General features: G+C 41.3%; 2 protein-coding genes across 2 annotated transcripts; both read left to right on the top strand.

The window, feature by feature from the left end:
• The first annotated feature begins 7,391 nt into the window (after positions 1 to 7,391).
• Positions 7,392 to 12,834, top strand: LOC118241718. The gene is made up of 12 exons (XM_035528198.1): positions 7,392 to 7,426; positions 7,837 to 8,021; positions 8,219 to 8,278; positions 8,572 to 8,670; positions 10,173 to 10,235; positions 10,702 to 10,767; positions 10,871 to 10,948; positions 11,278 to 11,340; positions 11,444 to 11,506; positions 11,626 to 11,679; positions 11,835 to 11,897; positions 12,536 to 12,834. The coding sequence occupies exons 1-12, from the start codon at positions 7,392 to 7,394 to the stop codon at positions 12,649 to 12,651; spliced, it is 945 nt and encodes a 314-aa protein (XP_035384091.1). The 3' UTR covers positions 12,652 to 12,834.
• Positions 12,835 to 21,496: 8,662 nt separating this feature from the next.
• On the top strand, positions 21,497 to 69,719 carry LOC113569049 (stabilin-2-like). Its single transcript, XM_035528189.1, is given in 48 exon segments — positions 21,497 to 21,544; positions 21,761 to 21,856; positions 22,309 to 22,401; positions 22,473 to 22,584; positions 22,705 to 22,882; positions 23,183 to 23,276; positions 23,407 to 23,565; positions 23,801 to 23,896; positions 24,045 to 24,140; positions 24,309 to 24,356; positions 24,730 to 24,846; positions 25,109 to 25,186; positions 25,277 to 25,371; positions 25,462 to 25,552; positions 25,656 to 25,787; positions 26,116 to 26,244; positions 26,383 to 26,451; positions 26,853 to 26,939; positions 27,119 to 27,314; positions 27,467 to 27,562; positions 27,706 to 27,751; positions 28,038 to 28,112; positions 28,211 to 28,341; positions 28,577 to 28,650; positions 29,371 to 29,442; positions 30,796 to 30,915; positions 31,050 to 31,094; positions 31,409 to 31,555; positions 31,632 to 31,674; positions 31,677 to 31,777; positions 32,270 to 32,327; positions 32,950 to 33,128; positions 33,336 to 33,510; positions 33,554 to 33,588; positions 33,829 to 33,952; positions 34,125 to 34,274; positions 34,540 to 34,644; positions 34,750 to 34,857; positions 35,110 to 35,303; positions 35,408 to 35,513; positions 35,919 to 36,091; positions 36,186 to 36,351; positions 36,657 to 36,763; positions 37,059 to 37,178; positions 37,270 to 37,419; positions 37,581 to 37,829; positions 37,990 to 38,097; positions 69,310 to 69,719. Coding segments are annotated over 48 exon segments (5,328 nt in total). The 3' UTR covers positions 69,367 to 69,719.
• The last annotated feature ends 2,370 nt before the right edge of the window (positions 69,720 to 72,089 follow it).

Genomic DNA, 72,089 nt, shown 5'->3' with positions numbered 1-72,089 from the left:
AGGCAGCATTTAGCTATTATACTGTTCTTAAATGGAACAGTGTGTTAGACAAGCCCTGACACCAGATACTTTTAAGTCTGTACACAAAAAAACTTTAATTTTAACAAGTTTTCAACTTCAACAGCATTTTTAAATTTAATTTAAAATGTTTTCATAATTTTCATAATTAAAATGCACTTTTATATTTTTCATTCTTATTTGATTCTTTATTTTATTTTGTCTCAGCTCTTTACATGTTTAATTTGAAATCTGTTAGCATTTTAATTTAACATTGAATGTTAATTTAACATTGAGTTGTAGTTAGATCTCTCTCTCTCTCTCTCTCTCTCTCTCTCTCACACACACACACACACACACACACACACACACACACACACACACACACACACACACACACACACACACACACACACACACACTTCTGTTTCCTTTAACAGACAGTGTGAGGCTGGTGGATGGTAGTAGTCGCTGTTCTGGGAGAGTGGAGGTTCTTCATAGAGGACAGTGGGGAACAGTGTGTAGTGCTGGCTGGGATATGCCAGATGCTGCAGTGGTGTGTAGAGAGCTGGGCTGTGGGGAGGCTGTAGATGTACTGGGTAATGCTCACTTTGGACCAGGATCAGGACCAATCTGGATGGATGAGGTGACCTGTAGTGGATCAGAGTCTACACTGAAGAACTGTAGATCAGAAGGGTGGGGGGAACATAACTGTGAGCATGGTGAAGATGCTGGAGTAAAGTGCTCAGGTAAGATTTAAAAAATACATACAAAAATATCATATCAAATATCACTAATTATCACATCAAATATAAAACATATCTTTATCATACTAATTTTATTTTAAATTAGCTTTTCAGAATTTTTCACTTGAGTCTTACATTTAATCAACAATAAAGCAGTTTTGGCTCACATTTTTAGTTTCTCATACAATAATTAGCCAGGAATGAGTCAAATATTTCTAACAGAGAATATTTCTCACCACTGCAGCTCCAAGGCAAGAGCGAAAGATTAAAGTGAAAATAGAAGACTGGCTGCGAGAGAGAGAGAGAGAGAGAGAGAGAGAGAGGATGAGAGAGAGAGAATGAGAGAGAGAGAGAGAGAGAGAGAGAGAGAGAGAGAGAGAGAGAGAGAGAGAGAGAGAGAGAGAGAGATGCTATTCTTAGACATTCAGTAACCAGAAGGGAAACTATACTCTGAGAGAAGGATCTACAGACTTGGTAAGACAGTTACCGGAGGCAGATTGTCCAAGCATTATTGAGACCATTCCACTGAGAACTTATCACACTTTATTCTTATTCAGGAATTAGTGAAATATGTCACTTCTTGCACTGATCAGTGCAGTTATTCAAATTATTTAAATGCACAGCTCACAGGAATAACAAAAAAGAATAACAAGAATAACAAAAATAAATGCCACATGCAGAACCACCGCTGAATGACACAGGCTACAGCAGGGAGGCTACATCACAATAGATATTTATAAAGAACCTTTTAACAGGGTTTTAATTATACCTTTTGTTGTTCATGTGGTTTAGATCATTATAATACATAGATTTCAATCCCAGTTTTAACTAATGACCTGCACCAGGTCTCTGGAAGAGTAGATTCACCCTATAGGAATATCTGATCATTGTACAGTATTTTAGTCCGTGTGCGTTCATTTGTACAAATGGTCCTCACCAGTGCTGTGAAATAGTAAAGGTATTTCAGGACTTAAAAGGTGTTTAAAGACTTTTGACCAGCAAGTTACAGATGTTTGTTGAGAGCTGGACTGTACATTCATTATAAACTTGTCCAGAATGCAGCAGCACGAATGGTCTTCAATCTTCTGAAGTCCACACATATCACTCCACTCCTGCATTTCCTTCAATGGCTTCCAGTAGTTGCCCACATCAGATTTAAAACTTTGATGCTCGCTTACATTGCCAAAAATGGACCAGCCCCTCCATAAATGATGTCAATGGTCAAAGCCCGATCTGAACCTTCAGTACTTCAAACCTCATGTATTGCTCGGCTTGAAATACAATGCTCCAATTCTCATGGAAGACAAGCATCAAGATTATTCTTTTTCCTGGCTCCCAGAAGGTGGATTGAAAACTTCCCCTGGCTGTCCAACAGCAGAGTCCCTTGCAGTCTTCAAATGCAGACTGAAGACCCAACTATTTGTGCAATATTTAAATGACCATTGATCCTGCAGCCATGTTGAGTAACTGAAACGCTATTACTTGTTGTAGGGTATTGTTTGTTATTGCACATATTATTGTCTGAGCTTATGCATGTTTTGCACTTCTAGGCATCAACCTAGAAGTTGTTGTACTCTTGTTGTACTTCAGCAGTATTCTAGCTCAATAGTATCTTGGACTTCATAAAGGGACCTGGACCACAGTGTGTGATGCTGACTTTGACCAGCAGGATGCAGAAGTTGTGTGTAGACAGCTGGACTGTGGGCTTCCTGTGGAGGTGCTGGGAGCAGCTGCTTTTGGCAGAGGGGAGGGCCAGGTGTGGACAGAGGAGCTTCAGTGTAGAGGCAACGAATCTGAGATTTACTCCTGTCCAACAACATCTTCACCCAAAAGCTGTTCCCATGACAAAGATGTGGGACTAATATGTTCAGATTATTTGTCAATATTTATCTTTATTCTTGCTATTTACATACCCATTATATAGCTTGCTGTCAATTTGCATACACATATAATGACATTAAATATGAATGCAAGTGCTGTTGCCATAAGATGTCACATGTTTGTTCAGGTTACACAGCGGCGCGTCTGGTGAACGGCTGGGACTCCTGTTCTGGTCGAGTGGAGCTCCAGTACCTCAGTGACTGGGGCTCAGTTTGTGGTGATAGCTGGGATATGAGAGCTGCCAGTGTCCTCTGTGGGCAGCTGAAGTGTGGGAGTGCTGTGGCTGTGTTGGGGGCGGACTGGTTTGGGGAGGGGAGTGGCCACATTAGGGCTGATGTGTTTGATTGTCATGGGAACGAGACACACCTGTCAGAATGTCCCATCTCATCATGGAGTCGAACAGCATGTTCTCATAAACAGGATGCTGGAGTCATCTGCAGTGGTATGCTCTTCCACTCATGTACACCACATTATTGAAGTTTTAAAACATTAAATATATTTTGCATGCTAAAATAAAAACCTTTTTAATTTTCAGATTTAATTATATTCCCATTCAGGTTCCTCTCAGGCCTTTCATGAGAGGCGAGTGCGGTTGTATGGAGGGAGGGAGTGTGAGGGGCAGGTTGAGGTTTACTTCATCCAGGACTGGTGGAGAGTTCTCCTGGACTCCCGGAGTGTGTCTGAGGCCTCAGTGGTCTGCAGACAGCTGGGTTGTGGCTCCGTGCTGAACATCTCCAGGTCCTCTCCATCCATTCCTGATCAACACAGCCACATGTGTATGACGGGTTTCAATTGTTCTGGGAGTGAAGCTCATCTAGGGAACTGCAACAGTACAAACCTCCTCAACCTCTCCTGCAGCTCCAGGGAACAGCTGTCAATCACCTGCTCTGGTATGTGTTACATGAACCTAAAACATGGGTACCTAATACGCTCTAAAATGTATCCCTGTTGTGTGAGGATTTATGATATTTATCACTTAGTATCAATAATAAGAACCTGGAGTCATTATTTTGGTAAAACAATTCCATGTGTCTCTTTCTGTGCATGCATGCGTGCGTGTGTGTGTGTGTGTGTGTGTGTGTGTGTGTGTGTGTGTGTGTGTGTGTGTGTGTGTGTGTGTGTGTGTTTAGGTGTGTTTAACTCAGGCCACAGCTCCATCAGACTGGTTGGTTCTGGGGGAGATTGTGCAGGAAGGCTGGAGGTTTTCCTCAACGGCTCTTGGGGGACAGTGTGTGATGACTCATGGGACATTGAGGATGCCCAGGTGGTGTGCAGGCAGCTGCAGTGTGGAGTGGCCCTCAGTGCCCACGTACCAGCCTGGTTTGGTCCAGGAACTGGGCCCATATGGCTGAATGAGGTGCAGTGTGATGGGAACGAGACGTCCATGTGGAATTGCAGGTATCAACTCTGTGGACAAGATGAGTGTGGACATCAAGAGGATGTAGGAGTGGTGTGTTCTGGTAAAGTGTCTTAACTGCTGCTGTTCTCAATCAGCCTGATGTGGCTGATTGTCTTTCAAAGCTCTGTATATAGTGATCACTAAAAAATAGGCTTGTCACAATCATTAATTTTTTTTATCTTCATTAATTTTTGTATAAAATATGACAATTATTTAATTGTTTTGTTCCAGTAAAATAAGCCCAATAACACTGTAACAAGAAAAAGAAGAAAAACATGGCATATTGGTACATACAAATACCCTTAAATTTGTAAATGGCTTTACAGAATTATGCTATATTGTTATTGTATAAATATCACATTGTGTTATTACCTTGTGTAACTACATTGCTGTGGTTATAAGTGGCTAGCCTTAAAATGTATGCATTACCATTATCTTTTACTTGGCTGACTTGCTTTTAAATACTCGACACTGTCTCTGAGTGAAGCTTCTAGCTGCTCAAGTGTTGGGAAATATGCTGGGTCATTATGGGAAATGTAGTACCTGTAGTTAATTTATGTGGTGTTAATGCTTTGGTGCATGGAAACATTTTACTGAGTCACTTGCTCTATCATTTCTAGTGATGCCCCTGTTAAATAACAATTTTGAGGGAACAGTATTATTATCATTATTAAATGAATAATTGCTAAAGGAAAATGCAGTGACTGGGTACTCTCAGTTTTTTGTCCTACTGTGTGTTTTGTCTGCTTGTTTGGACACTCGAGGCATTATTCCTCTTTGGGAGAACTGAACTTTTGGAAATTGGTAGATGATGCCAACTTTATACACCTGATAAACTAAATTTTATCCCAGTGAAGCTATCCCACTGTTATGAACTCCTGGAACCACACTCATCCTTGCACTGCCACGCCTACCTCTTCTCACCGACATCTCTGATCTGGTTTGCCAGAGTACTAATTACACACCTGATAACTATTCTACTCATTACTCCCCTTATTTAAGCTCCCCTCCCTGTCACTCTCTTTGTGAAGTGTTGCCATTCCCATGTTGCATACAGAGCCTTCCATATACGTGTTTGTCTTCCTGGTTTCCGTATCCTGCCTGTGTTTCAGGCCTCGTCTCCTCCATGACCCCTGGTTGTCTGTTGACTCTGCCCCGCGTTTTTGACCTCAGATCCACCTGACTACGAGTACCCACCTGACTCCTCTAACCTGCCCCGTTTCTTCAATAAAACCTGGATCCTCTGGATCCTCTCCCTCGTGTATGTGCATTCATAACACCCACAGTGGTGGAGGAGGAGGCCGAGGAGGGATCGGAAGTAAAGGAGAGACAAAAGAGGAGACCTACATGCTAAGCTACATGCTAAACCACACAGACCAGCTTTAAGAATGTCAATTTCCCAACCAGAGGCAATAATATACTGGACCAAATCTACACTAACATCCTGGGGGCTTACAAAGCTGCAGCATCCGCGCAGCTCAGCATGTCTGAACACATTGTGCTAGAATGAACCGCTACTTACAAACCTCTTATCTGTAGAGGCCTTAAAATTACTACAAATGCAGTTACCAGCAGATCCACCATGATCGAGCACTACCTCACTCCCTGAACCAGCATTAAATGATCATTTCTGGGTATTTTCAACCTCTCACTGTATCTGGCTGTAGGGGGGAATTGTCCCACAGATGATGCCATAGTGCTCCACACAGCCCTGTCTCACCTAGAACTTCCTAACACTTGGTGGTGAGAATAGGGGACTATGCATCATCCCTGCTCATCCTAAATACAGGTGCACTGCAGGAATGTGCGCTTAGCCTGATCCTCTTCTTCCTTTTCACATGACTGCACCCCCATCCATGCTTCCAACACCATTGTGAAGTTCACAGATCACACCACAGTAATAGGTCTCATATCGAATAATGATAAGACTCACTACAGAGAGGAGATCTCTCACATAGCCAGATGGTCCTCAAGCAACAATCTGGTTCTGAACACTACCAAGACCAAAGAGTTCATTGTGTTTTACAGAACAACCAGAAGAACAGGGCATGCTCCATTATTCATGGAAGTGGAGCGTGTGGACAACATAAAAGTACCTAGAACTCCACATTACAGCCAGCCTTACCTTGGCATTGAACATCTCCCACCTGGAAAACAACGCCCAGTAAAAGCTCTTTCTCCTGAGGTGGTTCAAGCATGCTGGTGAGAGTAGCCTAGAGGATGGCAGGATGCCCACATTCCAACCTGAACTCAGGATCATGGGATTGCGGGATACCCGCTCCCCGACCTGAACTCAGTGTATGCTGCCCACCTCCAGAAGATGGCCTGCGGCACCAAGACCACAGATTGTTTGTCCACCTGCCTTCAGGATCAAGATTTCCAAGAATAAAAACCAGTGGACTAAGGAACAGCTTTTTCTCCAGAGCTGTGAACTCCATCACCCCATCTGTACACACTCACCTCAGTCTCTAGACACTGACACACTTCAGTTGCACCCTTGCGCATGCACCTATTTTACACATTACTGTACTTTGTATTTACTATTGCAACATATTGCTGTGTGCTTCTGTAATTGATTATGTGTTTGTTTGTGCTCTTGCATATCTTTTTATTATTTAATGTTTTCTTGGTCATGTTGAGGGTACAGCACAGAATTTCGTTGTACTATATGCAATGAAAATAGTGTTCATTCATTCATTTAATAGTTTTCATCTTTCTCTCACCTCACCAGAATTCAAAGAAATGAGACTCAGTGAGGGTTGTAAAGGGAATCTGGAAGTGTTCTACAATGGAACCTGGGGGAATGTGTGTGTGAATGGGATGAGTGAAGAAACACTAAGTTTGGCCTGTCGAGAGCTGAACTGTGGAAGAATAGACAGTGAGTCCACATCCAGCGCAAGAGTGGAATCATCTCCTAACTGGCTGGATCAGGTGAAATGTAGGAAACATGACTCCACTCTGTGGCACTGCCCATCTGAACCCTGGGGGCAGAAGAGCTGTGAAAATCACAATGAGGTGGCTCACATTACCTGTTCAGGTAGGCAGATTCTCTCTCTCTCCAGTTTCTACTGGTTTTATGTACTTTTACTGTACTGATGAGTAAACTGTAAAGAGTTGTTTCCTGTCTATTACTTTGACAATAATCAATGCCATACAAAATGAAATAGAACTGTCTAATATTGCTACCAACCTACTGTACTGGCAAGGTAAGATGACAAAGAACTTTTGTAATTTGCTCTGGATTGTCTGCTAAATGCCATAAATGTAAATATAAATAGCTATAGAACTGGATGCTCTTGGAAGTCCAATCTGTGTCTTGCTCTACACACAGGAGAGAGAAATGATCGTGTGCAGCAAAGTCATGTGAAATGCTCCTTCTCTTCCTCCCAGAGCCAGTGCTCCAGTAAGGACTCTCACACAAAGAAGGTCCACATTTGACTCAGGAGAGCATTAATTACAAATGCTACAAGTGTCAGTCCTCTCCTCACCATGATCAATAAGTCTGTGAATCTGACATGTTCAAATTACAGAAAAATCCATAATTTACTATATTACTGTTCTGTTATGATTTCTGTAGCTAAAGTTGTCAGTGCAGCTTTGGCTCCTAATGTTTTGTGTTTGTGTGTGTGTGTGTGTGTGTGTGTGTGTGTGTGTGTGTGTGTGTGTGTGTGTGTGTGAGGTAGATCACCTGCCTCTCAGGCTGAGGGGACCAGAGAGAAGCTGCTCTGGGAGGCTGGAGGTTTACCATAACGCTGCGTGGGGCTCCATCTGTGATGATCAGTGGGACATCAGGGATGCTGAGGTGGTCTGCAGACAGCTGGGCTGTGGGAAGGCACTGAGGGTTGATGGCAGTGCTGCCTTTGGTGCTGGTGAAGGGGTGATCTGGCTGAACAGAGTGAAGTGCAGAGGGGATGAGATTCACCTGTGGGACTGCAGTTATTCTCTGAACAACCACACTGACTGCTCCCACAAAGAGGAAGCTGGAGTCACCTGTGCAGGTCAGAGGATTTTGCTTGATTCTGAGGTTTCTGTGCAAAAATAATTTCTCCCATTTATAATAATTTGCAAAAGTTTATTTTCATTGTCATTTTGGGTAATGAGAGTTAAATCAGTTAGTGCTTAATTTCTCTCCAACTTCTTAGAGAACATGAACATGTATTTTGAATGTCTGGGTGTTCTGCTTTTATATTGACAGACCCTTATGTGTCCCCTACTACTGCACCCAGAACAACCACAAGCACCTCCACCTTTACAGGTTCACTCTGTCTCTTGGTCATTTTCATAAGTGACTGTGGAAACATTATTGCTTGTTCTTCAGAGTTGTTGGTGTGTATTTTTCTTTCCAGATGTTCAGAAGATATCCAGTCCTCTACAAACTGCATCAGCAGCTGTTCCATGCACCACCCCTACAGTGGTCCTGAGGTGGGACACATTCACACATCATCTACAGTGCAGTTTCTGGACATTCTCTGAACATCATTAGTCCTTGAGTCTGTCTGTCTTCTGTTACACTGAAGTGACACCATATTTCTCTCTGTCTCCACCCAGTGATCTCTAAGCGGAGGCGTAAGACTCTGCCTGAGGCAGTCTATAAGGAGATTGACCACAGATACATCAATAAAAGAACCCGTGTCTCCACTCGAAGGGGTGGGTGATGTTTGTGAAGTCTGCAAACTGAGATTTACTGAATTATATTTATATTATAATTGAGAGGTTCTTCCAAATAATCGAATAACCTAACACATCTGAATGCATGGCCAGTGATCAAAACAATATTTAATTTCTAAAATTCTTTGTAATTTTGTTGTGCAGCACAAATAAGAAAATTATATAATGTAATGGCATGGGCCCCTCCTCCTCAAGTACATGTGTGTGTGTGTGTGTCTGTGTGTGTGTGCGTGTGTGTGTGTGTGCGTGTGTGTGTGTGTTTGTGTGTGTGTGTGTGCTTGGTTTTGTGTGTGTGTGTGTGTCTTCATCACCATGCCCCCACCTCATTAACCGGTTATGTCACTATCTATCATTGTCTGTCATTATCTTTCTTGATAGTGTGTGTATTTAAAGTTCTGTTATAAGTATGTCTTTTGTCGGTGTTTGACCCCTTGTTTGATCCCTTGTTTAACCTCTTGTTTAACCATTTGTGTGTCCTGTTATCACTTAGTTTTCTTTGTGTTTGTGTTTTGTTTTATTTGCTGTGTGCGTTAAATGTCTGTGTTCATCACAACATGGCTCTCTTCGGCATCCTTCCTCTGCCTCCCAACATTACATATAAAACGATGAGAGAGAGAGAGAGAGAGAGAGAGAGAGAGAGAGACAGAAAGCGTGTGTGTGTGTGTGTGTGTGTGTGTGTGTGTGTGTGTGTGTGTGTGTGTGTGTGTGTGCATGACAGAGAGAGCTTGTGTATAATGGTGTAAAATGGTAATAATAGCGTTTGAACATGAGAGAGAGAGAGACGAAGTGAGATAAAATGAGAGCGAGAGAGAGAGAGAGAGAGAGAGAGAGAGAGAGAGAGAGAGAGAGAGATTGTATTTGATTTTCCAGATGCTTTGGAATTTTGCTCAGGTGTACAAATAGTAATAAAATAATGTCAAATAATAGGAGCCAGTGCGTGAAAAGAGTGTTGAATGTGTATTTGGCTGCATGTGAGGAGTGTGGTAATTCTGCTGATATTCATCTATTAGGCAGGGGAAGCTCAACTATATTATTCCTGTACACCTTTAGTTTAGGTACAGGATGAGAAAACCACAGAGCAGCAGGTGTGTGTAGAGAGAGAGAGAGAGAGAGAGAGAGATTGAGTGTAAGTGAATGAAAGAGGGGTGTTTGTGTAGCCTCTATACACCTCTGTACACCCTGGAAAGCAGTGTCCCCAAATTTCTATTATGCAGGTAAGTTTGGCTGTGTGTGGTTGTGTGTGGTTGTGCGTGTGAGTGTGTGTGTGTGTGCGTGTGTGTGTGGTTTTGTGTGTGTGTGTGTGTGTGTGTGTATATGTATCTGTCTTCTGGTGTGGGGTCTTAGGCTGCCCTCTACTGGCTGCAGTGTTATTATTTGCATCTTCCTGTATCCAACCCAGTTGATTATGACAACATGAGTCAGTTTGTGGCTGATTTGGTGTTCTGTACCTGTCACATGACTGTTCTGCTCTCCTCTAACAGGAAGTATCCTTTCTGAATCCCAGCATTCAGGATATGAGGATGTGGATCAGGCGTTTGTCTCAGGTAACGGCCACTGCATGTTTGTGTCAAATTGGATCCCATTTAGAAATATTAGAATGATGGATAAGCAATAAAATAATTTATTATTAAACCTCACCTAGCTGAACCTTATTTATAATATTCTGTGATGAATGGTCACAGAAAATTTAAAATTTTACCTAGCATGAAATATTTATTTGTTCTTTTAGATTTCCACTTTGTCTCATATGAGTCTATCTGGTAGTGTGTGTTCCTCTTTGTTAAATAAATGAGAGCTTCTCTGTCTCAGAGTCTGATTTACTACACTGGTTAAACATTTTATTCATCTGTAGATCAGAAGATGTTTTGCAGAAGTGCTTCCCCCATATTTTAACCAGTCACATGCAGTAGTTTACAAAAGACCTATCACAGAATGACTGTTTGTACATCATTCTCATTACAGCAGTTTGTTTTAAGTTGTGTAAAAAACAAAGTTATCATCTTTTTCCAGAAAAGTCTGTGACTGTGGACCAGCCTGAGTATTACGATGATGTCACCACCACCGGTGACCTCATAAGTGAGTTCCTTTATTAACTGATCATGTGATTCTACTTCCTTAAACCAAACTATGAAAAGATGGCTGGACTGTTTTAAAGACAGTCTGCTTTTATTGAACTTAGGTGACATAGAAAGAGAGGACATACCAGAGAACTACGATGATGTCATCACTGCTGGACCCAGCCCTGATATTGTAGCAGGTGTGGTTCTGTATTGGGGATTGTCTGTCAGACAGAACAAACATTCTTACTACAAACCCATAATTGTTCATTTCTTTGGTGTGAATACAAGTATGAATTTGTATGGGGAGCACTTTTACATTCAGTCATCATTACAAACATCTGAGATCGCAAATAAAATAAAAATTAATAAATAACCAAACAAATAAATCAATAAAAAAGAAAAGACAATCATTAAATCATCTGTAAACGAATGATGCCTGTGCTACTTTTATGGAGCTTTTCTCTGCTTTAAGAGCTGCCAGCTCAGTAACATCTGTTTGTCTCGGTACATCTGTGTTTTGGTGTAGAGGACGTATCTGAGAATTATGATGATGTCATTACTGATGATCAGAACGCTGCTGTTGTGACAGGTATGACTAGTAATGTTACAAGATTGTAGCCTCATACATAAAAGCAGTTAATGAAATAAATGTTAATGTACTGGTATTTTCCTCTATATCTCCTCTATAACAGAGGAGATGACAGAGAACTATGATGACGTTATTACCAATGGACTAAACCCAAACATTACAGAAAGTAAGATTTTAATACAAGGCCATTTATGTCAAATGGAAGCACTGAATCAGAACAATTGGTTGTAATGTAACACATATTTTATTGCTATCAGTATCATATGTCTTCTCCTGTTGGTATAGTGGCCACACCAGAAGACTGTAATGATGCTGGAACAAACCCAAATGTTACAGAAAGTAAGTATTTTTTTAAAATGTAGAAACTGTAATGCTGTAAATATATATTTATATTATATAATATATATATATATATATATATATATATATATATATATATATATATATATTCATTATATTTTAACATCATAATTGATCTTTGCATGTTGGTGTAGTGGACACACCAGAGAACAGTGATGACATCATCACTGCTAGACAGGACGTAGGAGGTGTAAATGGTGAGCGGCTTCCCTTGTTGTGTCCTCCACTACATTCCACCTGTATGGTGGAGTTGGTGTGTCAAATCAAGAACACAGGCAGCACAGTGAAAACATGGTCACATTAGTGATGACATAAGATGGAAATGTAATAATAATGATGCATGACAGAGGGCTTCAATTTATATATCAACTACAGTCTCCCTTCACTTATATAACAAGTGCACCAATATTTATACAAGTGGAGACGATTGAGATAGTACTGGAGTTCAGTGCGATCTACATCTGTCTAATCGTGTCCTACAAATGCTGCGTCTGTCTAAGTACAATCTACAAATTATGTGTCTGGTACCTTGAATCATGCAGAGGCTTAAAACTAAAACAGAGCTGGTTGTCATAAATGATAATAGGCTACATTTTATTCTTAAGATATTTTATTTAAGGCACAGTATTTGTACATCTTCATATATTATATTTCTTGGAAATCATAGGATTTCTTAGCACTGTAGTGGTGATTAGATAAACACTGAGGCAATTTCTGTTTTACTCACTCATGAACATTTTACAAGCTGATTTAATATGTGCATAATACAAAAATAAAATATTTTAAGCTATTTTAAGATTTTAGAAAGAAAAATTTGAATGTACTCTTTTTACAGACTATGAGGACATGAAGGAGGAGCCTCAGAAAGAGATGAATCACATGACCAAGAGACAACATCAAATGCCTTTCCTCAGGAAATTACATTTAAACTTCTTCAAACTCAAAAAATGATTACTAGCATTTTTCACAATATGGAACATTTTATACGACATTGTTTATTTCAGCTTTCAGCTGGAATCACACCCAGGTATAAAAATACCAAAGTTTCTTTCGCAGCAAAGCATCATCAATTGTATCTCAACATTTTTAAAAATGGTAATATGTAGTACATAATCAAAGCTGAAAAGCTTTATCTCATCTATCTCACTTGTTCGTCTATTGAAATAAACACGTGATCCTTTGCAAGATCTCCACATTTAATCATTCTGAATACTTTGCTTACGCTATTAGAGGCCTAAACTTACATTTTCAATTCTCAACAATCTTAGCAGCCTATTAAATTAACAAATAAACAAATAGCCTAAATAAAACTAATGTTTATTGGAAAAGGCTCCCTAATCCTTTTTAATGTGTACTATTTAAGAGTCGCATCATAAAAATACACATGAAATGAAACATTTAATGTTTTAAAAATTATATTTTAGCGAGGAAATTACACCTTAAAGGCATTCCGTACCATTTCTAAAAATGAATTTTACAACTTCTGTGATATTTTGTAGTATTTTATGTAAGCCTACTTTTTTTCTTCATCTACACTTTCACACATTTCAGAATTCGGTGAGCTATGCAGTTTCTGAGTTTAAGATAAAAGGGAGAGTTTTGTTAATGGCACAAAAGTTACATGACGCGATTCAAATATCAGTCTTTTTTTCTTTCAAAACAAATAGAAAAGGAGAAATCACATATGGAAAGCTTATTATATATCCTAAAATGAAATTAGTAATATAATCGTTTTTATAATTAATTTATAAGCGTAGTAGGGCTACATAGATTTATTTTATATTTATACTAATGATAAATTGATTATGAGTGAAATCCAAAGACAATGTCGTACTATTAACTTATTGTTACACTAGAATAAGTTATTTATTTTAGGTGTCAAAAGCATTGGTAGTGTCACACAAACACACAACACTCTTACATTTATGGCATTTAGCTGAGATTAAATTCAAATTGCTATTATGAATTTAAGAAACATAAATAAAATGGAGCCATAAAACCTACACGTACCACTGAGTATTTGTAACACCCGAGTGCCGCAGGGCAGTGCAGGACGTCCCGACTCCCTCCACGGAGACATTTATTAACATACGAAAAACACAACGGCACTCACATATAACGTAAACAGTGAACATGAACACACAACGACTAACATTACCGATGTGAACATTAACACAGACAACATGACCATCGTGAACGTGATCAATAACCGCCAGTGAAGCAGCGCCCCACAGCGGTGTGAGTGCACGCAGACATTAGCAGACTAACCACGTGCAGGCGCGTGCTCAGTACAGAGGCGTGGCTACAAACAAGACGATTAAGCGCCACTGCACGCGGTGGGCCGTACCAGGTGACTAGTGGGGCGGGGGGGGGCTCGGTGACAGTATTTAATCAAAACGTAAAGACTTAATAACTTCATTTATCATTACAATATTCTAAGGTTTTGGCTAATATTAAGCGTAATTAAAGGCAACCAAAGACATGCTACACTGTATGAAGTGGAAGAGCTTAGCGATTGGCATTAGGTAGTCCAGTCATCATATTAGTTTCCTCCAAGAACTGAATGAATATTTTTGGCAGCAGAAAGTCTTTGGTGTGCAGAGGTTGCAATGAGCTGTGTTTCAATACGGAGATGTTTGACCCACCTCCTAACCTTTTTGTTTGTTTGTTTGTTTGTTTGTTTGTTTGTTTGTTTGTTTGTTTGTTTGTTATTTGTTATATAATTTGTCATAGACAAATTATGCATGATTGTTGTGGAAAGATTATTACTTCAATGTGTTTATAATCATGTAGGGTAATACTGAAAAAGTATCAAATTATAATTTTTTTTTTCAAAAGTATTCTTGACTCATTACAAGCACGTCATTTTTTTCTAATTTATCTGCATAGAGGAAATCAGGGTTGGTTGTCACCTGAGTTGGTTGGCCCATTATTCATATTCTGTAAAAGATTTGAGGGCAGAAGCCAATTGCCATATTTCCCTCTCTCTGACCTGAACAGACCTGATGTAAGATCAGTTTTGTGATTTTTCATAGCATAAAGTCAGTTTTTGGAGTCATATATTGAGAGGAAACTAAAATACCTTGAAATCAACTTTTTCACTAAAAACAGTGGGGAAAGTATTGTAGTACCAGTTATTAGTTTGAATTGTTTCCTCAAATGATGACGTCATTAACATGCCCTTTAGTGTAACTTCCTTTGTGGTGGTGGTTGTCACACTCATGATGAGGATGATGGCATGTACCATGTCAACTCAAGGTGTGTTTATGTTCCTTGAATTTATGGTGCAAATATCAATCAAACAGTTTCCTCATTTCCATGGCAACATAGTCACATCCGGGTTTTCCAGTTTTCGTCTCCGTGGTTCTGTGTCTCCTCTCCTTTGTGTCCAGCTGTTCCTAGTTTGTCCCTGATTGTAGCCCCATGTAAACCCCATTCCTACATCTCTTTGTTTTGGTAAGGTTGTCTTTCATGGTTTCTGGTTAGTTCTCGTTGTCCGTGCTCATTGTGTTTCGAGTAAGATCCTGTTTGTACTAGCTCCTCGCTCCTCTGTCTGTCTTTAGTTGGATCTCATTTGTCCTCACTCATATTTGTTTAGTTATCTCCTGTTTTATCTCGCTACTCGTTCATCACCCGCGCTCTATGTATAGTTACCCTCGCTATCTGTTGCTTTCCTTCTTTAGTTCTGTTACCTGTATCTTCGTCATGAATATTGTTTGTTTATCTTACATAGTCTGGTTCTGTTATCCCCGCTTGTCCAAGTCTTTGTGCTCATAGTTGTATTTATCATTGTGGTTCTCAGTTATTCTTTCTTTAGTGTGTGTGTGTGTATACTTTGTTGCCTAAGTCTCGCCCTCACCCTATTATCCTGTTCCTCCTATGCTTGTCTGTTTTATTCTTTTTTCTGTTTTGTTTTTTTTTGTTTTGTCATTTACTCAGAATATCCTAGCACAGTAGGTTAGAGTCCAACAAACCAATTAACTAGATTACTGTAGAAAATGGGGATCAATGCTGATAAACTACAGTGCAAAATACATAAGGTCTATCTTAAACAATGATAAGTGCAATAAACAATAAGTGCTAGAGTTTGTTAAACATAAACAATACCCTACAATAAGTACTAAATTAGTCAGTCAATATGGGAGCAGTGTCAGTTGTCCTTTAAATATTCTGCAAATAGATGGGTCTTCAGTTTGTGTTTGAAGACTGCAAGGGACTCTGCTGTCCGGACAGCAAATGGGAGTTCATTCTACCATTTTGGAGCCAGGACAGAAAATATTAAACTTGAGGCAAGGTATTTCAAGCCAACCATACTTGAGGTTCGAAGTACTCGAGGTACAGATTGGGCTTTGACCACTGACCTCATGTATGAAGGGAGTGGTTCATTTTTGGCTTTGTAGGCAAGCATTAAGGTTTTAAATCTGATGCGTGCAGCTACTGGGCGCTAATGAAGGGAGTGCAGCAGTGGAGTAACGTGAGAACTTTGGAAGATTGAAGACCAGTCGTGCTGCTGCGTTCTGGACAAGTTGTAGAGGTTTGCTGGCTCTTAGAGGAAGACCAGTAAGTAGAGAGTTGCAGTAGTCGAGCTTTGAAATAACGAGACACTGCACAAGCACCTTGGTAGTTTCCTGTGAGAGAAAGGGCTGAATCCTTCGTATGTTACAAAGGAGAAATCTGCAAGACTGGGTTAGATTAGAAACATGAGCTGAGAACGACATTTGGTTGTCCAAAGTTATGCCCAGGCTACAGGCAGCTTCGGATGGTGATACCAGGGAGTTCTCGAAGGAAACTGTGAGGTCATGGTAAGAGTTGGGAGTACCTGGGATAAACAGAAGCTCGATTTTACTGGGGTTGAGCTTCAAGTGGTGGGCTGTCATCCATGATGCAATGTCAGTCAAGCATGCTGAGATACGTCTCAAGACCTGCGTGTCAGAGGGTGGAAAAGAAAGAAATAATTGAGTGTCATCAGCATTGCAGTGATAGGAGAAACCATGAGTAGATATTACATCACCAAGAGAACGAGTATACAAAGAGAAGAGAAGGGGGCCCAATACTGAGCCTTGTGGAACACCAGTGGAGAGTCTGCACGGTTTGGATGTGGATCCTCTCCATGTCACCTGATGGGACCATTCCTCCAGATAGGACTAAAACCATCTCCAGTCAGAGAGTTGGATATTGAGGAATGCACATTGGTCGGAGGAGTGGAAACAGAGGAAAAGGACTGGCGGATTGCTGCAGCCTTTTCCTGAAAGAAGGTGATAAAATCCTCTGGAGTAAGAGATGAGGAAGGACGGGGAGGGGGAGGATTAAGGAGAGAAGGAAGGAATAGTGAGGAGCTTGTGCGGGTCAGATGCTGATGATTTGAATTTTCCTCTGTAGTTGGATGGCTTTGCAGATGTTACTTCCAATGAGAACTTGGAAAGGAGAGACTGGTATGAGCTGAGGTCTGAATCTAGGTGAGATTTCCTCCACCGCCTCTCTGCAGTCCTTAGTTCTCTCCTGTGGCAGCGAAGTGTTTCTGTTAGCCAGGGGTCAGGTGGGGAGGACTTAGCAGGTTTAGAGGAGAGAGGGCACAGAAGATTCATTGATGAGGAGAGTGTAGAAATGAAAGAATTAGTAACTGTATCCAAAGTGAGAGAAGACAGAGAGTCAGGGTGAGGAAGGTTGGACAAAATAGACTTAAGGGAAGAGGAAGTTATGGAGTGCAGATTGCGACGGAAGGAGGAGGAACACGATGGGGAGGACTGGCTGGAAAGAGAAGGGAGGGTGAGAGAGAAGGATAAAAAGTGATGGTCCAAGAGGTGGAGGGGGGTGACTGCGATGACCGATATCGTGGTGGTACGGGTGAAGATCAGGTTTAGAACATTGCCCGCTTTGTGAGTCGAGGAGAGTGGTTGAGGGTGAGGTCGAATGCTGTCAACAGAGGAAGGATACAGGAGGAATGCAGCTTGTCTGATGAAAGGTTGAAGTCTCCAAGGCGAATGAGTGGATTTCCTTCAGTGGGGAATTGATTCAGGAGGATGTCAAGCTCATCAATGAAGTAATCTAGGGAAACTGGAGGGCAGTAGATGACATTGATAAGAAGTTTGATGGGGAAAGACACTATATTGGCATAAAATTCAAAAGAGGAGATGGAAAGAGTAGAGAAGGAAAGCAGAGTGATGCACCTCTCTCAAGACAACCTGTGCCACCATCCCTGCGGAGACGCCTCGATGAATGGGTAAATGAAAAGATGGAGTACAGGGCAGCCGGAGTCACATAATACATAAAAACTGCTTGTTTCAGTTTCCTTTTTATTATCGAGTTAGCTCACAGCTGAGCTTATTGGTTTTTTTTTGTTGTTATATGGAATAAAGACCCTCCGCAACTCCACTCGCGTCTTGCTAACAAGGTTATAAACAGGACAAATGAGGATAAACAAGACACGGGTGAGTATAATAAGGAGGTGGAGCACATGAAATATAAAACAATTCACATCTATTACATTTATCACGGGACGCTCCCCCCCGCCACCCCCATGACTCACGTGATGCGGCCTGCCGCGTGCAGGGGGTTCACCGTTGTCTATAGCCACACCCCCGTGATGGCACGCACCTGCACGGGGTTTATTATTGAGTGTTTGTTCATCTATTTAAACCCCTGTCAGTGCGTGCCTCTGGGTTGGCCATTGTAAATGTAATTGTAAATGTTTGTTAATGTTAATTGGTGTATGTTGACCATTGTCGAATGTTTACGTTGTGTATAACTGTTTTCTATGTGTGAGTGCCACCGTCATCATTAGTGTTTCATGTTGATAAATGTTTCACTAAATCGAGGGAGTCTGAGCGTCCTGTTCCACACCCTGCGGCACTCAGGCAGCATTACACTCGTTTATGACAAGAAGACAACTGTAATAACTATATATACAATATAATTGCAGTAGACATACACATAATACAATATCTTAATATTGTAACGTGCCTAATGCAAAGCCCAGAGTAATGACACTATAATTTTAAAGTAGGTTCTGTTGAGTTATAATATCAACATTAAACTGCAGAGACTAGCAGAGTGTTGCCTAGCCAGACTGACTGATGGGATTTGACTGACTGAAACCTGCCTCTGTCAGAAGGGGTTTACTTAATAAACTCAAATTACTTTATAATTTATTCAGTCAAAGGCACATTTCTAAAGTGTTTTTCAGTCTTCTCCTGTGGTAGAATTCCACACATGCTGCACTCATTCAGTGTTCTTGTTCTTTAAATGAGTGATGATGAAGGAACAGAGTATTCATGGGTGATTTTGTCTCTTTTTGTCCTTTGTGTCCTCCCCCACACTTTCTTTTCCTCTCCATTGCCCTTTTGCCCTCTCTCTATTTCTCTCTCTCTCTCTCTCTCTCTCTCTCTCTCTCTCTCTCTCTCTCTCATTCATATATATATATATATAAAACCTTCTCTCTTTTTCAGGTCAAGATGGCTTTAATAGCATGAATGTATAAAATACAATATTAAAAATGCATTGAAAATGTTTTTATTTTTAACATTCACAAAATAATATAAATAAATAGTAAAATAATAATAAAAGCACTAACACTACTCTCAAAAAAAAATTATAAACCACGGTGCAAGTGGCAATTCCAGATCCAAGCACAATCCTGCCAGTCTGACATGATGCAATGTGGATGCAGAAATCACCTTCCATGGACACATGACATTCTGACTTTGTCCACTATTTCCTGAAGATGCTGTGAAAAAGGTGGTTGAGGTTAGGTGACAATGAAATAAAGTGTTTTGATGAACTGGAGCTTGCTAAATTAATAAAAATGTACAGACATAGACATATACATGTATAGATTGGGATATCCCCTGCCCTCCATCCAGTCATTAAAGGTTTTCAAATGTATACGATAGCAGTTTGCATATAATGAGAAAAGCTGCTGACTGAGTTTTTTATGATGGTCTAAAATTGAACTGTTCAGTGCTGCTCTATTGTTTGTTGCTCCACACTGCAAGTTGTGGATGCCTTACCACTAGAGTTAATGTATGGAATGAACTTCATGTAATGGTTAAGTGGCTATTTGTGATGGGACTGAGTGAAAGGCTATATGCATGTCTGGTTACATCGCATTTGTGAATGTTTTGTGAAAACATCCTGTATCTTTCCAACTGTCTCTTTGCAACCAAGATAAGTCAAAGTGTTTACAATGCACAAACTGGTGTTTTGAGTCTAATGTGAATTGGTGCGGAATTTCAGAGTTTAGTTTTGGTGATAGTATAAAAACATAAGAACTGTATTGTGCTGCTGTAATAACCTGCACCGATTATATGACTGCAAGTACAATTGGGTAGCCCTGTTTAATGTGATGTTCTATATAGTATCGCATTAAACTTCATTAACATTGTAAAATATACATTCATACCAATCTTACTGGAGGGCTTAAGGAATTTTTTGTGAACAAGTATCTGAAGTCTCTTGTAGGTTGAGTCATGCACTCAAACATTGCAAGCAACATCATACTGTAATTGCAAGTGTGTCTGTAAATTTCTGTATTGATGTGAACTACTTTTCCAGACTTCTGCACATTTAAGTTTTAAATACAAAGCCTGTGAATAAGTGCAAAAAAGGTAATTGTGCACTGTTGAGCCTCCTGATGTCTTAACTGGTTCAATCTTTGCAGGCAACATCAGACTATCATTACATGTGTGTCGGTAGACTTCTGTGTTGATGTGACATACCTTTCCTCACGTCTGTCCATTTAGGTATTGAAACACAAGGCCTGTGATTAAAGTCAAAGTAAGTAATTGTGTATTGTAAAGACTCTGGATGTCATAAGTGACTCAATTTTTGCAGACAACATCAGACTATCATTAAATGTGTGTCTGTAAATTTCTGTGTTGAAGTGACATGCTGTTCCTGACTTCTACCCATTTAGGTATGAAAACTCAAGGCTTACGATTATAAGCAAAATGGGTCATTCTGAAATGTAGAGCCTCCCAGAAAGGGATTTGCCTCAAACTTTGCAGTTTTCCTCAGAATTGTGACGTTGGCGGTACACAGGAAGCGAGAGGCAATTCGAGCTGTTATGCTCTTTATTTTCCATGCCGGCAGGTCTGAAGTAGGGGCGTTCCCGGGGTAGAGTGGTGTTTGGTACCCTAGGACACACTCAAAAGGAGTTAGACCAGTTCCTGTGTGGTGGAGCGAATTCTGTGCATACTCTGCCCATGGGAAGTATGTGCTTCATGTCTCGGTGTGTTGTTGACTGTATAGCCGGAGGAACTTACCCAGTTCTTGCTTGACCCTTTCAACTTGTCCGTTGGCCTGCGGGTGGTAACCAGACCTTAGACTGACCATGACGTTGAGCTTACCCAGTAGTTCTTTCCAGACACGAAATGTAAACTGAGGGCCTCGGTCTGAAATGATGTCCTCAGGTAACCCAAACTGCCTGGCAGAATAGTTGATTGGCGGTCTCCAGCGCAGTGGACAGAGCTGCCAAAGGGTTTAACCGCACCATCTTAGAGAACCTGACAACTATGGTCAGGACAAAGGTGTTGCCCTCTGAGACAGGTAAGTCAGTAATAAAGTCTACGGCTATGTGGGACCATGGATGGAGGGGTGCAGGCAGAGGGAGTAGCTTACCTGCGGGTGGAACGCATGGTATTTTGCTGCGGGCACAGCCCATCCAAGAAGCAACATATCTCACCACGTCCTTGTTCATCGCAGGCCACCAATAGTGTGTCCCTATCAGTTGTGCTGTGCGAGTAGCGCCTGGGTGTGCCGTTCCCACCAATGTATGATCCCACGTAATGAGTGAGCCCCGATGCTTAGGCAGCACATAGAGGTGTTTGGGTGGACACTGCGGAAGCGGGTTGGCTGAAGTCATATCATTCAAAACTTTTTACTATTTTCAGGTTTACAGAAGATTTATAAATACCTAGTAATCAATATAGCTGCATGTTTGTCTGAGTGATGGAAAAGAGTTTAAGGTTGATTGTGTTTGAGGTTTTTAGTATCTATCTCGAGGTGCATATCTAAATTATCTGTGTATATCTACATTTCTCTCCCTTGTGGCCCTTGTGTGAAGAACACGTTTTCCAGGGGTTGTGTGTACATGAAAAAGTCTCTAGACCTGAATGTTCCTGTTCTGGGCTGCAGCGTGTATTGCAGTGAGAACTGTACTGTGAGTATGAGAACCAACACCAATCACTTCATGTGTTCCAGATCTGCTCTAGCGTGCATTGCACGAGCCTTATAGGAGCTGGTCATCGAAATGTCAGTTTCAGCAATAATAGAATAAGCCAAAGTTTCTGGGACTGGTGAGATTGGGTTCATTATTAGGCTTTACCTCCACAGATTCAACATGCCAACTTCTTTGTTTTATTTATAATAAGAGAGAATCCAGCCAATGGATGTGCAGTAGTTCGGTCTAACACACTTACATATGCTCAGGGCACAAAGTCACACTGTTATAAAGTAAATCTCCAGTAGATATGTTTACCCCTGAGTCCTGACACTAATTACTTAAGAGCAGAGTAGATTTGTACATTGTTCTTTGTACAGCATTTTGGGTGTTTTGTATTAAAACTGAAGCTAAAGTAGGACATGATGTCTCTCTTTCTCCATGTTGTGAAGACCCCACAATGCTGTAAAGGCTTTTTTGGATCAGACTGTTCCCCTTCGCCTGGATTCACTGGATTCACTGCCCCCTGCTCCTCTCATGGCATGGTACACACACACACACACACACACACACACACACATGCACACCGCACTTCACAACTCTCCCTTTGTTTCAGTGCTTCGAGGGTATAGATGGCAATGGCACTTGTCAGTGTGAGCCCAACTTCAAAGAGTCCCATTGCCAGTACTGTGCTGACCCCAACAAATACGTCCCATCCTGTGACCAAAGTACGACTCCAGAAGCATCGGAGTACCCTCCCGTATCCATAGATCAGATCCATCTTTGTCAGCCTCGACTGTCATAAGAGCTTCAGTAATCTCCCTTCACCTCTCTTTCCTGTACCCCAGCCTGCGGGTGTGTGCAGGGCGTGTGTGACAACCGCCCAGAAGCCCACGGCACGTGTAAGTCAGGCTCCTGCAAGCCAGGTTTCTCTGGGCAGCTCTGTGATAAGCACACCCAGACCTGCGGGCCCAAGCAGCCGTGCCACGCCCATGCTGACTGTGTCTACAGCGAAGGAGAGCTCATGTGAGTGCCCCGCCTTTGCCCCATCCTTAATCTGCCCTTAACCCCACCCTTACACTACCGTTAACCGACTTGAGTGGTTGGAGAAGCAGGGAAAGCTCCACCCTGGGACTTGGTAGTGATGTTTAAAGGCAAGTAAGTCTTTTACTCAAGGGTTGTAATAGGTTTGGTTTCGGTTATGCTAGAAGCTAGAAGTAAGGTTTTTTTGATTCACTTCGTCATATGGTATGAAGATCTTAAGTGAACAAATTTTTCCAGTCAGGGAGATGTGTGTTTCATTTTACTTGTGTATCTTTGTTCAAGGTGTGTGTGTAAGCTCTGTTTCAAAGGGAATGGCTTCCTGTGTGTAGAGAGCGACCCGTGTACTTCACCTCCCAACGGAGGCTGCAGTAACAACGTAGGTCAAGAATGCATTCGTGTGTGTTGGTGCCGCGCGCGCATGTGTGTGTGTGTGTGTGTGTGTGTGTGCACGCGTATGTGTAAACGCATGTGTGTGTTTCTGAATGTCTTTGTTCTCTCTCTCTCAGGCTAGGTGTATAAAAACTGGACCAGGCACCCGTAGGTGTTGGTGTCTGAAGGGGTGGAAAGAGGATGGAGATGAATGCCAGCCTGTCAATAACTGTGTGGAGCCCTCTAGAGGCGGGTGCCATCCTAACGTGTCATGCGTCCACGTAGGCCCAGGACAGGTGAGACGGGCTGCTGCTTAACCCAGACACTCAGTCCAGCACAGACTCTAGACTAAGGGCACTTGCACAGCATATTGTGTCATGGATGTTGCCTTAGAGCCACTTTTGCCTACTCTACATCAGTCCTTTGTACATCTCCATTGTTCCATCCATCCATACATCCATCCATCCAGACATTCATTCAGCCTCTTTGTTTGCTGAGCTTGTCAGTCATTCTTTCTATTTTTTTTTTCAGAATTACTGTATGTGCAAGAAGAATTACCATGGCAATGGGAAAGATTGTGAGGCTATCAATCAGTGTGTAGAGCAAATGGGAGGATGTCATCAGCATGTTAGTGTGACACACACACACACACACACACATCAGCATGTTAGTGTGACACACACACACACTTTCAGATGCATTAATATCATAATAGCATAACACCATTACATGAGATGGTCATGCCATTATTGTGGGAGTTAAATGATCACTCCAGGCTTCTTGCTTGTATGGGAATCAAGGGAGGTTTGAGTGTGTATGTCAGATGGGTTATTCAGGAGATGGGAGCATCTGCTATGGAACCCTGGCACAGGTATGACAGCAGAATACTACACAGTTTGTTAGTATTTCAGTGATTTTAGATAATGCTCTGCCATATGTCAGACTTCACAGAATTTAGTCACAATGAATATGAACACCTGAACACTGAGAGACATGAATATCCTCACATAAAGAGGATTATTTACATTTTCTTCTAAAGGAAGTGGAAAACAATCCTGATCTGAGTGAATTCAATACGTGGTTGACTGTAAGTTTCAGTCTGTACTTTTTTGAGAATTAAGATATCTCATTAAGATGAGAATTAAGTCTATCTAAATTATTGCTAAAAACATTTTATGTGTAAGTATTTACGAGTATTTTATGCAGATTTTGTTAATAATTAATATGTTCCTAACTAAGTAAAACTTATCTTTGAAGGACAGAGGCAAAGTGTATATCAGAGGTATATCGGTGTAATCTGCACTAGTGTAATCTGGACAGTCACCTTGCCACATCTCGTTGGGATGCATACACATTTGCTCTTGGTGTAAAATCAACAGTGGTCATTCATAAAATGCAGTGAAATGTCATATGATATTTAATGACTCTTAATGGTTGCTCATAATTGGTGTGTTCATTCTGTCCTCAGGAGTCACATGGTTTCTGGGTTCTTTGCTTTGGCTGAGCTCCGGAGTTCACCTTCTCAGGAACTAGTTTCCCTTTTGAAAAAGACACTTCCTGTTTCCTGGACGAATGAGGTAAAAGGACTGTGGGGATTCTATCATTCTATCTTTATAGTCACTCACACACACACACACACACACACACACACACACACACACACACACACACACACAAACACACACACACACACACACACACACACACACACACACACACACACACACACACACACACACACACACTCACCAACACCTACACATTCCAAGCAATTTCATTTAAAAAAAGGCTGTAATGAAGGAGATTTTCTCACTGGGTATATTTTGTATTCTTCATTAGACCACCAGAGTGGCTGGAGCTAAAATTGTATCAGGGAACATTGTTGCCAAGAATGGATTCATTCATCTGATCGACACAGCCAGTGTTAAAAAAAAAAACCCTCAGAAATGCAGTGGAATCCTCGTACTGTTATGTAGTGGAAATGATAGACTGGTGTTTCTTTGCCAGGTTCTCATCTCTGATCGTAAGATGAGCGAAGGTTTACTTGAGGTGCTGAACCAGAGACCACAGTTCTCTCTCTTCAGGGACATGCCAGTCTCTCACAGGGAAGGATATGATTGTCTCTCCTTAGGTTTTATGGTGTAAGCATCATTAACGTGATTAAATTTAGCTTTTCTGGTGCTTTACAAATTCAACTTGACTGAGGAAATGGAGAGCGCCTCTGGTTTTACATTGTTCGCACCTATGGACAGTGCTATTACTGAATATCTGAAGAACACCAGTGTACACACACACACACACACACACACACACAAACACACACACACACACACACACACGTTTGGTGTTTGTTTATATGTGATAGTGTGTGATTTCTCCAAACTAGGACCTGAATGTGACGCGTTACCACGTTGTGCTGGGTGACACCCTGAGGCAGGCAGACCTGCAGGATGGCCTGTACAAAGACACCATGCTGGGTTTCTCCTATCAGATAGGCATTTTCTGCAAAGACAGTAATGTAGGTCGACTCTTTACCCCTGTGAACGGGGAAATCATAGGAACATATGGGATGTAGGAGAGATGTGCGTTAAACCACCCAGTACACATGAGAACTGCTACTCTGTTCCCAGTCAGCTGTGGAAAATGGAGCCTAAATCCTCACAGACATGCAGACAGACACTCACAGACAAAAACTCAAAGACACTCACAGACCCACACAAACATGTCTCCGTCTTCTCACAGTAAAGCTAGTGAGTGAGGAACAGTCGAACCCTTTCATACAAAGAGAGCATCGAGAGCCACACACTTAATAAATCTCTCTCTCTCTTTCTGTCTGTCCTTCTCAGTGGTGGGTGAATAAGGCTCTGGTGACTGCTACGGACATTTTGACTTCTAAGGGGGTCATCCATGAAGTGTCTGCTGTACTGAAGGTGCCCAGGAACCGCTGTGACACAGCGTCCACCAAGATCGTCCAGGTGATTCCCTCTGCTGTGCACAGCTCTCCCAGACTCTCTCACCCGCCGCACGCCTTCACAGGCAACAGGGTAGACCCACTTTGCTGAGCTGTTTGTCAGGCATGAGTTTGTGATCTTCTGGAATAACACTGTATGCAGGGGCAGTGCGTGGACTGCTTTCACCCAACCGAGAGCCGTTGTCCCCCTGGAACCCAGCAAGTATTCACGGTAAAATCAATGGCACGTCTCTAAAACAAGCTATTCATCTAAAACACATGCATTAATTACTTTATGTGCCACCGTTTACAACCATAATCTAGTCAGTTTAACCAAACATTAGTTTAGCTTTTTAAATCTATTCAGTGCTCATTTGGGAGTGTGGCTGTTTTTCATAGATGTGGCTAATGGCATTTTTACATTTACATTACATTTACTGTTTTTACATTTAAATTTCCATTTTTACATTTTTGCATTGAATTCAATATTATGTTCTTGTTCATATAATTTTGTTTTTATCGGTGTCACTATTGTTAATAAGACTTCAGTCTCAGCTGGGTTTCTGGGTAAAATGAACATTTAAATGGAGCAGACTGACATGTCCTGATTTTGTCTCTTTTTTTTGCCCAAAGTCCATAAAAAGGACCAAATGTGCATATAGCAGGAGGAAACACGGGATGTTCATTGGCTGTGAGGCTTCCTGTCAAAAACGGACCATCGTACGTGAGATTTTTAAATTGCTTTCTTCTGTAAGTTGTTTAAATGATGGTGCTGAATTTTGCACATGTTGGATTGAGTATGTTTTAACAATGATGTGATTTTACTGTTATTTTGTCATCATTAAGTTTTGATTGGAGGGAGGTTCCCTCTCTTGTTTTCTCTCCCTCCCTCTCTGTAGGTAAGGAAGTGTTGCGAGGGCTTTTATGGTGTTAACTGTGAGAGCTGTCCAGGGCCAGAAGGCCAGCCCTGTTTTGATAACGGTGTGTGTGTGGACGGTATTAATGGTACAGGAGCGTGTCGGTGCAACCCTGGCTTTAACGGCACAGCCTGCGAGTCCTGCCAGACGGGAAAGTACGGCATCCACTGTGACCAAGGTATTCCGCCATGGAATCTACCTTTGTAACGTACCTTTGTAATGTACAACAATATAAGTTCCCAATACACTACAGGTAAAAGCTTGTTAAAGCTCCACATATTTCTCTCAGTCGTATTTGTTCCCTCTTTCTCTCTTTTCCTCTCACTGCAGACTGTAAGTGTGTGAATGGTCACTGTAATGATGGTCAGGAGGGGGATGGCACCTGCGAATGTGACGTTGGATGGAGAGGAACACTCTGCTCTATAGGTGAGGAATTACACACACACACACACACACACACACACACACACACACACACACACACACACACATACACACACACACACACACACAAATTTAATTTCTTTTTTGTGGTGAGAAAAGAAACTTATCTCCGTGTTTTATTTCAGCCATAACCACAGACTCATATAAAGGGACGTGCCACACCAGTGCAAAGTAAGCGAGACCCTCTCACTCTCAGCCCCCTCTCACTCTCAGCCCCCTCTCACTCTCAGCCCCTCTCACTCCCTGATCCCTCTCACTCTCAGCCCCCTCTCACTCTCAGCCCCTCTCACTCTCAGCCCCCTCTCACTCTCAGCCCCTCTTCTCTCTGACTCCTCTCACTCTCTGAAACATCTCATGCTCATACTCCTCTTTCTGGGACCTCTAATATACCTTTATATTTGTCTTAAAATGTGCGTGTTTTGTTATAACTTTGTTTGAATGTGTGTGTGGTTTTCAGTTGTCTACTGAACGTAGCAGATAATTCATATTACTGTAGATGTGCAGCTGGTTACCAGGGCAACGGTACATACTGTACAGGTAGGTAGTGGTTTAAAGATTTGCCCCCTGTCACGTTACAAAGTGAAGTTTGAGACTCGGCTCTGTTTGTATTTGTGTGTGGGTGTGTGTTTCCTCGGCGGTGAACGCTTGCGCGAAGGATAATGGCGGATGCTCCTCCAGCGCTGTGTGTAAGATAACTATCCCAGGACGCAGGAAGTGTGTGTGTAACCCAGGTTATGCAGGGGATGGAAAAGTGTGTGTGTGTAAGTCTGACATGTCTCAGTTTCAGTTGTGATGTTTCTTGAGTGTGCATGTGTGTGTGTGTGTGTGTGTGTGTGTGCATGTGCGTGCATGTGCGTGCATGTGCGTGTGTGTGTGTGTGTGTGTGTGAGTGTGTGTGTGTGTGTGTGTTTGGGCACTGTAATCTGCTGTTGGGGCCAGTGTACTGTTCATTCCTTTGTGCGTCATGTTGATGACTTTGGCCCTCTGATTCTCCAGCAATCAATCCATGTCTGGACGGTAGTGGAAGCCGCAGTGCCTATGCAGACTGTGTACACACAGGCCCAAACAAGGTTGGTTCCCCGAGCATGTGCATGCGCATGTGCATCTGTGCTTGGTTGTCATATGTGTAACCTAGGGGTCGTAAGGGCAGCACAAAACAATCAAAACCCTGCCATTAAACAATCTAACAAGCAGAGCTTACAGGCTAAGAACATTAGAGAGTGAACATAAGACTTAAAGCTTAATGCCAAATACAACAGGGGAGTATACGAGCAGCCAAGGGAAATGGACAGCTAAAGAGGACTACTTAGAGGAGGAGTAAAGAACACCTCCCAGGAGGAGCAAGGAGCCAAAACCAAAGCAGGAGGTGTATGGTTAGGCAGAAAGACCCGAGAGGTGCCAACACCAAAGACACAAAAGACAGAGGAGATCCTGACAGAATGCTAGAGTATTGCTTTTTAGTAGATTCACAACAACAACAACTATGACTACTATTACTACTACTGCTACTACTACTACTACTACTACTACTACTACTACTACTACTACTACTTATTCTAATACTAAAACTAATGCTACTACTAGTACTTCTATTAATACTAATACTACTACTATTATTAATACTAATACTTCTAAAACTAATATTAACTTATGTAACAAACTTAACTTATGAACCAGGTTCTGATTCTCAGTAATAGAGGCTACAACCCAGTTGGTTTTAAATACCTGAATTTGACTTCAATCGCAAAAATTAAGTGAAGAAATAAAAGCACTGTTCACTATGCTTTCAGACAGCATGTGTGTGCAAAGCAGGCTACTCTGGAAATGGACAGCAGTGTAATCCTATCAATTTGTGTTACAAGGTAAGAAAGCCTCTGGACTATGAGCCCAGCACAGCAAAACCCATTTGCCTGTAAAATGCACTCAGCAGCCTATCTTGTACTTACACTCACTAGATATTAGGTACAGAGTGTTATCATGCACAGGAGTGTTGCTGGGGTTTTTACATGTGGAACTGAGATCCACCGACCAAAATTAACCAGTCAGCTGCAGCCTTGTAAATCATACCATTAATCAAGAGTTTAATGATGGCCAACATAAACTATGCACAGCAACCAGATATTCAGTCTCTAACTGTGCACTGGCCGTTTCTACCTTAAAGTGGCGATCAACTAACTAACTGATATTTTAGGACCTCTCCTAAAGGGTTCTGGATCATATTAAGAAGTCTGGAGTTCCCTTTGACCAGATAGGTAGTAATGAAGACAGCTGTAATTTGGAATCCCCAGGAATCTGTTCTTGGTCCACTTTTATTTAAGTTATACATGCTCCGATTAGGCCAGTTCTACAACACAATAAGATTTCCTATCAATGTTATGCAGATGACACACACATATACACTTAGTTCTCTCACTGGATGATTATCCTAATAGACACTCTGTCTCTGTTTCTAGCACATAAATAACTGAATGACCAGAATTTCCTGAAAGTAAATAAAGACAAAACAGAGGTTATGATATTTGGCAACAGAGCAGAGAATCTCTAAATTGTTCTCTATCATGAATCTAGGGATCTAAAAATGTAGTAAGAAATCTCAGCGTTAGAAAGTTCTTGGAGATCTAATAGACCCAGGACTGACCTTTACTGGCCATATCAAATGAATTATAAGAAACTATAAGGGTATTAAGAAAGGCTTAATCTTCCAACAAGACCTTGGACACTTTTGCATGCTTTTATCTCCAACCAGGTTCACTAATACCGGTTGACTACTAGTATATATTTGGATGACTTGATCAAAGAGTAAAAACCCAGTAGGTCTCTGAGATCTAAGGATACAAGGCCCAGAATGTGGAGCTCAAAATTCAAACCAAACACGGAGAAGCAGCATTCATTTATTAGTTATTGCTGTGTAAATCAGATGTAAATATTTTTCACAAAAGCTTCCTGAGGTTATAGATCTCGGGATGAAAAACAATTTTATTATTTCATTATTTTATTTCATTCACTATTTTTGTGTGTTTGTCTGACGCGCTTTGAATTGGCACTGTGTATGAAAAGTGCTGTACACATAAACTTGCCTTGTTTTGCCTTCACCTAAAGTAGCTGGTGTATGCATGTAATCTGGCATCACAGGGTTTGGCATGTGTGACTGCACTGAGCCCTAACGTAATAAATGAATGTGAATAGCTGTAATCTATTCATCTGATCCTTGTCAGAAAAATGGAGGCTGCCACAAGCAAGCCATCTGTATGATGAAAGGACCAGGCGAGAGGAACTGCACCTGTCGCAAGGACTACATGGGAGATGGGATGACCTGCAAAAGTAACGTCATGCAGGTGAGAGCCAAGAGCGTTCTCTCTCTCTCTCTCTCTCTCTCTCTCTCTCTCTCTCTCTCTCTCACTCACACACACACATACTCTCTGCCGTCTCATTTTCACTAACTTAAATGTGTCTCCCATTGTGCCTTCAGGAGCTCCGAAACAGAGAGCTGACAAGTTTCTTCTACAGTGTGTTAGTGAGTCTCAGTCATTCATTTGAATTGTATTATTGATGTGTTTTTTAATAATTATTTTTCTGTTTTCTTGAACCCTGTGTTACAAAATATTAGTTAATGCAGGCAGGAAATAATCAGCATATGTTTATGCTTTCAGTGGTCTGATGCTTATTTCCTACAAGGACGTGGTCCATACACTGTGTTTGCTCCTAACAATAAGGCATTTAAAAAGGCAGAAGTAAGTCCAAGTGTTTTATGAAACTGCCCAGTGTGCATGTTGAATGACTGGACCAACAGTCCTCTCGGTCACATCATAATCCTGCATCACTTCCCAGTACCAGAAGCCAGAGAATAAAGAGAGCAACGCAGCGCTGGTCCTGTACCACATCGTGTCATGCCGTATCCTGATGCTGGAGGACCTGATGCAGCCCCGTATCCTCACCACGCTCAGCGGGGAAACGCTCACCATCTCCTACTCGGAGGTAGGCGTGCTGACCTCAACAGAAAAGAGCCACTTCACTCCCTGCAGTTCTACTGATATGTATAAACTGTGTGCAGGGCTCGATATATATCAATAACAAGGCCAAAGTGGTGTACAGCGATCAGCGAGCAACAACGGGATTTTCCACGAGATCGACACGGTTCTCATCCCCCCCAGCTTCCAGAAGCTGAATGGAATGAATAAGTCTGCCAGCCTCGTAGGTGTCGGCATTTATCTTGAGACTGTCTTGCGTATGGAAGATGCAAACCACTAGTTCAGTGATATTATCATGCAGCAAAGTAAATACCCTGAAAGGTTTTGCCTCTTTTGACCAACTTTGTCAGACAAATCTCTTGATCTAATGTTAATGGTGTGAATAAATCCAGGTTTCCTCATCTATCAAATGATGCTAAGAATTATTTTGTTATTATTTATTTAAAAAAAAACTTTGAAGAAATGAGGTTTCACATAGCAAACCCCTGACCTCAGCACCTGTTATTGCCTCTTTTACAGAAGTAGCTTCAGAGGAAATTTAACTTCCACTGTTAGATTAAGTCACTTTAAACTACTGAGAGCACAGGAATGAAGTTTAGATTCCACATGTTCCCAAACATAGCAAACAACACCAGCTGTACAGGGAGTGCACTTAGAGATTTATTCAAAAACACCAAATGACCTCGAACCTGGACTTTATTTCACCATTTATTTCTGGCAGCCTGACCTCAAACATGTAGCAAATGAACACGGCTTCAAGACATTTTTCAAACTGTTGGAGAAGCGTACAAGTAAAATCAAATCAAATCGCTTTTTTTGTTGTCACTTTAGCACAGATGTGAAAATGAGTGAAAAGCTTGAGTAGATAGTCCCCCACAGTCTGTAAGTACACAATGTATACACATTAAATACAGAATATATACACATTAACATACACCCTTTATGCTGTGTTTCCAGAAGGTATAAATATATAAGCTGTGAAATATACAGATGTACACATTTCTATTATAGAATATATGGATTATGTTCAAATACAAGGTGTGGATAGAGTTGTACATGACATAGTTGTGTCAGTAAAGGTTTAGATGTACTAGAATTGCATGGTATGATCTGTTCAGAAGTTGTCCCTGTATTGTACCATACACACGGCAGTATGGACGAGAGTGTGATGAAAGCTACAAGTCAAAGTTGGGAGTCAAGTTCATTTGTATTTGTTTGCTTGCTTTGTTTGCTTGTTTTGTTTTTATGGTTTGGTTTTATCAAATGGTTCTGGAATAAATTTTATTTTGAGCGTTCAACCATGTAAATGGACCACCCAAAGCAAAACCTTCAAAAAAAGTGTTGCTGGCTTCTGCTCTGCAGAAAACACTCCACACTTTTGTGATTTGGTCTGTTGTTGCCAGGACACGGAGGTGATGGAGCGGGTGCAGGACCGCCTCCATCAGCCTGTCACGCTCTTCCTCCCCACCGACTCCACCATGGCTGCCCTGCCTGAGGAGCAGAAGGACTTCCTGTTCGGCCTGCAGAACTGCGCCCAGCTGAAGGAGTACCTGGAGTACCATGTCCTCCATGATATGAAGGTAAGGCAGTAAGTTCATTCTGTGCAGATGGTAGTAGGTTGGACCCAGTTCAGACAGAGCTCCGGAGGACCTACGTCACTGTTTAGAGCTCCACATGCCTGCTGTGCATTGTGTTTCTGATGGAGGTTCCAGCTATAGAGGAAACTGAAGCTTGTGCCCTTGTAATCCTGAGTATATATGCAATGATTTTGTATGTGTCTTGTTTAGATGCAGTCTGCAGAAATGATTCATTTCAGTTCAATGAAGACCCTTCAGGGCTCTGACATCTCTGTGAGCTGCGTCGGAGAGGACCAAATAGTGAGTGATGGAAAAGTCTTGGACTCAGGAGAGGAGCTTCAGGAGAGAAAGGACCAATCAGGGAACAGAGAGCACTTTCCAATCTGTAGTTCAGTGTTGTGCTGTGTGTCATCTGAATGCATTTACAGTGTCATCTGAATGCATTTCAATAAGTAAACCAAAGGTATGTTTTCTCTGTAATCACAAATCCATGCCCATTTCACTATGTACACATAAATGACTACCTTTCTAAAAAATCATAAATGCTTCATCCAACTCATACAAACACTATGTGAAAGATATTACATTTGTTTTATATGTATTTTTCCATGAAGATCTCTCATTTGAGTATGTTCCTGTAGTTACCTTAAGGCTAATCATTTCTATATGTTACATTTTATTTTAACATGTTTTTGGAATGCAGTCTATACAGAGGTGTGACCTACCCAGACGCTTCTCATCTGTGAATGCTGGATGTCAGTCTGTGTGCACCATGGTCATATGGAAGCCCAAGTGCTGCTCAGGTTACTACGGCAGGGATTGTCTCGGTACAGTAGTCCAGACTTCATTCACATTTTACTAAAACTCACTAATCATGTTCTTGATGTCAGCTATATTTGGGCCCTTCTGGGTTCTTAGACATTGTTGCTTTTGCATAATAACAGTGAAAGTGATGGTGGCATTGTGTGTGTGATATTCTCACTACAACCTGTTCTCCAGCCTGTCCTGGAGGGCCAAGATCCCCCTGTAGTAACCATGGACAGTGTGATGAGGATCACCTAGGCAACGGCACCTGCACATGTTTTCCTGGGTACCAGGGAGTGGCCTGAGAATTATGCATAGATGGCCACTTTGGACCAGAGTGCAAAGGTCACATTCTCTACTGAACATTTAATAATCTAGTTGAAAAGTGTTTGCAAAGCTGAATAGTGAACTACAGCGTGTGAATTTATGTATGCATCTTACTAGACTTTTTGCTAGTATGAGACAGTTTCATTATACATTCAGCTTTCCACACATGAATGACACAAGCACTGTGCCATAATCATATCCATGAAAAGCTTTTTCAGATGGAGTGGAGGAAGTGGAAATTCTATTGAATGTTTTTTCTCCCCCTCACTTCCTGTCCCCACAGCCTGTAACTGTTCTGAACATGGATCTTCTGATGAGAGTCCAGACGGCACAGGTTCCTGCTTCTGTGATGAGGGCTGGACTGGTCCACTGTGTGAACACAAGCTGGGTACGGCACACACCCACCACATCTCCACATTGTTTGTACAGCATGGGGGATGTGAATGTTCCTTGTATCAATGCTGAAACCCTCGCTGCCTTTCTGATGCCGTAGCCGACAGCACTGTGCGCGTCCCTGCTTGCCATGCAAAGGCGGTGTGTGCCAAGAACAACTCCTGTGTTTGTAAACCATTTTACGAGGGAGGCGGGCTCACCTGCACAGGTAAACACTACACTTCTCCAGTCTGGCCTCAGCTCTCGTCCTCCTATAACCACTCCTTCAATGCAACTACTTCTCCAGAAAGGAACAACCTGACAGACAGAAGTAGTGGCTTGTGCTCCCTTAGTCTTTGGTCTGTGTAGGAAATGAGATGCGATCGAGAAAAGCTCGACCTCTCTTTCAACAGACATATCGGACCAGCGGAGATGATGGCTCACTTGAAACCATTCTCCAATCTCTCTCCCCTGCCTCCAGTGGCTGACCTGTGTTGGTTCTGGAATGGAGGCTGCTCGAAGAATGCCAAATGCTCCCAGAAGGACGAGAAGGTGAACTGCACCTGCTTGACGGGCTACTCTGGAGACGGCCATGTCTGCTCGCCGGTGGACCCCTGTGTTACAGATGATAACGGAGGCTGTCACGAGCATGCCATCTGTACAATGACTGGAGCAGTGAGCAGGCTTCTCTTCCTCTACACCTACACCTTCCTCTACACCTGCATAATGAACTGTATATTTTTTATATGCTGTGTGTGTGTGTGTTTGTAAAACCCCAGAATAAGAAGAAGTGTGAGTGTCAGCCTAACTACATTGGTGATGGTCTGGAGTGTGAGCTGAAGGTGCACAGCTCTCTCCACATGAGTGTTCAAAACATGGCCTCAGGTCAGATGACACAACCACAAAGTTAATCACTGACCTTTGGCCTAAGGTGCTCTGATAATATGTACACTTATGAGCAGCCTTGTGTTCAGACTTTGTCTTTGTTGTACACCAATCATGGATAGTACAGAAGTCAAATAACATCCCACCTCTTGCTTCAGATTGGGCAGAACATTTCTCCCAGTCACTCCTTTCCAGGTTTCCCAGTCATTGCCTACCATATTTGTTTTGTAATAAAATACTGTCTGTAATACTGTTTGTTGAGAATATCAACTTTCTTTGGTTTGTACTAGGGAAACCCTGCAAGAATGAAGGTTCTGACATTGTTTCTCTATTTGAGTGAAATATAAGTAACTGTATGGATAATTGTTTATTTCTTGGCCATCAGGGTGAAATTGTAGGGTTGAGGCTAAATGTGTAATCTACACTTTATCTGCTTTACCTCAGATAAGACCGTTGGGGTCTTCCACTACCGTTCTCCACTGGGAGTGTACAAACTCAACTACACACAGGCCCAGGAGGCCTGCAAGCAGGAGGGAGGCACTATTGCTACATACACACAACTGTCCTACGCTCAGCAGGTGGGTGTAGATGCAAGTAGGCACACTGAGCATCTGAGCAAGAGATAGAGATGGCTGTGCGGTATGTTTGACGTCCTATCTGTGGGCCACGCAGGCTGGGTACAGTCTGTGTTCTGCCGGGTGGCTCGAGCAGGAGCGCGTGGCCTATCCCATGAGCTATTCCCACCTCAAATGTGGCTTTGGTCATGTGGGCATCGTGGACTACGGCAAACAAACTGACCTGAGCAGGACCTGGGACACGTTCTGCTACCGGCCAAAGGGTAAGACCATGCAGCTTATGACGGTGTATGACAAACATAAAACATGTTAAACATGTTAAACCCCATAGTTCAACTATGACTCCAAACTCAAACCATAACCTCAGCCTCAAACCATAATCCCAATATTTAACTATAACACCAACCTTAAACCTTAATTCCAACTTCAAGCCAAACTATACTGAGCCTCAAGTTTGCATTTAATACAACAATCCATGCTGTTAAATATAGATGGTGCGTGCGTGTGTGTGTGTGTGTGTGTGTGTGTGTGTGTGTTTATTTATTTGTTAATATTATTGTTTTACCAGATGTGAAATGTGAGTGTAAGATGGGCTACATTGGTGATGGATACACTTGCACTGGAAACCTGCTACAGGTTCTCTCCTCCAAGCCCAACTTTTCCAACTTTCTGTCAGTGAGTATAACAGCTTACAAGCTGCATGAAAAACATGTTCTGCACTTTCCAAACAGAATCCCTGGAGTATTAAAGAAAACACTCCTGAGTAAACTGCATTACAGCCAGTTTGTTGTTACCAGAACATATTAGTTCTGCTTTTATCAGAGTAGTTCTTAAGGACTAGCATTCTATGCTGTGTACATTGATGCACTGATATCAGATGCACTCATATCAGACTCTTGCCACCAGATTTGGCTCTGATGTTTCCCAGTAACTGACACTGACTGGTCTCATAAATTGTTCCCATCCCCAGCAAATCTTGAATTGCTCCAGAACTTCAGCATCAGGTCAAGAGTTTGTGAGGCGTCTCAGCAACATAACCACCCAGTCCACCCTGTTTGTGCCTGATAATGACGGTCTCTATGAGAACGAGGTAGCTTGGTCCTCTCCATACCACACAGATGTCTGCATTCTTCATGAGTCAAGATTAAAGGTGTTTCACACTCCCCCTCTCTCTGGAATAGACACTGTCCTACAGGGATTTAGAGCACCACCTGCTGGATGGGAGAGCTCTGGTGCTGCAAGCTCTCATTAACGTCAGCCATGTTCGAACACATCTGGGACATACACTCAGTGTGAAAGGGGTTCCTAGCCTGCAGAGCCCCCAGACACTGGTAAACATTTACCTCATTTAAGCTGCATTATAGTTAGTGGATGTTCTAAACAATTACATTTACTTCAAGTCTAAATCAGGCATGCACAATATCTCCTGAAAACTGTGTTAGTGGATGCAAATAATTACCAACAAAGTTTAACAGATCCTTTCTGCCTCCAGGCTTCATTTGGATATGTCAATGACCATTACATTATCGAATCCGACATTTTTGCATCCAATGGGATCATCCATGTGCTGCATGGACCACTGAAAGCTCCACCCCCTCCGGCCCCTTCCCTCCACCCCGCCCACAAGGCAGGGATGGGCATCGGTGTTCTGTTACTCGTCATCCTTATCGTGGCTGGAGCATTTGTGGCCTACCATTTCTACACCCAGCAATCCAAGCCTTTCCAGTTCCACTACTTCAAGGTTAGTGTGGACACGGTGCGTCACAAGATAGCAACATGTTTTTAATATGCAAACAGAAAAATTAATCCAAACATGTGAAGAAAGATTTAATAAAAGGAAAATGAATTAGACTGTTATAGTGTGTATATGTTGTATGCAAGTATGTGTGTTTGGCTTTCAGGAAGATGAGAATGAAGACAGCAGCCCTTCTGGATCAGCCCCGTACATCTCCAACCCCACGTATGAGTCCACACCTGCCCCCACTGACCCCCACCTCCCAGCAGATGAGGTAAGTAAAAGAATTAGTTACAGATTACAGTTATGCATAATTACAGTTACAGACTGAAACAGAACAAAACTTTGTGCTGCCCGGTTCTAACACTGGACTGTGTTCCAGAAGAATGATGAGCAGCAGGTGGTTGCCAGTGGCTCTTATGATTCAGCTGCAGGATAGCTGAAGAGATGTGGGATCTCACTCAGACACTCTCCGTACAGCTCAGAGCCTGAACTGCTGTAGAGCAGCTGGACACTCAAGTGCTGCAGTACCTTAGCAGACCATAAGAGGGCCGAAGAAAAAAAGAACAAAGATTGAACGGCAGTTTCATAAAGCTGAACTGAAATGAACTGGACATTGACGACCCAGTAAAATGGGAAGTACTTTTGTGATTATGTGTGTAAAACTGTTTACGTCTCTGTGTGCATGTGTTGTGTGGTTGAATGTTTACATGTTTGTTGGCCTTGATTATTCCTTTGGTATAACAAGTTTATGTTCATGTTACCACTACATGCACAAATAAACAAACAAAAGCATTTGTATCAGTTGTGATTCATAAACTCTAAGGTATATTTCACTGAACACAAATTTCTAACTTGAGACAAAAGTCGAGGCTATAAAGTGCCCCTAGCCCTTCTGCCACTGTCTTCTCATAGGTGTAGCCTGGTCCAGAATCCAACACTGCACACAGTCTGTGATTTGGGAACAAGCCAGAATGGTGCAAGTTTCAGATACTCTGGACTGGGTTATAACAGGGTTATAACTACAAGTCTTATCTGATAGAAAAAAGTGTGTATTTAGTCTTTGATGCATTTTGAAAGAGCTGTATTCAAAATCATTTCAGAATACAATAATACTCTCTGTGCCATTATCACTTGTTCTCTTTCTCTCTTGGTTTATTTTAAAAAACTGCCCATTGAAGAATAAAACACTTCTTATGTGTTTTTAGTGAGGGCGAATTTTTCTCACTTTTTTCTGTCAGTAGAATAAAATATCTGTTTCACCGCCGTGATTATAAAATTCATAATCCTCTTCTGCTACCTTGTGGATGAAATATGTATTACAGTTATACGGCAAAATGATTTTGTCACATCTTATCATTATCTATATAAAGGTTTTTAAAACTTTTAAATTGAATTGTAATAAAACATATATTCTAAAGTGTTTATTAAATTATCTACTGTTTTTCTATTTTGCAGCCATAATTTCATTATTATATGCTTCCTTTCAAATAACTGAAAACCAAGCGTCATCTTTCTCACTTTAGGCTATTAAAATATAAGTCTTTGTATGTTTTTCTATTCAATTTAGTTTATTTTGAGTGATAAACTAGTGCTTTGAGTGATAAACCAGTATCTTTCTAAATCCGTATCCTTACCCAAACTAGGTGTGTATTTGTCTGTCAGATACAGTATTAATCAGTGTTTAGATCAGCTCTGTGCAGGTGGCATTAAAGCTGAATCTACACTGAGTGCTTCCTCACTCTGAAATCAGTCTCCTGTATGCTGGTGACTTTCTCACCACACTCTCCTCGGTCAGACGCCTCTATAGACGGGAGGTGGAGTTCTGTTCATCCGCGCTGACGTTCTTTTGATATATATGGAGTAAGTCAAACATGCATCCTCTGATTTGTCACTGGACAATGTTTGATGATTTCCCCTTCTCTGTCTAATAAGGTAACAGTGATTGTGATTGGCAGCTGTGAGGAGCTCTCTCTCTCTCTCTCTCTCTCTCTCTCTCTCTCTCTCTCTCTCTCTCTATAGGGGGCTGAGGGGACACAGTTCCTTCAGTCTCTCTGGGGTAGTGGAGGTGAAGCTTGTGTTTCCTGCTGAGTTGAACAGAGTGTGTGCAGGGCAGAGGGAGATGAACAGCTGTCTGACTTTAATTCTTCTGATGTCCACAGTCTCACTCACTACTGCTGGTAAGTACACACTCAATTATACAAACATTCTCATATCAGTAGGAACTAGTCAGTTAGTCCTGCCCAAGGTAAAGACTAATCATGGAGAGACAGTGTTTAGCTCTTAAAAGGAGCCAGTAGACACAGAGTATTAGACGAGCCCTGATACTAGATACTTTTAAGTCTGTACAATAAGCCTTTAGTTTTATGAAGATTTCAACTCAGATTAGTACAGAGCATTTCTGAATTTAATTTAAAATTTTAAAATTAATTTTCATAATTAAAATGCACTTTTATATTTTTCATTCTTAATTGATTGTCTTTATTTTATTTTGTCTCAGCATGTTTACTTGCTTAATTTGAAATCTTTTAGCATTTTAATTTCTTTTAGTAGTAGTTAGATGTTCATTTGAAATTTGTTCTGCTTAAATCTATTATTTATAATTGATTATGATTGATTGTTTATAATTTTAATCTTTTATGTGAAGCACTTAGAATTGCCACTGTGTATGAAAAGTGCTATAGAAATAAAGTTAGATTAACAAATTGCTATATAAGAAACTATAAATGTGACTCAACTCTGTAATGAATCAGAGTTAGTTGAGACAGTAGTGATCACCAGTCTGAACAGGCTGCATAAGCTGGTGTAGAAAGTGGAGTGTGTAGTGGGGTGAAGCCTGGACTCTCCACAGGCTGTGACAGAGAGGAGGAGGAGGAGGAGGAGGAGAAACTGCACTCAGTTCCTGAGCTCCTCCCTCCCTCCCCCACTGCACAGTACACTGGTAGAGCTCAGGAGCTCCTTCAGTCCCCTTCATCAGGACAGAGAGCAACACTAAACGTCTTCAACCCTCTTTCAGACCTTCACTCCTTCACATTCTCAGTGCTAATGGGAGATGCCACCATTTCTCCCTGGTTTGTGTACACACAGTAATATCTAATCACACAGACGTCTGCAGGAGTTTTTATCAGTAGGTCATCTGTGTCTCCTCAAGAGCAATTCTAAGTTACTCATGTTCCAGTACAGTTCAGTACATGTGAATACTCTCTGTTCATTATTAGCTGGTCATTACCTGGTATTTCTGAGCTATTGTGTATTATATGCTTTTTTTTTTTTTACATATATATTTATTTATTTATGTGTGAATGTGTGTATTCTGTGTTTCTCTGATATACCTCACATTACTCTGGGAATCAGTAAAGTTCAAGTTATCATCTTCTCTTCTTTATCAGAAGTAAAGCAGATGAATTAGAATCAGCTGCCTTTATTGTTCCTTCTTTTAGATGCTGCTCCTGGTATTCCAACCATGATTCTAACACCCTAAATCCTCCTCTCTCTCTCTCTCTCTCTCTCTCTCTCTCTCTCTCTCTCTCTCTCTCCTCTCTCACTATCCTTTAACAGACAGTGTGAGGCTGGTGAATGGTAGTAGTCACTGTGCTGGCAGAGTGGAGGTTCTTCATGAAGGACAGTGGGGAACAGTGTGTAGTGATGACTGGGATATGAGAGATGCTGCAGTGGTGTGTAGAGAGCTGAGCTGTGGGTTGGCTGGAGCTGCTGTACTTGTCATACCAAGTAATTACTTTGAGAAAACAATGAATGTCCAACACAGCAACTATATTGTTTACATTGTTATATGTAGTCATGATACACACAAATAGAACTTTACTGTTTGCGTTTATTTTAAATCTGTAATGTTTAGCAGATCTATTAAATACAAAACTCAGTAAATTGGTGTGTCCACTTGTAGTTATGAAGAAATCCAACTCATGTACTGTGTGTATATATAGAAGGGTTTTATTATTCTTTTTTAATGTTCCTGTGGTTTATCATTATAATACATAGATTTCAATCCCAGTCTTAACTAATGACCTGCACCAGGTCTCTGGGAGAGTAGATTTACCTTAGAGGAATGACTGGACATCGTCTCACAAATTCTCATGTTTTGATGGAGTGTTTCTGTCTGTGTGTCCTTACTTGTACAAATGGTCCTCACTGGTGCTTTGAGATAGTCAAGGTGTTTCAGGACTTTAAGAGGTGTTTAAAGACTTTTGACCAGCAGGTTTGTCCCTCCCAGGTTCCGTGTTCCGTGTTTTCCCTGTCTTGTGTGTTTAAGTTACGTTTTTTCCTCCCATCGTTTGATTTTCCACACCTGTCCCTCGTTTCTAGTATTAAGTTCAGGTATTTAAACTGTCTGGATCCCAGTGTTTTGCTGTTCATTTGAATGTTTGTGTTTATGTGATTGTGAATGTGTTTGGTTGTTTTGATGTTTTTGCAAAGCCTGTAAGTTTGTAATCTAACCTTCATGTTTCTTAGCCCTGAGTTTCCCCTAGTCTGTTATAGCCTGCTTCCCCTGTTTGCCTCCGTGTGTTTGTTTTGTTAATTATGTATCCTCGTACTCTCCGTTTCGGCTCTTTGACCCTGGACTGCCTTAATGACTCTGATTTTAGATTTACCCATAATAAATCTCGCTCGTCTCCGCACGTGTCCACCTCCATACCGCTCAACATTACAAAGTTACAGATGTTGTTTGTTGAGAGCTGGACTGTACATTCATGATAAACTTGTCCAGAATGCAGCAGCACGACTGGTCTTCAATCTTCTGAAGTACACACATATCACTCCACTCCTGCATTTCCTTCAATGGGTTCCAGTAGTTGCCCACATCAGATTTAAAACTTTGATGCTCGCTTACATTGCCAAAAATGGACCAGCGCCTCCATAAATGATGTCAATGGTCAAAGCCCGATCCGTACCTTGAGTACTTCAAACCTCATGTATGGCTCGGCTTGAAATACCCTGCTCCAAGTCTCATGGAAGACAAGCATGAAGATTATTCTTTTTCCTGGCTCCCAGAAGGTGGATCGAAAACTTCCTCTGGCTGTCCGGACAGTAGAGTCCCTTGCAGTCTTCAAATGCAGACTGAAGACCCAGCTATTTGTGCAATATTTAAATGACCATTGATTCTGCAGCCATGTTGAGTAACTGAAACGCTATTACTTGTTGTAGAGTATTGTTTGTTATTGCACATATTATTGTCTGAGCGTATGCATGTTTTGCACTTCTAGGCATCAACCTAGAAGTTGTTGTACTGTTGCTGTATTGTTGTACTGAAGTTGTACAGCCTGTAAGTTGTTGTACTGCTGTTGTACTTCAACAGTATTCTAGCTCAATGGTATCTTGGACTGTAACCTACTCTACTAAGATATATTCTATGAGTAAATGTCAAAGCACATTTGTAAGTCGCTGTGGATAAGAGTGTCTGCCAAATACTGTATATGTAAATGTAAATCAACATCAATTTATTACTAATTCTATCATTACAAGAAATAATTTAGATGGTTTTATACTGTGTTTAGTGTAATTATTATTAAAACAATTTCAATGCACAGGTCAGAACACCAGACTTACCGACGGTCCTCACCTGTGCTCTGGAAGAGTGGAGGTACTTCATAAAGGGACCTGGACCACAGTGTGTGATGCTGACTTTGACCAGCAGGATGCAGAGGTTGTGTGTAGACAGCTGGACTGTGGGCTTCCTGTGGAGGTGCTGGGAGCAGCTGCTTTTGGCAGAGGGGAGGGCAAGGTGTGGCCAAAGGAGCTTCAGTGTAGAGGCAACGAATCTAAGATTTACTTCTGTCCAACAACATCTTCACCCAAAAACGGTTCCCATGACAAAGATGTGGGACTGATATGTTCAGGTTATTTGTCAATATTTATCTTTATTCTTGCTATTTACATACCCATAATATAGCTTGCTGTCCATTTGCATACACGTATAATGACATTAAATATGAATGCAAGTGCTGTTGCCGTAATATGTCAGATGTTTGTTCAGGTTACACAGCGGCGCGTCTGGTGAACGGCTGGGACTCCTGTTCTGGTCGAGTGGAGCTCCAGTACCTCAGTGACTGGGGCTCAGTTTGTGGTGATAGCTGGGATATGAGAGCTGCCAGTGTCCTCTGTGGACAGTTGAAGTGTGGGAGTGCTGTGGCTGTGTTGGGGGCGGACTGGTTTGGGGAAGGAAGTGGCCACGTTAGGGCTGATGTGTTTGATTGTCATGGGAACGAGACACACCTGTCAGAATGTCTCATCTCATCATGGAGTCGAACAGCATGTTCTCATAAACAGGATGCTGGAGTCATCTGCAGTGGTATGCTCTTCCACTCATGTACACCACATTAGTGAAATTAGTGATGTTTTGCATGCTAAAAAAATAGCTAATTAATTTCCATGTTTAATTATATTCCCATTCAGGTACTGAAGTTTTAAAACATTAAATATATTTTGCATGCTAAAATAAAAACCTTTTTAATTTTCAGATTTAATTATATTCCCATTCAGGTTCCTCTCAGGCCTTTCATGAGGGGCGAGTGAGGTTGTCTGGAGGGAGGGAGTGTGAGGGGCAGGTTGAGGTTTACTTCAGTCAGGACTGGAGGAGAGTTCTCCTGGATTCCCGGAGTGTGTCTGAGGCCTCAGTGATCTGCAGACAGCTGGGCTGTGGCTCTGTGCTGAACTTCTCCAGCTCCTCTCCATCCAACCCTGATCAACACAGCCACATGTGTGTGACGGGTTTCAATTGTTCTGGGAGTGAAGCTCATCTGGGGAACTGCAGCAGTGCAAAACTGCTCAACCTCTCCTGCAGCTCCAGGGAACAGCTGTCAATCACCTGCTCTGGTATGTGTTACATTGACCTAAAATGGGTCCTTATTGTGTGATGATTTATGACATTTATCTCTTAGTATCAAAAATAATGATTTTGGTAAAACATTATTTAGGTAAAACATTTAACAAAACTGCAAAGGTTAAACTTTCGGAACTATCCTGGACATTCAATTGCGTGATTGTGTACATATATACATAGTTCTGTATACATATATACAGTGTTCTGTCTGTGCGTGTGTGTGTGTGTGTGTGTGTGTGTGTGTGTGTGTGTGTAGGTGTGTTTAACTCAGGCCACAGCTCCATCAGACTGGTTGGTTCTGGGGGAGACTGTGCAGGAAGGCTGGAGGTTTTCCACAATGGTTCTTGGGGGACAGTGTGTGATGACTTATGGGATTTTGAGGATGCTCAGGTGGTGTGCAGGCAGCTGCAGTGTGGAGTGGCCCTCAGTGCCCACGTACCAGCCTGGTTTGGTCCTGGAACTGGGTCCATATGGCTGAATGAGGTGCAGTGTGAAGGGAACGAGACGTCCATGTGGAACTGCAGGTATCAACTCTGTGGAGAAGATGAGTGTGGACATCAAGAGGATGTAGGAGTGGTGTGCTCAGGTAAAGTGTGCTGACTACTGCAGTTATTGATGTGTTTCCACCCTTTGTAGTTAATAGTTATTCAGTATGTGCACTAGTTTTTACATGCAGTAATGCTTGTATAGCTTCTTGTGGTAACAGAAAATATATAAAATTGAATTACATTAACAATTCCTATAACATACAAAACACTAAGTTTAAACAAGTGTTATTTAAACTTTAGACCTTTTCATAAACTCTCCTTCTGCCCTCAGAGTTTAAAGAGATCAGACTTACAGAGGGCTGTGAAGGAAATCTGGAAGTGTTCTACAACGGAACCTGGGGAAATGTGTGTGAAAATAGAATAGATGAAGAAACAGCAACTTTAATCTGTCAAGAGCTGAACTGCGGAACATCTGGCAGTGAGAATAGTAACAAATCAAGAGTGGAATCATCTCCTGACTGGCTGGATGATCTGAAATGCAGGAAACATGACTCCACTCTGTGGCACTGCCCATCTTCCTCCTGGGGGAAAGAAACATGCAGTTCACGTGTGGCTCACATTACCTGCACAGGTAGGGGCACCCTTTCATTGATTTGAAATCAACTGATGTCTTTGCACAGAAAATATTAAACTGGTTGAAATAGCAACAACACTGAATACCACTGGAAATTCAAAGCTTTAAGTATAACAGCGCAATGATTAATGAAGTACCTTATCACAACTGCAGAAAAGGAAAATATTCAGGTGCAGCGAAGCCATCTGAAGTGCTCCTCATCTTCCTACCAGAGACAGTGCTCAAGTAAGGAAATAAATTGACCATAAAGTCAATGTGTTTTTGGCATGATTAGGCTATTAATTACTGTTGCCATGCCTATTCGTTTGTGTGTGTGTGTGATGTAGATCACATGCCTCTCAGGCTGAGGGGAGCAGAGAGAAGCTGCTCTGGGAGGTTGGAGGTTTACCATAACGCTGTGTGGGGCTCCATCTGTGATGATCAGTGGGACATCAGGGATGCTGAGGTGGTCTGCAGACAGCTGGGCTGTGGGAAGGCACTGAGGGCTGATGGGAGTGCTGCCTTTGGTGCTGGTGAAGGGGTGATCTGGCTGAACAGAGTGAAGTGCAGAGGGGATGAGATTCACCTGAGGGACTGCAGTTATTCTCTGAAGAAACACACTGACTGCTCCCACAAAGAGGATGCTGGAGTCACCTGTGCAGGTCAGAGGATTTTGCTTGATTCTGTTGTTTCAAGTTCCATGCAAAAGTCTTTTCTCCCGTTGATAATCTGCAAAAGGTTATTTTCATTGTCATTTTGGCTAATGAGAGTTAAATTGGTTAGTGCTTAATTTCTGTTTATCTTCTTGGAGAACATGAATATGTATTTTGAATGTCTGGGTGTTCTGCTTTTATATTGACAGACCCTTATGTGTCTCCTACTACTGCACCCAGAACAACCACAAGCACCTCCACCATTACAGGTTCACACTTTGTCTCTTAGTCATTTTCATAAGTGACTGTGGAAACATTATTGCTTGTTCTTCAGAGTTGTTGGTGTATATTTTTCTTTCCAGATGCTCAGAAGACAACCAGTCCTCTACAAACTACATCAGCAGCTGTTCCGTGCACCACCCCTACAGTGGTTCTGCTGGTACTGGGAGTGCTGCTCTTCCTGGCCTTAGTGCTTCTCTCTGGGCTGGTTTACCAGAACAGAGTGCTCAGGAGAGGTGGGACACATTCACACATCATCTTCAGTCCAGTTTCTGGATATTCTCTGAACATCATTAGTCCTTGAGTCTGTCTGTCTTCTGTTACACTGAAGTGACACCATATTTCTGTCTGTCTCCACCCAGTGATCTCTAAGAGGAGGCGTAAGACTCTGCCTGAGGCAGTCTATGAGGAAATCAACCACAGATACATCAATAAAAGAACCCGTATCTCCACTCGAAGGGGTGGGTGATATTTGTGAAGTCTTCAAACTGAGACTAACTGAATTATATTTATATTATAATTGAGAGGTTTCTTCCAAATAATCGAATAACCAAACACATCTGAATGCATGCCCAGTGATCAAAATAATATTTAATTTCCAAAATTATTTGTAATTTTGTTGTGCAGCGCAAATAAGAAAATTATATAATGTAACGGCACAGCCCCCTCCTCCACAAGTCCTCCCCAAGTTCGTGTGTGTGTGAGTGTGTGTGTGTGTGAGTTTGTGTGAGTGTGTGTGTGTGTGTGTGTCTTCATCACCATGCCCCGACCTCATTAATCGGTTATGTCACTATCTGTCATTGTCTGTCATTATCTTTCTTGATAGTGTGCGTATTTAAGGCTCTGTTTTAAGTATGTCTTTTGTCGGTGTTTGACCCCTTGCTTGATCCCTTGTTTAACCTCTTGTTTAACCATTTGTTTGTCCTGTTATCACTTAGTTTTCTTTGTGTTTGTGTTTTGTTTTATTTGCTGTGTGCGTTAAATGTCTGTGTTCATCACAACAATGGCTCACCTCGGCATCCTGCCTCTGCCTCCCAACGTTACATATAAAACAATGAGAGAGAGTGAGAGAGAGAGAGAGAGAGAGAGAGAGAGAGAGAGAGAGAGAGAGAGAGAGAGAGAGAGAGAGAGAGAGAGAGAGTGTTTGATTTTCCAGATGCTTTGGAATTCTTCTCAGGTGTACAAATAGTAATAAAATAATGTAAAATAATAGGAGCCAGTGGGTGAAAAGAGCGTTGAATGTGTATTAGAGTAAATGTGTCTTTGGCTGCATGTGAGGAGTGTGGTAATTCTGCTGATAATCATCTATTAGGCAGGGGAAACTCAACTATATTATTCCTGTACACCTCTAGTTTAGGAACAGGATGAGAAAACCACAGAGCAGCAGGTGTGTGCGTAGAGAGAGAGAGAGAGAGAGAAAGGGGGCAGAGGGAGTGAGAGAAAGTGTGTGTGTGTGTGTGTGTGTGTGTGTGTGTGTGTGTGTGTGTGTGTGTGTGTGTGTGTGTGTGTGTGTGTGTGTGTGTGTGTGTGTGTGTGTGTGTGAGACAGAGAGAGCTTGTGTGTAAAGGCTTACAAAGTTGTGGGAGATAAAATGTGTACATGCTTGTGTGTGCGTGTGTGTGTGTGTGTGTGTATGTGTGTGAGAGAGTGTCTGTGCCTGCAATTATTTTTGTGTGAGAGACATAAGAAAAGAGAAGAGAGAGAGGGTGTGTGTGTGTTTGTTTTTCCAAATGCTTCCTGGTTTTTCTGAGCTGCACAAATAATAAGAAAATAATTTAAAAATAATGAGAGACTGTCATGAAAGTGAGTGGTGAATGTGTATTAGAGTAAATGTGTCTTTGATTGCATGTGAGGAGTGTGGTAATTCTGCTGATAATCATCTATTAGGCAGGGGAAGCTCAACTATGTTATTCCTGTACACCTTTAGTTTAGGAACAGGATGAGAAAACCACAGAGCAGCAGGTGTGTGCAGGAAGAGAGTCAGAGAGAGAGTCAGAGAGAGAGTCAGAGAGAGAGAGTCAGAGAGAGAGAGAGAGAGTATGAAAGAGGGTTGTTTGTGTAGCCTCTATACACTCTATACATCTCTGTACACCATGGAAAGCAGTGTCCCCAAATTTCTATTATGCAGGTAAGTTTGGCTGTGTGTGGTTGTGTGTGTGTGTGTGTGTCTTCTGGTGTGTGGGGTCTTAGGCTGCCCTCTACTGGCTGCAGTGTTATTATTTCCATCTTCCTGTAACCAGCCCAGTTGATTATGATCACATGAGTCAGTTTGTGGTTGATTTGGTGTTCTGTAGCTGTCACATGACTGTTCTGCTCTTCTCTAACAGGAAGTGTCCTTTCTGAATCCCAGCATTCAGGATATGAGGATGTGGATCAGGCGTTTGTCTCAGGTAACGGCCACTGCATGTTTGTGTCAAATTGGATCCCATTTAGAAATATTAGAATGATGGATAAGCAATAAAATAATTTATTATTAAAACTCACCTAGCTGAACCTTATTTATAATATTCTGTGATGAATGGTTACAGAAAATGTAAAATTTTACCTAGCATGAAATATTTATTTGTTCTTTTAGATTTCCACTTTGTCTCATATGAGTCTATCTGGTAGTGTGTGTTCCTCTTCGTTAGATAAATGAGAGCTTTTCTGTCTCAGTCTGATTTACTGCACTGGTTAAACATTTTATTCATCTGTAGATCAGAAGATGTTTTGCAGAAGTGCTTCCCCCATATTTTAACCAGAGTCACATGCAGTAGTTTACAAAATACATATCAGAGAATTACAGTTTGTACATCATTCTCATTACCAGTTTGTTTTAATTTGTGTAAAAAACAAAGTTATCATCTTTTTCCAGAAAAGTCTGTGACTGTGGACCAGCCTGAGTATTACGATGATGTCACCACCATCGGTGACCTCATAAGTGAGTTCCTTTATTAACTGATCATGTGATTCTACTTCCTTAAACCAAACTATGAAAAGATGACTGGACTGTTTTAAGCACAGTCTGCTTTTATTGAACTTAGGTGACATAGAAAGAGAGGACATACCAGAGAACTACGATGATGTCATCACTGCTGGACCCAGTCCTGATATTGTAGCAGGTGTGGTTCTGTATTAGGGATTGTCTGTCAGACAGAACAAACATTCTTACTACAAACCCATAACTGTTCATTTGTTTGGTGTGAATACAAGTATGAATTTGTATGGGGAGCACTTTTATATTCAGTCATCATTACAAACATCTGAGATCACAAATAAAATAAAAATTAATAACCAAACAAATAAATCAATAAAAAAGAAAAGACAATCATTAAATCATCTGTAAATGAATGATGCCTGTGCTACTTTTATGGAGCCTTTCTCTGCTTTAAGAGCTGCCAGCTCAGTTACATCTGTGTGTCTCGGTACATCTGTGTTTTGGTGTAGAGGACGTATCTGAGAATTATGATGATGTCATTACTGATGATCAGAATGCTGCTGTTGTGACAGGTATGACTAGTAAAGTTACAACATTGTAGCCTCATACATGAAAGCAGTTAATGAAATAAATGCTAATGTACTGGTATTTTCCTCTAAATCTCTATATATAACAGAGGAGATGACAGAGAACTATGATGACGTTATTACCACTGGACTAAACCCAAACATTACAGCAAGTAAGATTTTAATACAAGGCCATTTATGTCAAATGCAAGCACTGAATCAGAACAATTGGTTGTAATGTAACACTTATTTTATTGATATCAGTATCATATGTCTTCTCCTGTTGGTATAGTGGCCACACCAGAAGACTGTAATGATGCTGGAACAAACCCAAATGTTACAGAAAGTAAGTATTTTTTTAAAATGTAGAAACTTTAATGCTGTAAATATATATTTATATTATATAATATTATATATATATTCATTATATTTTAACATCATAATTGATCTTTGCATGTTGGTGTAGTGGACACACCAGAGAACAGTGATGACATCATCACTGCTGGAAAGGACGTAGGAGGTGTAAATGGTGAGTGGCTTCCCTTGTTGTGTCCTCCACTACATTCCACCTGTATGGTGGAGTCGGTGTGTCAAATCAAGAACACAGGCAGCACAGTGAAAACATGGTCACATTAGTGATGACATGAGATGGAAATGTAATAATGTTGATGCATGACAGAGGACTCCTATTTATATAGCAACTACAGTCTCCCTTCACTTATATAACAATTGCACCCATATTTATACAAGTGGAGACAATTGAGACAGTACTGTAGTTCAGTACCATCTACATCTGTCTAATTGTGTCCTACAAATGCGTCTGTCTAAGTGCGATCTACAAATGATGTGTCTGGTACCTTGAATCATGCAGAGGCTTAAAAGTAAAACAGAACTGGTTGTCATAAATGATAATAGGCTACATTTTATTCTTAAGATATTTTATTTAAGGCACAGTATTTGTACATCTTCATATATTATATTTCTTGGAAATCATGGAATTTCTTAGCACTATAGTGGTGATTAGATAAACACTGAGGCAATTTCTGTTTTCTCACTCATTAACATTTTACAAGCTGATTTAATATGTGTATAATACAAAAATAAAAATATTTTAAGCTATTTTAAGATTTTAGAAAGAAAAATGTGAATGTACTCTTTTTACAGACTATGAGGACATGAAGGAGGAGCCTCAGAAAGAGATAAATCACATGACCAAGAGACCACACCAAGTGCCTTTCCTCAGGAAATTACATTTGAACTTCTTCAAACTCAAAAAATGATTTCTTTTCACAATATGGAACATTTTATACGACATTGTTTATTTCAGCTTTCAGCTGGACTCACACCCAGGTATAAAAATACCAAAGTTTCTTTCGCAGCCATGCGTCACCAATTGTTTCTCAACATTTTAAAAAATGGTAATATGTAGTACATAATCAAAGCTGAAAAGCTTTATCTCATGTATCTCACTTGTTCTTCTATTGAAATAAACACGTGATCTTTTGCAAGCTCTCCACATTTAATCATTCGGAATACTTTGCTTACGCTATTAGAGGCCTAAACTTACATTTTCAATTCTCAACAATCTTAGCAGCGTAGTAAATTAACAAATAAACAAATAGCCTAAATAAAACTAACGTTTATTGGAAAAGGCTCCCTATTTCTTTTTAATCTGTACTATCTAGGAGTCGCATCATAAAAATACACATTAAATAAAAACATTTAACGTTTTAAAACATGAGGAAATTACACCTTAAAGGCATTCAGTACCATTTCTAAAAATGAATTTTACAACCTCTGTGATATTTTGTAGTATTTTATGTAATCCTACTTTTTTCTTCATCTACACTTTCACACATTTCAGAATTCGGTGATCTGCGCAGTTTCTGAGTTTAAGATAAAAGGGAGAGTTTTGTTAATGGAACAAAAGTTACATGACGCGATTCAAATATCAGCCCTTTTTTTTTTTCAAAACAAATAGAAAAGGAGAAATCAGATATGAAAAGCTTATTATATATCCTAAAATGAAATTAGTAATATAATCGTTTTTATAATTAATTTATAAGCGTAGTAAAGCTACATAGATTTATTTTATATTTATACTAATGATAAATTGATTATGAGTGAAAGCCAAGGACAATGTACTATTAACTTATTGTTACACTAGAATAAGTTATTTATTGTAGGTGTCAAAAGCATTGGTAGTGTCACACACAACACTCTTACATTTATGACATTTAGCTGAGATTAAATTCAAATTTCTATTATGAATTTAACAAACATAAATAAAATGGAGCCATAAAACCTACACGTACCACTGAGTATTTGTAACACCCGAGTGCCGCAGGGCAAGTGCAGGACGTACAGACTCCCTCCACGGAGACATTTATTAACATACGAAAACACACCGGCACTCACATATAACGTAAACGGTGAACATGAACACACAACGACTAACATTACCGATGTCAACATTAACACAGACAACATGACGATCGTGAACGTGATCATAACCGCCAGCGAAGCAGCGCCCCACAGCGGTGTAAGTGCACGCAGACATTAGCAGACTAACCACGTGCAGGCGCGTGCTCAGTACAGAGGCGTGGCTACAAACGAGACGATTAAACGCCACTGCACGCGGTGGGCCGTACCAGGTGCCTAGTGGGGCGGGGGGGCTCGGTGACAGTATTTAATCAAAATGTAAAGACATAATAACTTCCTTTATCATAACAATATTCTAAGGTTTTGGCTAATATTAAGGGAAATTAAAGGGAACTAAAGACAAGCTACACGGTATGAAGTGGAAGAGTTTAACGATTGGTATTAGGTAGGCCAGTCATCATGTTAGTTTCCTCCAAGAATGTTTTTCAGAACTGAATGAATATTTTTGGCAGCAGAAAGTCTTTGGTGTGCAGAGGTTGCACAAAGCTTTGCTTCAATACGACAATGTTTGACCCACCTCGTAACCATTTTAATTATTTATTTATTTATTTATTTTTTGTGTAGAAAAAATTATGTTGTATGATTGTTGGGTAAAGATTATTATTTCAATGTGTTTATAATCATGTAGGGTAATACTGAAAAAGTATCAATTTAATTATTTTTTCCCCAAAGGTATTCTTGACTCATTACAAGCATGTCATTTAATACCTTGAAATCAACTATGTCACTAAAAACAGTGGAGACAGTATTGTAGTATTGTATTGTATTAGACAGCATTGTATTGTATTAATTTGAACTGTTTCCTCAAATGTTGATGTCATTAACATGCCCTTTATTGTAACTGCCTTTGTGGTAGTGGTTGTCACATTCTTGATGAAGATGATGTCATCTCAAGGTGTGTCATCTCAAGGTGTGTACTTGTTCCTTGAATTTATGGTGCAAATATCAACCAAACAATTTGCCACAACTAAATATTCTACTCGAAGCATTAGATTAAGTGAGCTGAACAGTGTTAGATTCAGTTCTATAGATATTTATTCACAGAAATATTTGGTAAATTTTTCATTCATTTCTCTTTAATGAGAATGCAATTTTGGTAAAAGGTGTTATTCTGTTTTGTACAGTCATTTATTAAAGGGCTAATATAATTTTGTGATGGTGGCGGCACAGAGGGAGCAAGAGGTGAGGTTGCCAGAAAGTGCTCTTTATTCTCCATAGGTGAATGCACAAAAGTCTGGTAGCAAAATGAAAATCAAGAAAGAAGAATGCTTTGCTTGGTATGGTTTGGTTTGGCTTGGCTTGGCTTGGCTTGGCAACTCCTCTCATGGTAAGCCATTAATGCGCAGCATCCTCCCTACTGACCTGCGGGTTGAAATAGGTGATAGGAGAGACAAAGAACAGGTGCAGCGGGTTAGTAGGCAGCTGATTGGGAACGAAGTAGGCGTTTCCGTTGTGTCTCATGGTGGGTGGGCATGGTTCCCCCGCGGAGAGGCCGACCCTTCGTGACAAATTTCACCATGACAACCAGCCCTATGCTGTGACTACCAATCCCACCATGCAGCTGGTCTTCACAAATGCACAACATGTATTCAAAATCTAATAGCTCATTATACCAATGGTGTAACTGTTAAGGTTCTACTCCCTTTGTGCAGGGAGACACTCTGCTAGTTCATGATGTCTAGGTTTGTCTGATGGAAATTATACAATTGGGAGGTTAGAGCCATAATAAAAAATGTGACAACCAGCCCGTCTCCCGTAATTCAGATTACATGTAGATTAATGATGCTGATATTCACTCACTTACTCAGATCCCTTTTTACTCCTTGTTCAGATTGCTTGCAGAATGAAATTTGACCAAAAGGTTAAGACCAAAAATGATTAAGACCATATGAAGCTGTTTTGGTTATTTTGCATCTTGGGCAAAGTCATCATGTAACGTGTATGAGAATTTTATTTCAGTTTCCTTTTTATTGCTGAGTTAGCTCACCAGTGAGCTTGTTGTCGTTTACGTTACAGAGAATAAAGAATCTCATCAACTCCATAACTGTCTTGCTAACAAGGGGAAAACAGGACATGGGTGAGTACAATAAGGAGGCGGAGCACATGAAACACAGGGCACAGACAATAACTAAAACACATCAATTACCAGGTGATGCTGTTGCCAGGAGAACCACCGAAATCTTAATCCAGAATACCAAAACTGCCTAATTCAAAGCCCAGTGTAATGACACTATAATGTTAAAGTAGGTTCTGGTGAGTAATAATATCAACATTAAATTCCAGAGACTAGCAGTATTACGTAGCCAGACTGACTGATGGGATTTTTATAAAATACAATATTGCCAAGGCTTTGAAAATGTTTATATTTTAACTTCACAAAATAATAGAAATAAATTGTACAAAATCAACAACAACAACAACAACAACAATAATAATAATAATAATAATAATAATAATAATAATAATAATAACAGTATTACTATTATTAATAATAATAATACTAATACTACTACTAATAACAATACTACTACTACTAATAATAATAACAACAATAATAAAAATACTAACACTACTACCAATGATAATAATAACAATAAATATAGATGCGAGCAGCACTTCCGGGGCCAAGCACAGTCTTGCCAGTCTGACATGAAGCAACGTGGATGCAGAAATCACCTTCCGTGGACACATAACATTCTGACTGTGTCCACTATTTCCTGAAGATGCCGTGAAAAAGGTGTTTGAGGTTAGGTGACAATGAAATAAAGTGTTTTGATGAACTGGAAATTTGATTGAGGAGCTTCCTAAGTTAATAAAAATGTACAGACATAGACATATACATGTATAGATTGGACTATCCCCTGCCCTCTATCCAGTCATTAAAGGTTTTAAAATGTATACAATAGCAATTTGCATATAATGAGAAAAGCTGGTGACTGAGTTTTTGATGATGGTCTAAAATTGAACTATTCAGTGCTGTTCTATTGTTTGTTGCACCATACTGGAAGTTGTGGATGCCTGACTGGTTAGTTGATATGGAACTGAATGAAAGGCTATATGCATGTGTCTGGTTACATCACATTTGTGAATGTTTTATGAAAACACCCTGTCTCTTTCCAACTGTCTCTTTGCAACCAAGACAAGTCAAGGTGTTTACAATGCACAAACTGGCATTTTGGGTCTAATGTGAATTGGTGGGGAATTTCTGAGTTTAGTTTTGGTGATAGTATAAAAACATAAGAACTGTACCGTGTTGCTGTTATAACCTGCACTGATTATATGTTAATATGACTGCAAGTACAATTAGGTAGCCCTGTTTACTGTGATGTTCTATATGGTATGGCATTAAACTTTATTAATTGTTACATTGTATCATATACATTCATACCAGTCTTACTGGAGGGCTTAAGGAATTTTTTGTGAACAAGTATCTGAAGTCTCTTGTAGGTTGAGTCATGCACTCAAACATTGCAGGTAACATCATACTATAATTACATGTTTGATATAATTGCAAGTATTTATGTGAACTACTTTTATTGACTTCTGCCCATTTAGGTTTAAATACAAGTCCTGTGAAGTGCAAAGTAGGTAACTGTGCACTGTAGAGCCTCCCAGTGTCATAACTGGTTCATTACATGTGTGTCTGTCTGTATGACTGTGTAGGAGTTATGGACTTGAATGCGTTTTCCCTACTATTCCCTACTCCCTACTAGTTTGTCCACCCTTCCACCATGACTCTCTGTCCTCTCTCTCTTTGGCGGCAGTTACAGATTCTTTCATTTTTACACTCTCCTCATCAATGATTCTTCTGTGCTCTCTCTCCTATAGACCTGTAAAGTCCCCACCTCTCCCCTCGCTGCCACAGGAGAGAACTAAGGACTGCAGAGAGGTGGTGGAAGAAATCTCACCTAGATTCAGAACTCAGCTCATACCAGTCTCTCTTTTCCAAGTTCTCATTGGACATAACATCTGCAAAGTCATCCTACTACAGAGGAAAATTTGAATAATCAGCATCTGATCCATGCAAGCTCTTCACTATTTTTCTTCTCTCCTTAATCCCCTCTCCCACTTCTTCCTCATCTCTTACTCCTTAGGATTTCATCACCCTCTTTGAGGAGAACGTTGTGGCAATCTGCCAGTCCTTTTCCTCTGTTCCCACTCTTCCAACCAGTGTGCATTCCCCAACATCCAACTCTCTGACTTCTTTTTCTCCTCTCTCCTCAGATGAAATTCTTCAACTTCTGACTTCCTGCAATCCATCTACATGTCCACTGGATCCAAGTCCTTCCACTCTGTTCCAGACAATCTCAAGAGATCTGCTTCCTTTCATCTCTGTCATCATCAACAACTCTGTATCTTCTGGATATGTGCCAACTGCATTCAAAATCGCCAAGGTGGTAGCAATCCTCTGATCTCGATGGCTCCAACATTGCCAACTACAGACCGGTATCACTTCTCTCTTTCCTCTCAAAAGCCTTTCCTCATTTATCTCTTTTCCTCACCCAGAACCAGCTGCATGATCCCAGTCAGTCTGGCTACAAACAGGCACATTCTACAGAAACAGCCCTCATAGCAGTGATGGAGAAACTTCATGCTAGAAACAGCCCTCATAGCAGGGACGGAGAAACTTTAAGCTGCTAAAGCTGCCAAACTGTCATTTGTTTTGATTCTTCTAGACCTTTCAGCAGCCTTTGACACAGTAAAACACACCATTCTCCTCTCTAACTGTCTCCCCAGGCTTGGTGTGACTAGTTCTGCATGGAAATGGTTTCAGTCCCATCTGGAGGGACGGTAATATCAGGAGACAAGGAAAGAATCCACAATCAAACCATGTAGACTCTCCACTGGTGTTCCACAGGGCTCAATATTAGGTCCCCTTCTCTTCTCTTTATATACTCGTTCTCTTGGTGATGATCTTCTCCTACCACTGCTATGCTGATGACACTCAATTATTTCTTTATTTTCCACCCTCTGACACACAGGTCTCCAGACGTATCTCAGCATACTTGACTGACATTGCGTCATGGATGACAGCCCATGACTTGAAGCTTAACCTCAGTAAAATCGAACTTCTGTACATCTCGGTACTCCCAAGCCTTACCATGACCTCACTGTTTCCTATGAGAACTCCCTGGTATAACCATCCGAAGCTGCCTGTAGCCTGGCCATAACTTTGGACAACTAGTTGTCATTCTCAACTCAATGTTTCTGACCCGGTTCTTTGTAACATATGAAGGATCCTTTCTCCTGCAGGAAGCTGCCCAGGTGGTTGTGCAGTCTTTTGTGATCTCAAAGCTAGACTACTGCAACTCACTACTTGCTGGTCTTCCTCTAAGAGCCATCAAACCTAAACAACTTGTCCAGAATGCAGCAGCATGACTGGTCTTCAATCTTCAAAGGTTCACAAGTTACTCTGCTGCTGCGCTCCCTTCATTGGCTTCCAGTAGCTGCACACATCAGATTTAAAACCTTGATATTTGCCTACAAAGCCAGAAATCGACCAGCCCCTTCATACATGAGGTCAATGGTCAAAGCCTTGTCGTACACCTACGACTGCACAGCCACTTCCAGCTCCACCATCATTGTCAAGTTTGCTGATGACACCGTTGTCATGGGCCTGATCTCGGACAACGATGAGAGGGCCTACCTGGAGGAGATTAAACAGCTGGAAAACTGGTGCCAGGAAAATAATCTCCTCCTAAACGTCAGTAAGACAAAGGAGCTGATTGTGGATTGCAGCAAGAAGCAGGAGCGGCACTACCAACCTGTGAGGATCAGTGGAACCACGGTGGAGAGAGTAGATAGTTTCAGGTACCTTGGTGTTCACATCTCGCAGGACCTGTCCTGGTCCCGCCATACCAACCCCCTGGCAAAGAAGGCTCGTCAGCGTCTTTACCACCTCAGACACCTAAGATACTTCAGACTGCCCTCCAAGGTACTGCGGAACTTCTACACCCGCACTATCAAGAGCATCCTCACAGGGAACATCACAGTCTGGTTTGGGAACAGCACCAAGCAGGACAGACAAGCACTCCAAAGGGTGGTGCGTTCAGGAGAGTGCATCACTCATATGGAACTTCCTGACCTGCAGACCATTTACTACAAGCGGTGCCAGACCAAGGCCAGGAGGATTGTGAAGGAACCCACCCATCCCAACAATAGGCTGTTCTCTCTTTTGAGGTCAGGGAAGCGCTTTCGCTCCCTGAAGACCAAGACAGAGAGACTGAAGAGGAGCTTCTTCCCACAGGCAATTCGGGCCCTGAATCAGGGAAACTGATAAACTGTGGGGACCACCACCACAATGTAACATAACTGTAAATATGTTCAATTACCACCATGTAACATAACTGTAAATGTCAATTACAAGATGGGACATTGTGTACATACATATCCATATATACATTGTACATTGTGTATATAAACATAATATACATATATTGTACATACATTGCTAATATATTTTTGTGTATATATATATATATATATATATATATATATATATATATATATATATATATATATATATATATATATATATATATATATAGAATATATATTTCTCTATGCACCCCTGTTTTACTTTTTCCTTAGGTTGGACAGAGCACTCAACCATTTCACTGCGAGTTATACTGTGTATGACTATGTATGTGACAAATAAACCAAACTTGAAACTTGAAACCGATCCGTATCTCAAGTACTTCGAACTTCAAGTACGGCTCAGCTTGAAATACCATGCTTCAAATCTCATGGAAGACAAGCATCTCACGGAAGACAAGCATTCTGTCCTGGCTCCAAGATGGTGCAATGAACTTCCACTTGCTGTCTGGACAACAGAGTCCCTTGCTGTCTTCAAATGCAGACTGAAGATCTATCTATTCATGGAATATTTCAATGACAATTGACTCTGCTCCTTTATTGACTGACTAAATTAATAGTATTGTTTATTATACTGATGTTGTTTAACAATCTCTAGTACTTATTGTTTATTACAATTATCATTGTTTAAGATTGACCTTATGTATTTTGTACTTCTAGGCATCAGCAGTGATCCCTGTATTTGTACAGTATGCTAGATCATTAGTATCTTGGACTCTAACCTACTGTACAGGCTAGGATATATTCTATGAGTAAATGATAAAGCACTTTTGTTAATTGCTCTGGATAAGAGCATCTGCTAAATGCCATAAATGTAAATGTAAATGTAAATGAGTGTGCTGTAGCGTCATCTGTAGCAGCAGAGACTATTACCTACTGACCAAGTTTCATGTCTGTAGGACTTATGGTTTGGTCTGCACAATTTGTTTTAAATAATAATAATAATAATAATAATAATAATGATAATAATAAGCACTATAAGTGCTTGGACCCTAATAAAAATAGTAGCCTTGTAGGTGTCAGTTTTTACATGCAAACGTGCATGCACATACACACACACACAATGCACATGCGTGAGCTGTGGCCACCCAGCCATATTGTATCTGTTTTGCATGTGTTTCCCAGGCAGGTTTTGTGGGACCAGCATGTGAGAAATGTGAGGAGAACATGTTTGGACACGCGTGCAACAATGGTGACAAAGATGATTCTTTAAGCATCCTCACAATTCTGGAGCTATGTAGTCCTTGTGTCTTAATTGTGTGTGTGTGTGTGTGTGTGCTCACAGAGCTCCCCATTTGTGCTGTGTTGCACTGTGGGCAGAATGCACTCTCTTTTGAAGACATTTCCTCTGGAAAACTGAAAATGCAAACCTGGTTTCTTTGGTAATGGGGTCCAATGCACGTGTGAGTACCTGTTTGATGGACTTCCTGGGAGCTGCTCTTTCATTTCCATCAGAACAGAGCAGAGCACTTTTTATACAGCTTTTGCTCTGGTACTGTTGTCAGGAAGAGGTGAAATCCCTAATCTGAGCACTTTCTGACAAATTTGGTTATCAGTTAGATGTGTCTGTCAACAAAGTGTCTTATACAAATGACTTTATATAAGGCTCAAATCCAAAATGTAACCAAGCCAGCTGCCTTCATTCTTTTGAAAAATCCTCTGACTGGTTTGTCACTATTTTTGTTTCAGGCATTGGATGTGGTGCCATTTATAATAAGACATTATGTGTAACTTTACATGTAACATGTGCAAAGGCATAATAGGACAGTTGTAATCGTCATCATGTTTGTCACTGTTGTTGTTTGCAGTGATTAACCCATGTCTGAGGAAAGTGTGTCATGAGCACACAGTGTGTATACACACCGGCCCAAATCAGCACTCATGCATGTGTGCCGAGGGCTATCAGGGAGACGGCTGCATGCCTGCAGACTCCCGCCACAGCAACTCCACTCAATGTGTTTACGATGGCCCTGGAAAGGTGTATGTGTGCACTCTTGTATTTTTTATTAATTTTAGTGCTTGTTTGTAAATAATCTCTAAGTAGAGGCAGGGTTTAGAAGCTTTGCCTGACAATGTGAAGTAGACCAAAAGATCCTCAAAAACTAGACATCATGCTGTGATTCGAAAAAATTCAGGAACAAATGAAATACAAAGTAATTGAGATCTATGAGTCTGGAAAAGGTTATAAAGCCATTTCTAAGGTTTTGGGACTCCAGCGAACTGCAATGAAAGCTGTTGTCCCCAAATGGCAAAAACATGGAATAGTGGTGAACCTTCCCAGGAGTGGCCAACAAAAATTACCCCAAGAGCGCAGCGATGACTCATCCCAGAGGTCACAAAAGACCCCACAACAACATCCAAAGAACTGCAGTCCTCACTTGCCTCAGTTAAGGTCAGTGTTCATGACTCCACCATAATAAGACTGGGCAAAAATGGACTGCATGGCAGAGTTCCAAGACGAAAACCAATGCTGAGCAAAAAGAATATAACGGCTCATCTCAATTTTACCAGAAAACTTGATGATCCACAAGACTTTTGTGAAAATACTCTGTGGACTGACGGGACAAAAGTTGAACATTTTGGAAGGTGTATGTCCCATTACATCTGGCGTAAAAGTAACACAGCATTTCAGAAAAGGGACATCATACCACCAGTAAAATATGGTGGTGGTAGTGTGATGGTCTGGCACAGTTTTGCTGCTTCATGGACTTGCTGTGGTAAATGGAACCATGAATTCTGCTGTTTACCAAAAGATCCTGAAGGAGAATGTCCAGCCATATGTTTGTGACCTCAAGCTGAAGCACACTTGAGTTCTGCAGCAGGACAATGATCCAAAACACACCAGCAAGTCCATCTCTGAATGGCTTAAGAAAAACTGAATGAAGACTTTGGAGTGGCCTAGTCAAAGTCCTGACCTGAATCCGATTGAGATGCTGTGGCATGACCTTAAAAAGGCGGTTCTTGCTCGAAAACCCTCAAATGTGGCTGAATTACAACAATTCTGAAAAGATGAATGGGCCAAAATTCCTCCACAGTTCAGTAAAATACTCATTGCTAGTTATCGCAAACGCTTGATTGCAGTTGTTGCTGCTAAGGGTGGACCAACCAGTTATTAGGTTTAGGGGGCAATCACTTATTCACACAGGGCCATGTAGGTTTGGATTTTTTTCCCCCTTAATAATAAAAACCTTCATTTAAAAACTGCATTTTTTGTTTACTTGTGTTATCTTTGTCTAATATTTAAATTTGTTCGATCTGAAAGATGTGTGACAAACATGCAAAAAAATATCAGGAAGGGGACACACTTTTTCACACCACTGTACGTACTTCTTTTCTTGCCTGACAGGTGTACATGACTGGAGGGGTTCCTTGGCAATGGAAAATTTGCTTTGGCAATATAATGCAGAGACTGCAAGATCTGAACTCAGAACCTGGAGGCCTAACCCTAGCTGTCCAGTGCCATCAGTCTGTTTGGTGAGTGACATGTCAACTGCTCAATGCGATTGATCTGCGTGGTGAGTGACACTGGCTGTCCAATGCTAGCATGGCTTTTAGTGAAATTTGGTTGGTTGGTCATATAATTTACAGAAAATCTAAGGTCAAGAAAGAGCTGTGCTTGACTTAGAGCTCAGAGATTCACACATGTTCTGCTGTGCCTTGTTGGTATTTCAGAAACAGTCATGTCCTGGCCTCTGATGTCACGTGGACCGTTCACTGTTTTTGTACCAAGCAACAAAGCTTTCAAATCAACATCTGTGAGTTCAGTCATACAGACCATCAATCATAAAATTATATATACACTACTGTTCAAAACTTTGGAATCACTGCATCAGTGTTCTCAATAATCCACATTTTTGTGGATATGTACATAAAATTATTATAATGTGATATTAGAATTTAAAAATTCATGAATTTTCCAATAACTTTTAGGAAGCACATAAATACACAAATAATTTTGTCCAGAATTATGTAGAATTGTGCAGATGACTCCAAAATGCTTCATAGACATGTATGGAGAGAGTTAATAATAAAATTAATATCCAGAATACTTCACAAAGGGGTGGAAAGCAATGATCAAATCTTGAGGCAGATTATTTCAGGAGAAATTGCATTAAATTCAATTTAATGAATTATTCAATAGTTAATGACCTTTAGTTCACTAAAATACTAAATGATAGTTTAGAATGACATATTTTATTACATATTTTATTTACTACATACATTATTTAGACCTACATTGCATAAAGTTGCATAAATATGGGAACCCAAACTTTTGAAGTAGTAGTGTAAATGATAAAAAAGTGCAAAAGACATCCATGTTACACACACACACACACACACACACACACACACACATGTGCATCGTACTGTTCTGCTGCTGCAGGTGAAAACTCTGGTGGCAGATGATGGTGGCACTTAATCTTTCGCACAGGTCCCCAAAGCTGGTCAGTGAGGGGCCTTGCCAGCGAACTGAAGGACTTAATAAACCTCCTATAAAAGTTGGCGAAGCCTAGAAAGCGTTGTAGTGCTTTTCGTGTAAGTGGTCTTGGCCCAGCCTCCACCTTGCCTGGTTGCATACTCACACACCCTTGTTCAATGGCGTACCCTAGGAAGTTGACCTCCTTGCGATGGAATTTGCATTTCTCCACCTTGCAATACACGTGGTTCTGTAATAAGGTCTGTAGCATGGCCCGCACATCGAGTACATGTTGGTTCCAGGAGGGGGAATAGATCAAAATGTCATCGATATATGCGACGACGGATCTTCCCAAAAACTCCCTAAGAACCTCGTTAATGTAGGCCTAGAATATCGACGGGGCTGTTGCCAAACCGTACGGCAGTAAGTTCTTTCTGTGCAGATGGTAGCAGGCTGGACCCAGTTCAGCAGAGCTCAGGAGGACCTACGTCACTGTTTAGAGCGCCACATGCCTGCTGTGCATTGTTTCTGATGGAGGGTCCAACTATAGAGGAAACGAAGCTTGTGCCCTTGTAATCCTGGGTATATATGCAATGATTTTTTATGTGTCTTGTTTAGATGCAGTCTGCAGAAATGATTCATTTCAGTTCAGTGAAGACCCTTCAGGGCTCTGACGTCTCTGTGAGCTGCGTCGGAGAGGACCAAATAGTGAGTGATGGAAAAGTCTTGGACTCAGGAGAGGAGATTCAGGTGAGCAAGGACCAATCAGGGAACAGGGAGCACTTTCCAATCTGTAGTGTTGTGCTGTGTGTGAGCATGGGCTGAAAAGGATTGAATGTTATTTCTAAAGTTAAGTTGGCTACTTTACCATACTTAATATTATTGATATCACCCACTCTTTTTTAGGGTGAACATCAGTGTCAAAAGTTGTCAGATTGTAAACAGGAATCTAAAGTTCAATAGAGGTTTGGTTTATGGTTTTGACTGCTTGTTAACACCTCCCAGCCTTGGGGGGCACTGTGATCAGAAGGACACTGTAGACATCACAGTAAGTTCCACATAATTCCAAGATATGCTGACAAAATCCTCTACTGATATGCAGCATGCATATTATATGCAAATTATATACTTCCCATATTAAAAATGTTTCTTAGCTATGCTACACTCTCATTTTGTATTATATATAGATTATATAAATGGTTTATGTTTCTATGACAGATGCCTTGCAGATATTGTGCTGTTACAGTATCATCTGATTGCCCTTCAATAAGTAAACCAAATGTACTTTTCACAAATCCATGCCCATTTCACTATATACACATAAATGACTACCTTTATAAAAAAAAATCATAAATACTTCATCCAGCTTATACAAACACTATTTGAAAGATATTACATTTATTTTATATGTATTTTTCCATAAAGATCTCTCATTTAATATGTTCCTTGAGTTGACTTAAAGCTAATCATTTCTATATAAGTTAAATGTAACATGTTTTTGGAATGCCGTCTATACAGAGGTGCGACCTGCCCAGACGCTTCTCATCTTTGAATGGTGGATGTCAGTTTGTGCACACCATGGTCATATGGAAACCCAAGTGCTGCTCAGGTTAGTACTGCAGGGATTGTCTCGGTACAGTAATCCAGACTTCATTCACATTTTACTACAACTCATTAATCATGTTGTTGATGGCAGCTATATTTGGGCCCTTCTGGGTTCTTAAACATTGTTGCTTTTGCATAATAACAGTGAAAGTGATAGTGGCATTGTGTGTGTGATATTCTCACTACAACCTGTTCTCCAGCCTGTCCTGGAGGGCCAAGATCCCCCTGCAGTAACCATGGACAGTGTGATGAGGATCACCTAGGCAACGGCACCTGCACATGTTTTCCTGGGTTCCAGGGAGTGCCCTGTGAATTATGCATAGATGGCCACTTTGGACCAGAGTGCAAAGGTCACATTCTCTACTGAACATTTAATAATCTAGTTGAAAAGTGTTTGCAAAGCTGAGCTGTGTACTACAACGTGTGATTTTATTTATGCACCTAACTAGACTTTTTGCTAGTATGATTTCATTATACATTCAGCTTTCCACACATGAATGGCACAAGTACTGTGCCATAATCATATCCATGAAGAGCATTTTCAGGTGGAGTGGGAGGGGGGAGCAGTTGCAAAGGCATTCTTGAGCTCCTTGAAGGCCTTGTCAACCTCCTGGGTCCACTTAATCTTTCGCACAGGTCCCCAAAGCTGGTCAGTGAGGGGCCTTGCCAGCGAACTGAAGGACTTAATAAACCTCCTATAAAAGTTGGCGAAGCCTAGAAAGCGTTGTAGTGCTTTTCGTATAAGTGGTCTTGGCCCAGCCTCCACCTTGCCTGGTTGCATACTCACACACCCTTGTTCAATGGCGTACCCTAGGAAGTTGACCTCCTTGCGATGGAATTTGCATTTCTCCACCTTGCAATACATGTGGTTCTGTAATAAGGTCTGTAGCATGGCCCGCACATCGAGTACATGTTGGTTCCAGGAGGGGGAATAGATCAAAATGTCATCGATATACGCGACGACGGATCTTCCCAAAAACTCCCTAAGAACCTCGTTAATGTAGGCCTAGAATATCGCCGGGGCTGTTGCCAAACCGTACGGCAGAACCAAATACTCATAGTGGTCTGTGGAGGTGCTGAAGGCTATTTTCCACTCGTCTCCTTCCTTGATCTGGATTAGGCTGTATGCGCTGCGCAAATCAAGTTTCGTAAAATATCTGGCCCCTCACAGTTGTTCAAACACTCCTGATACCAGGGGCAGCTTGTTGAGTCCTCTAATCCGCACAACGTCTCAGGGCCCTGTCCCTCTTCTTTACGAAGAAGACTCCTGCAGATGCCGGAGAGGTCGAGGGTCTGACATACCCTTGTTGCAGAGCCTCTAATATACTGTGCCATAGCCTGCTCCTCCTCCTGAGAGAGGGAGTAGATTCTGCACCGGGAGGGCACCACTCCCTCCTTGAGTGTTACCGCGCAATCCCAGTCTCAATGCGGTGGAAGCCGTGTGGCTTTGCTGGGGCTGAAGACCTACTCCAGGTCCTGGTACTCTAAAGGAATAGGCACCTGCTTCCCGGCTTCAGGACTCTCTATGGAAGTAGCCTGGAGGGGTACTGCCTTGTTTGGGAAGCACCTCCGATAGCAGGACATGGCCCACTGCCGGATCAGTTTTTTTGCCCACAGCATCTGTGGATTGTGCGTACACAGCCAAGGTAAACCTAGGGTGAAAGTGTGAGACAGGCCTGGTAGGAGGAAGAAACTGATGCGTTCAGTTTGTCGTCCCCCCCCCCCCCCCCCGGTGACAAGGAGAACCCTGGGGGTCACATGGATGATGTAACCTAGACCTACCACACCCCAATCCAAGGCCTGTACGCTTAGTGAGGAGGGCAGAGTGATGGCCTTAATACCTAGCCTCCTTGCAAAGCCCCAGTCCATGACTTTCCCAGCACCTCCCAAATCCACTAGGTCAAAAGTTGACAGTACATGGCCTTTGCACGATACCTGGACCAGATCTTAAACATGGGATGAGAGGAAGAACAACTCACCCTACTGTTGCCTCCTCCTCACTGTACCCCGGCTGCATCCAGCTGCAGGGGCTCCTCAGGAGTGTTGGTTTGCCGGGCAGGTCCGGTCTCCGTTCATAAACACGTCAATCTGCGCGGGTTCCTGCCACTAAGGTTCGGAATTCCATTGCGTAGTTGGCTGCAGATCTCAACCCCTGCCTTAGGCACAACAGTGATAGCCCACAGAGCTTTCCCTGATGGGGATGGTTGAACACCACACGTAGTTCTCCAATAAATCCTGCATAATCGTTCGTAAATGGCGAGTTATTTGTTACCAATGCCGCACACCATACTCGTGCCTTTCCCATAAGTCTTGAGATGACAAACGAAACTTTAGCATGGTCGGACAGTCGCGGCTGATATCCGAAAAACAGCTCACACTGCACAGTGAACCCCTCGCAAGTATCGGGGTCCCCGCCGTATGCCTCGGGGGAGGCAATCAACCCTTTAACCCCCTCGTGTACTGGCGGGTTGACGGGGGAGCTCGTTCTGTGCTCGGTACTCAAAGTCGTGTGATGGATGCGCTGGCCGAGCGTCTGTACCACAGAGCGAACCTCTCCAATCTCCTGTTTCTGCTACTCTAGCATTGCCATCTGGACAGCCAACAGGTGAGCCCATTCAGGGCTGCTTGCTTCGCAAGAGGTGAAGTTCCAGCAACAGGTTCTTTATTATCCATTTTTAATATAAGCAACGATGGCAAGGCTATTGGCCTTCCAGGAACGGGGTAGTGGCTCGCAGTAGACTTGTGTGGTCTTGACCGCTAATGTGCAGCGTTGTCCCTCCGAACCTGTGGGTGTATAAATATGCGTACTGGTTAATGACTCGTAGGTGTCTCCTGTCAGAAGACAGGTGATTGTGAGCAGGGAAGGTGAGTGGTATGGTCCTGGTCTGGTGGGGGCGTGTCTCACTCTTTAGGGGACCGGTCAGCCGTGACACATGCTGCTAAATATAAATGGTGTGTGTGTGTGTGTGTGTGTGCTCGCATGTTTATTTATTTGTTAATATTATTGTTTTACCAGATGTCAAATGTGAGTGTAAGATGGGCTACATTGGTGATGGATACACTTGCACTGGAAACCTGCTACAGGTTCTGATGTTCCCCAGTAACTGACACTGACTGGTCTCATAAATTGTTCCCATCCCCAGCAAATCTTGAATTGCTCCAGAACTTCAGCATCAGGTCAAGAATTTGTGAGGCGTCTCAGCAACATAACCACCTTGTCCATCCTGTTTGTGCCTGATAATGACGGTCTCTATGAGAACGAGGTAGCTTGGTCCTCTCCATACCACACAGATGTCTGCATTCTTCATGAGTGAAGATTAAAGGTGTTTCACACTCCCCCTCTCTCTGGAATAGACACCGTCCTACAGGGCTTTAGAGCACCACCTGCTGGATGGGAGAGCTCTGGTGCTGCAAGCTCTCATTAACGTCAGCCATGTTCGAACACATCTGGGACATACACTCAGTTTGAAAGGGGTTCCTAGCCTGCAGAGCCCCCAGGCACTGGTAAACATTTACCTCATTTAAGCTGCATTATAGTTAGTGGATGTTCTAAGCAATTACATTTACTTCAAGTCTAAATCAGGCATGCACAATGTCTCCTGAAAACTGTTAGTGGATGCAAATAATTACCAACAAAGTTTAATAGATCCTTTCTGCCTCCAGGCTTCCTCTGGATATGTCAATGACCGTTACATTATCGAATCTGACATTTTTGCATCCAATGGGATCATCCATGTGCTGCATGGACCGCTAAAAGCTCGACCCCCTCCGGCTCCTTCCCTCCACCCCGCCCACAAGGCAGGGATGGGCATCGGTGTTCTGTTACTCATCATCCTTATTGTGGCTGGAGCATTTGTGGCCTACCATTTCTACACCCAGCAATCCAAGCCTTTCCAGTTCCACTACTTCAAGGTTAGTGTGGACACGGTGCGTCACAAGATAGCAACATGTTTTTAATATGCAAACAGAAAAATTAATCCAAACATGTGAAGAAGGATTTAATAAAAGGAAAATGAATTAGACTGTTATAGTGTGTATATGCAGTATGCAAGTATGTGTGTTTGGCTTTCAGGAAGATGAGAATGAAGACAGCAGCCCTTCTGGATCAGCCCTGTACATCTCCAACCCCACGTATGAGTCCACACCTGCCCCCACTGACCCCCACCTCCCAGCAGATGAGGTAAGTAAAAGAATTACAGTTACAGATTACAGTTATGCATAATTACAGTTACAGACTGAAACAGAACAAAACTTTGTGCTGCCCGGTTCTAACACTGGACTGTGTTACAGAAGGATGACGAGCAGCAGATGGTTGCCAGTGGCTCTTATGATCTTCTGCAGGATAGCTGAAGAGATGTGGGATCTCACTCAGACACTCTCCGTACAGCTCAGAGCCTGAACTGCTGTAGAGCAGCAGGACACTCAAGTGCTGCAGTACCTTAGCAGACCATAAGAGGGCCGAAGAAAAAAAAGAAGGGCATTGAAGGGCAGTTTCATAAAGCTGAATTGAAATGAACTGGACATTGACGACCCAGTAAAATGGGAAGTACTTTTGTGATTGTGTGTAAAACTGTTTATGTCTCTGTGTGCATGTGTTGTGTGGTTGAATGTTTACATGTTTGTTGGCCTTGATTATTCCTTTGGTAGAACAAGTTTATGTTCATGTTACCACTACATGCACAAATAAACAAACAAAAGCATTTGTATCAGTTGTGATTCATAAACTCTAAGGTATATTTCACTGAACACAAATTTCTAATCAGCTGGATAACTTGAGACAAAAGTTGAGGCTATAATGTCCCCCTAGCCCTTCTGCCACTGTCTTCTCATGTGTGTAGCCTGGTCCAGAATCCAACACTGCACACAGTCTGTGATTTGGGAACAAGCCAGAATGGTGCAAGTTTCAGATACTCTGGACTGGGTTATAACAGGGTTATAAATACAAGTCTTATCTGATAGGAAAAAAAGTGTGTATTTAGTCTTTGATGCATTTTGAAAGGGCTGTATTCAAAATCCTTTCAGAATACAATAATACTCTCTGTGCCATTATTACTTGTTCTCGTTCTCTTGGTTTACTTTAAAAAAACTGCCCATTGAAGAATAGAGCATTTCTTATGTGTTTTTAGTGAGGGCGAATTTTTCTCTCTTTTTTTCTGTCAGTAGAATAAAATATCTGTTTCACCGCCGTGATTATAAAATTCATTATCCTCTTCTGCCATCTTGTGGATGAAATATGTATTACAGTTATACGGCAAAATGATTTTGTCACATCTTATCATTATCTATATAAAGGTTTTTAAAACTTTTAAATTGAATTGTAGTAAAACATATATTCTAAAGTCTTTATTAAATTATCTACTGTTTTTCTATTTTTGCAGTCATAATTTCATTATTATATGCTTCCTTTCAAATAACTGAAAACCAAGCGTCATCTTTCTCACTTTAGGCTATTAAAATATAAGTCTTTGGATGTTTATTCTATTCAATTTAGTTTATTTCGAGAGATAAGCTAGTGCTTTGAGTGATAAACCAGTGTCTTTCTAAATCCGTATCCTTACCCAAACTAGCTGTGTATTTGTCTGTCAGATACAGTATTAATCAGTGTTTAGATCAGCTGTGTGCAGGTGGCATTAAAGCTGAATCTACACTGAATGCTTCCTCGCTCTGAAATCAGTCTCCTATATGCTGGTGACTTTCTCACCACACTCTCCTCAGTCAGACGCCTCTATAGAAGGGAGGTGGAGTTCTGTTCATCCGCGCTGACGTTCTTTTGATATATATGGAGTAAGTCAAACATGCATCCTCTGATTTGTCACTGTAGAATGTTTGATGATTTCCCCTTCTCTGTCTAAAAAGGTAACAGTGATTGTGATTGGCAGCTGTAAGGAGCTCTCTCTCTCTCTCTTTCTCTCTCTCTCTCTCTCTCTCTCTCTCTCTCTCTCTCTCTATAGGGGGCTGAGGGGACACAGTTCCTTCAGTCTCTCTGGGGTAGTGGAGGTGAAGCTTGTGTTTCCTGCTGAGTTGAACAGAGTGTGTGCAGGGCAGAGGGAGATGGACAGCTGTCTGACTTTAATTCTTCTGATGTCCACAGTCTCACTCACTACTGCTGGTAAGTACACACCCAATTATACAAACATTCTCAGATCAGTAGGAACTAGTCAGTTAGTGCTGCACAAGGTAAAGTCTAATCTTGGAGAGACAGTGTTTAGCTCTTAAAAGGAGCCAGTAGACACAGAGTATTAGACGAGCCCTGATACTAGATTTCAATTCAGATTAGTACAGAGCATTTCTGAATTTAATTTAAAATGTTTAAATTAATTTTCATAATTAAAATGCACTTTTATATTTTTCATTCTTAATTGATTCTGTTTTTATTTGATTTTGTCTCAGCTCTTTACATGTTTAATTTGAAATCTTTTAGCATTTTAATTTCTTTTAGTAGTAGTTAGATGTTCATTTGAAATTTGTTCTGCTTAAATCTATTATTTATAATTGATTATGATTTATTCTTTATAGTTTTAATCTTTTATGTGAAGCACTTAGAATTGCCACTGTTTATGAAAAGTGCTATAGAAATAAAGTTAGATTAACAAATTGCTATATAAGAAACTATAAATGTGACTCAACTCTGTAATGAATCAGAGTTAGTTGAGACAGTAGTGATCACCAGTCTAAACAGGCTGCATAAGCTGGTGTAGAAAGTGGAGTGTGTAGTGGGGTGAAGCCTGGACTCTCCACAGGCTGTGACAGAGAGGAGGAGGAGGAGGAGGAGGAGGAGAAACTGCACTCAGTTCCTGAGCTCCTCCCTCCCTCCCCCACTGCACAGTACATTGGTAGAGCTCAGGAGCTCCTTCAGTCCCCTTCATCAGGACAGAGAGCAACACTGAACGTCTTCAACCCTCTTTCAGACCTTCACTCCTTCACATTCTCAGTGCTAATGGGAGATGCCACCATTTCTCCCTGGTTTGTGTACACACAGTAATATCTAATCACACAGACGTCTGCAGGAGTTTTTATCAGTAGGTCATCTGTGTCTCCTCAAGAGCAGTTCTAAGTTACTCATGTTCCAGTAC

The sequence above is a fragment of the Electrophorus electricus genome, chromosome 7 (genome assembly GCF_013358815.1).
Source record: "Electrophorus electricus isolate fEleEle1 chromosome 7, fEleEle1.pri, whole genome shotgun sequence".
NCBI lineage: Eukaryota > Metazoa > Chordata > Actinopteri > Gymnotiformes > Gymnotidae > Electrophorus > Electrophorus electricus.
This window is presented reverse-complemented; position numbering and strand designations above follow the sequence as displayed.

What these genes read in the sequence shown, in the direction of transcription:
- LOC118241718 (XM_035528198.1), top strand. Translation starts at nt 7,392, where the DNA reads ATGCTCCTTCTCTTCCTCCCAGAGCCAGTGCTCCA. An exon ending in AAGCACCTCCACCTTTACAG is followed by an intron (nt 8,279 to 8,571) that starts GTTCACTCTGTC and finishes GTCTCCACCCAG; the next exon opens with TGATCTCTAAGCGGAGGCGT. An exon ending in CCGTGTCTCCACTCGAAGGG is followed by an intron (nt 8,671 to 10,172) that starts GTGGGTGATGTT and finishes CTCCTCTAACAG; the next exon opens with GAAGTATCCTTTCTGAATCC.